This window comes from Pezoporus occidentalis, unplaced genomic scaffold (genome assembly GCF_034315485.1).
Source record: "Pezoporus occidentalis ecotype Australia unplaced genomic scaffold, CSIRO_AGI_Poc_V1 ctg313, whole genome shotgun sequence".
Classification (NCBI taxonomy): Eukaryota; Metazoa; Chordata; class Aves; order Psittaciformes; family Psittacidae; genus Pezoporus; species Pezoporus occidentalis.
The window spans coordinates 727-65,446 of NW_026915084.1; the positions used below are offsets into that span (position 1 = coordinate 727).

The 64,720-nt window shown below is 64.2% G+C and overlaps 7 protein-coding genes across 11 annotated transcripts; 1 reads left to right on the forward strand and 6 right to left on the reverse strand.

Annotated features, from left to right (window-relative positions):
• Positions 1-2,032: 2,032 nt before the first annotated feature.
• On the reverse strand, positions 2,033-4,657 carry TCF15 (transcription factor 15). Its single transcript, XM_062628280.1, has 2 exons — positions 4,005-4,657; positions 2,033-2,441 (listed from the first exon to the last, which is right to left on the reverse strand). The coding sequence occupies exons 1-2, from the start codon at positions 4,479-4,481 to the stop codon at positions 2,367-2,369; spliced, it is 552 nt and encodes a 183-aa protein (XP_062484264.1). The 5' UTR covers positions 4,482-4,657; the 3' UTR covers positions 2,033-2,366.
• Positions 4,658-10,007: 5,350 nt separating this feature from the next.
• On the reverse strand, positions 10,008-11,817 carry SRXN1 (sulfiredoxin 1). Its single transcript, XM_062628279.1, has 3 exons — positions 11,784-11,817; positions 10,474-10,988; positions 10,008-10,376 (listed from the first exon to the last, which is right to left on the reverse strand). Exons 1-3 carry the CDS (start codon positions 11,815-11,817, stop codon positions 10,173-10,175), a joined length of 753 nt encoding a protein of 250 aa, XP_062484263.1. The 3' UTR covers positions 10,008-10,172.
• Positions 11,818-13,937: 2,120 nt separating this feature from the next.
• SCRT2 (scratch family transcriptional repressor 2) lies at positions 13,938-17,135 on the reverse strand. Its single transcript, XM_062628286.1, has 2 exons — positions 16,894-17,135; positions 13,938-14,756 (listed from the first exon to the last, which is right to left on the reverse strand). Exons 1-2 carry the CDS (start codon positions 17,015-17,017, stop codon positions 14,050-14,052), a joined length of 831 nt encoding a protein of 276 aa, XP_062484270.1. The 5' UTR covers positions 17,018-17,135; the 3' UTR covers positions 13,938-14,049.
• Positions 17,136-20,456: 3,321 nt separating this feature from the next.
• SLC52A3 (solute carrier family 52 member 3) lies at positions 20,457-26,705 on the reverse strand. 2 transcript variants are annotated; one of them, XM_062628281.1, is made up of 4 exons: positions 26,485-26,705; positions 21,237-22,297; positions 20,891-21,014; positions 20,457-20,761 (listed from the first exon to the last, which is right to left on the reverse strand). In XM_062628281.1, exons 2-4 carry the CDS (start codon positions 22,259-22,261, stop codon positions 20,549-20,551), a joined length of 1,362 nt encoding a protein of 453 aa, XP_062484265.1. In that variant the 5' UTR covers positions 22,262-22,297; positions 26,485-26,705; the 3' UTR covers positions 20,457-20,548. The 2 variants fall into 2 exon arrangements, with proteins under 2 accessions (XP_062484265.1, XP_062484266.1); XM_062628282.1 differs by lacking the exon at positions 26,485-26,705 and adding an exon at positions 23,037-23,185 and having other exon boundaries at positions 21,237-22,292.
• A 544-nt stretch (positions 26,706-27,249) lies between these two features.
• Positions 27,250-31,021, forward strand: FAM110A (family with sequence similarity 110 member A). Of its 2 annotated transcripts, none has more exons than XM_062628285.1 (2): positions 27,250-27,904; positions 29,776-31,021. In XM_062628285.1, the coding sequence occupies exon 2, from the start codon at positions 29,845-29,847 to the stop codon at positions 30,952-30,954; it is 1,110 nt and encodes a 369-aa protein (XP_062484269.1). In that variant the 5' UTR covers positions 27,250-27,904; positions 29,776-29,844; the 3' UTR covers positions 30,955-31,021. The 2 variants fall into 2 exon arrangements, with proteins under 2 accessions (XP_062484269.1, XP_062484267.1); XM_062628283.1 differs by lacking the exon at positions 27,250-27,904 and adding an exon at positions 28,616-28,702.
• Positions 31,022-34,374: 3,353 nt separating this feature from the next.
• Positions 34,375-42,376, reverse strand: ANGPT4 (angiopoietin 4). Its single transcript, XM_062628287.1, has 9 exons — positions 42,020-42,376; positions 38,331-38,477; positions 38,027-38,148; positions 37,461-37,693; positions 37,133-37,248; positions 35,928-36,029; positions 35,691-35,857; positions 34,927-35,057; positions 34,375-34,835 (listed from the first exon to the last, which is right to left on the reverse strand). The coding sequence occupies exons 1-9, from the start codon at positions 42,344-42,346 to the stop codon at positions 34,675-34,677; spliced, it is 1,506 nt and encodes a 501-aa protein (XP_062484271.1). The 5' UTR covers positions 42,347-42,376; the 3' UTR covers positions 34,375-34,674.
• Positions 42,377-43,900: 1,524 nt separating this feature from the next.
• Positions 43,901-51,432, reverse strand: RSPO4 (R-spondin 4). Of its 3 annotated transcripts, XM_062628289.1 has the most exons (7): positions 51,235-51,432; positions 50,845-50,885; positions 48,048-48,236; positions 47,723-47,866; positions 47,443-47,628; positions 44,681-44,746; positions 43,901-44,218 (listed from the first exon to the last, which is right to left on the reverse strand). In XM_062628289.1, exons 2-7 carry the CDS (start codon positions 50,879-50,881, stop codon positions 44,037-44,039), a joined length of 804 nt encoding a protein of 267 aa, XP_062484273.1. In that variant the 5' UTR covers positions 50,882-50,885; positions 51,235-51,432; the 3' UTR covers positions 43,901-44,036. The 3 variants fall into 3 exon arrangements, with proteins under 3 accessions (XP_062484273.1, XP_062484272.1, XP_062484274.1); XM_062628288.1 differs by lacking the exon at positions 51,235-51,432 and having other exon boundaries at positions 43,903-44,218; positions 50,845-51,170; XM_062628290.1 differs by lacking the exons at positions 43,901-44,218; positions 51,235-51,432 and having other exon boundaries at positions 44,468-44,746; positions 50,845-51,170.
• Between the last annotated feature and the right edge of the window lie 13,288 nt (positions 51,433-64,720).

Here is a 64,720-nt window from a genome sequence, read left to right on the forward strand (position 1 = left end):
GTCAGGCCTGGAGCCTCTCCAGCCCTGGCCCCTCGGAGACGGTCTTTGTGGGTTCAGCACTGAGTGTTTTTCCTTCCTGAGACTCGGGGACACCTTCCTGTCTCAGAGAAAGCGGCCAAGAGCCTTTCCAAGGGTGTCCGAGCGCAGGAAGGGGAGAGGATGGGAGGGGAGCGCGGGGCTGCGGTGCCCGGCACTGGGGCTCGGGTGCTGGTGGCCGCGGCGCTCACCCCACACAGGGCAAAGGGGCACCCGGCTCCCATAGGGCCTGTGGGCTCCAGCGCCTCTGAGTCACCGTTTCCCTCTCGTGGTGCTGGGAGGGGCTGGAATGTGCTGGGACCCATGAGCTTGGCACCGGGATGTGCTGGGACCCGCGGGGTTGGCACTGGGACGTGCTGGAACCCATGGCCACAGTGCTGGGACGTGTTGGGATGCGCAGCCCCAGTGATGGGATATATTGGGACCCATGGCTGTTATGTTGGAGCTTGTTGTGTCCCTAATTGCTGGCAGTGGGATGTGCTGGGGCCTGTGGCTCCAGTACTGGGATGTACTGGAATCCATGGTTTACAATGGGGGCTTGCTGGAGTCCCAGTCCCTGACACTGGGACATACTGGGATCCATGGTCCCAGCATTAGGACGTACTGGGATCCACGGTCCTTACACTGGGGCCTTTTGGAGTCCCAGTCCCTGACACTGGGACGTACAAAGTGCACATCTCCTGCACTGGGACCTACTGGAACCCATGGCCTTTATACTGGAGCTTGCTGGGGCTCTCACTGCTGGCGCTGGGACGTTCTGGGACCCCCATGCTCAGCACTGGGACCCACATCCCAGCGGCTGGGACACACTGGGACTTGCGCATGGCGTGCTGGGCCCTGCTGTGCCCCCAGCACTGAGACCACCAGCCCTTGCTGGCCCCAGGGGGCTCTGGAGCCGCCACTCAGGGGCACATCCCCCTTTCATGTGTGGGTCAGGCTGTTTGCAGAGCAACCCCCCCTTTGCCCCCCAATAAAGCCGGGGGCAGGATCCTGTGTCCCGGGCTGTTTGGAGAATCTCACGGCTGTTTATTGGGGCCTGGGACGCATTATCCACGCTGAGAACAAACCTCTCCCACCCACCCCGCTCCCTGCCTGGGACCAGCTCTCACAGCTGCGCCGCGCTGTCAGCTCCATAAATCAAACCCGGGCCAGGGGGAGCCCGGGACGGGGTGGGGGGGGGGGGCTGAAAGGTGCCGCTGGGCTCCTGCCTTCACCCAGCCCCATGGCTGGGCAGGGGGAGGCTCCTGCAGGACCCCGCGGTGTCCCCCTGCTCCCCGCAGGCTGCAGCACCCCAGGGTGATGGAGCAGGACCTGCCCCCGGCAGCCCCATCTGCAGCTGCGGGCCCCTGGGAGCCGTGGGGCTCGGCACGGTGGCACCTTTCCCAGGCCCAGTGACCCCGACATCAGCTGAACCGGCCCCCCCCCCCCCAGGGGAACCTGGCCTGGGAACCCCTCTTGTCCCAGCCTGACCCCGTGTAGGTGCTGCCGCTGCAGCCCCACCACGCACACAGCCATTGTGGTGGCAATGGTGGTGGTTGTAGCTGCAGGGCTGGGGACCATCACGGTGCTGGTGGCACCAGGAGGGTGTTGGTGGCGGTGGCAGCGGTGGCGACCATTGGTGGCCGTCGTGGTGATGGTGGCAGTGGCGGTGGTGGCAGTCACAGCAGTCCAGGCACGGGGGAAGGCACAAAAGCACCGACACCAACCCCAAGCCACCGCCGAGGCGCTCATGGCTACGGCACAGGGCTGGCAGTGCCGTCCCCATCCCCTGGCATGGCACAACACGGGTGGTATTGGGGCTCCCGTAGCCCTTGTGGAGCCGAAGGTGTCACCAAGGGCTGGGGACGTGGGGCCAGCGTGTGGCCAGGGGTCTCACCGCATGTGGATCTGTGGGGAGAGCTGGGACGGTCGCACTGGCTCCAGTGCCATGGAACCGGGTCCATGCCCCCTCTCCCCACACCCTGCCCCACGCCGGGCTCAGGCAGGCACCGGCCCGTCATAAAAATAACGTTTATTTCCAGGTGCTGCAGGAGCAGAACCAGCGCCGCGGGGCCCCCATCGGCACCGTGTGCCCAGCCCGGAGCGCCTCGACGCCGGCCCCAGCGCGCCCCTTCCAGTGCAGCCCTGGGGCGCGGGGACCCCCATCTCCGGCAGCCTCGGCCCCAGGAGCGTCCTCCTGCCCCGCTGCCGGCGCCGGTGCCGGTGTTGGTGTTGGTGCCGGTGCGGTGCCAGCCCGCGGCCCTGCCGCCATCGCGGGCTCCGGCTCCCTCCCTCCCCGCTGCGGTCTCTGGCGCTGCCGCTGTGTCAGGCGGGTGCTGCCGGGCCCCGGCTCATCTCCGCGACACCCGCAGCGGGGTCACCCCCCGCACCTTCAGGCAGTTGCCCCCGAGGTCCCTCCGGCCGCCCTGCGGAGAGAGGAGCGAGAGCTGCAGGCACCGGGGGTGTCCCGCTGTGGGGTGCCCCATTGCTGCCCAACACCGCCCTGTGATTGCCCTGCATGGAGGAGTCGCTCTGAAATGGCCATGGGGATGTGCTGGGGTGGTCCAGGCTGGGCAGGCAGGGCACTGCATGGTTAGTGCATGGGTAGGTGGATGGGAAGTGGAGGTTACGGGGACCCTGAGGTGGGTGCCCGTGGCCCTGTCACCCTGCAGGGACACAGCCCTCGTGGGTGCTCGGTGCTGCTGTGATCTACAGACCCAGGACAGAGACATGGCCCCACGAAGGATGAGGAGGCCCAACCCCATCTCCCAGTGCACCAGCGCAACTTCAGCCTCGCTGTGCCCAGTATAACCCAGCATAGACCAGCACGGCCCAGGTCTAGCCCTGAACAACCCAGTATAACCCAGCCTGGCTCAGCAGAGCCCATCACACCCCAGCCCATTTCCAGGCTAGCACAGCCCAGCGTGGCCCAGTACAGGCCATTTCCAGCCCAGGCCATTTCCAGCCCAACCCAATCCATTTCCAGCCCAGCCCCAGATCCAGGAGGCAAAGAGCCCTATCCCAGCCCAGCTCCTGCTGTTGTCCCCATCGCTCTGGGTGTCACAGCCCTGGTACCTCTGCAGGGTCCCCTGGGGGTCCAGCACTGTGCCAGCCCCCCAGCTCCAGCCCTGGGGAGCAGCCCATGGACACAGCTCAGCCCTGGCCAGAGGATCTCAGCCCGGGGCAGCAACAGCAAGGAGCAGGGCTGGATGTCCCCTGGGAAGGGCTGTGGAAGCTGCAGAGTCTGGTGCACGAGGAGCAGTTAAAATGGAGCAACTGGAACCAAAAGAGTCCCTAGGGGCTGGAGCGTGCCCCATGGTCACACATGGGACAGGTTGTGGGGCCAGTGGCAGGTCCAGCAGCCCCGGTTCATGTCCCTGCCAAGGGATGCCCATGGGGCCAGGATGCTGCCAGCCCCTCACCCTGCAGAGCCCATTCCAGGGGAACCCAGGGTCCCAGCGTGGGCAGTGGGATGGGCTCACCGTGGGGAAGGTGCCCTCAGAGCCACAGGGTGCTGGGGTGTCAGGCAGGGCAGGGGCTCCATGCCATGACCTAGCTCAGCCCTCTGGCCCATGTGGGAGCCGCGCTGGTGCTGCTGACAGACCCTGCTTGAGGCCAACGCGTTCTGTGCCCTGCCTGTCTCATCGCATCAGGAACTGCACGGGGGACAGGGATGGGGATGGTGACAAGGATGGGGTCAGCTTTCGAGGTCTGAGCTCCCCCCCTCCCGAAGCAGCCAAATGCCCTCCGCACCGGGGTGACTTTAACCCCTCGAGACCTCCCATCCCGGACGGACGTGGGGGAGCAGCCCTGCCCTCTGACGCGAGCGGGAGCTGTGGGCGTGCGGCTACGAGCGGCGCTTGGCCGGGAGCAGCCAAAGCCTCCGGCGGGAGCTGGAGCCAGAGCCTGCGCTTCCCACCAAGCCCCTCAGCGCAGGAACCCCATGGCCCCGCTCCCCCAGGGACCCCCCACCCCAGCGCCCCGCTCACCCCTTTCCGCTGGTTGCTGAGGCAGAAGGTGCAGATGCTGCGGGGCTGCTTGCTGTCCAGGTCGCCCTTGGCCCCATAGATGGCACTGAAGCAGGGCTGCCCGTCCTCGCAGCCCTCGCCCAGCAGCAGCACGTTGGCCAGGTGGGAGATGTAGCTGGAAGCCAGGCGGAGGGTCTCGATCTTGGACAGCTTCCGATCCACGGGCTCGGTGGGGATGAGGGTCCGCAGGGCGGTGAAGGCCGTGTTAACGCTCTGGGTCCGGTCCCGCTCCCTCGCGTTGGCCGCTTGCCTCTGCTTCACCATCACCATGGGCCCCGGTTTGCGCGGCAGCTTGCGGCGAGCCTCGGCGCCCTCGCAGCACCCGAACGACTGGTCCGACGTGTCGCTCTCGCTCCGGTTCTCCTCGTCCTCCGAGAGGATGCTGAGGTCGGGGTAGAGCACGCGGGCGGCCACGGGGCGCAGCATGGTGAAGGCCATGGTGGGGTGCCCGCCCGTGCCCCCCAAGGCCCTGCTGGGGGCACCCCCCGGCGCTGCGGGGACCCTTCCCCTGTCGACACGGCCGCTGCCGGGCGCCTTCCCGCGGCTGCTCCGCTCCGGCGGCCGAGCAGGGCTGGGACGAGCGGCTGCGGGGGGGACTCGAGGTTTATACGGGCGGGGAGGGGCTGGCGCCGGAGCCCACCCCCAGCCGGCCCCCAGCGCCTCCGGCCAGGGCCGTGTCCTCGCCCCGGCCCGCGGGAGCCAGCGCTGGCTGCGGCCGCGGGCCCGGTCCCGCTCCAGAGCCCCGGGCTGGCCGCGCACCTTGCACCGGCGCCGGGCTCCGGGTCGTGCCCATGGTGGTGCCGGTGGTGCCGCTGCCATTGACACCGCATGGGAGGCGCTCCCTGAGCTGCATTCCTCACCGTCCATGGGCTGTGGGGTGATGCCACACGCGGTGCCACCCATGGGTACTGTGTCCCCAGCCTCGGCCAGCCTTGGGTCCTGCACGGGGCAAGCCTGGCGCACGGAAGATGGGATGGGGCTGGTACCCAGGAGTGGGTGGCACCGGTGCAGTCCCCAGGGTGTTTATTGGAGGGGGACACATTGCTCTGACACCCCACTGTGCTCTGCTGAGGTGGGGTCTGTGCCCAGGAGGGTGCCCGAGGTGGGCAGTCCCACAGGGCTGCTCTGCACCCCTTGTCCCTCCATCCCCAGGGCCTGCCACCCTCCTGCCCGCAGCGGGGACATGGCCAGGGGCACGGGCAGTGTCGCAGGCAGCACTGCAGGGCAGCAGGAGCGTTTCCTCCCTCCGCTGTGCACCGGCAGTGGGAGCTCAGAGGCTTTTCCTGCGAGGGGAGAACTGAGCTGGCAGCAGCCGGAGCCACCAGCGTCCCTGCGGGTGGCTCCTGGGCCTTCCTGGGCACCCGATACCACAACTGATGGTCACTCTCCTCACCGAGGGTGTCTGTGTGGGTCCCACTCTGCCTTCACCTCCGAGCCCCAAGCCCAGCACCCCCAGAGCAGGTGGGGGGCAGCCAGCTGGGCCAAGCAAGCAGGAGGGAGGTTTCCTGCCCGCCTTCCTCCCCTGCCCCGGTGGCTTGGCGATGCTCTGGGCACGGCAAAGGCGAGCCGAGGGCAGGACCTGGCTCCCAAGGACGTGGCCCACGGCCAAAGCCCCGTGGCTGCAGGACTGGAGCTCATGTGTGGGGCTCTGGGGCTGGTGTTGTTACTGGGACCATGGCCGGGTGTCTGTGCTGCCTAGCACCGGCACTGCTTCACTGCCCACCGATCCCACCGGCTGTGAGCAAACGGCCCCTGTCCCCCCCGTGGGGCACAGGCAGCCCCTCACCGTGGGACCCCTGCCCTGTTTTCCTTCACCATTTGTCTGCCTTTGCAGAGCCTGTAAATCACACTGTGGGGGGCAGAGGGCTGTGCTGGGGGCTGGAGGTCCTGCTGGGGCTGGGGGCATCCGCATGGCCACGGGGACGTGTGCCTTGCCAGCTGCATCTCCTGCTGCTCCTCACCTCACCTTAACCCTGGCAATAGCCCCTGCCTGGGGCTGTTCCTACCCCTGCAGAGGGGCAGAGCAGGGCACGGACAAGCCCCTGGATGCAGGCAGGGAGCCCGCAGGTGCCGGTGCAGAGAGAGGACCCCCAGCTCCTGCCCTGTTCTCGCCCCAGCTTCCCGCTGGGCCGGGGCTGGGGGGGCCGCAGCAGCCCCCAGCCCTGACAGGCAGCAAGACGGATGGCAGGGGCTGTGTACTCAGCTGCACTGCCCCACACATGGCCACCAGCTGACGGGGACAGGCTGGGGGGAGCCCTGGGGCTTCTTGGGGGGGGGGGTACAGCCATGTGTGGGGCGCTGGTGGCCTGTGCTGCTGCTATGGAGGACGGGACACGTGGGGACACAGCAGCAGTGTGTGTGTGGGGGCACCGCATGCATGTGCACATGTGAGTGCATGCGAGCATGTGTGTGGATGTTCACGTATCCACATGTCCACTCATGTATGGGCATGTGTGCATGGATGCGTATAGCCATGCATGTGCGCGCATGGGTGCATGTGAGTATGGAGGGGTGCATGCGAGGCTGCAGCATCGCAAACCTGAGCGGGTGCCAGGATGCGCCTGTGTTCGGCTTCCCGGCTCTCCCAGTGGATCCAGCCACACAAAACCGGTCACTGGACCAAGGCCTTCAGCTCCAGTGCCACAATTCACAGCCCTGGGCATGGAGCACGCAGCACCATGGGTTGGGCATGGATGGAAGGCAGGGGGTGGATGGGACCCTGCATAGGATGTGTGGCATGGAGGGGGCATGGCCTCAGCACCCAACCCACCAGGCGCCTCCAGGCTGAGGGTGGCCAATGGAGGGGCACCCTTAGGGCTGGGTTCGGGTGCTGGGTACCCGGGGGCCAAGTCCTGGCTCTGCTGGCAGGGAAGTGCCCCCTGCCCCCCGCACTGGGGAGTGTTTATGAGCGAGGTGAGGCTTAAGTGTAAGAAAACAAAGAGGGAGCAGATGGGCCGGGGCCGGGGCTGCCCCCAGCCCCCGGGGGCTGCTCGGGCCCTGCTGGGAAAACACCGCTGCCGGCGAGGCAAATGGATTCCAGACCCGCGGCAGCGCCGGCACATGTGGCCTGCAGGACGCTGGGTCTGACCCTGCTGAGCCCAGGGGAAGCAGGGCTGGGCTGACCTGACCCATCCCATCATATCCCATCCAATCCATCCCATCATATCCCATCCTATCATATCCCATCCAATCCCATCCCATCATATCCCATCCTATCATATCCCATCCAATCCGTCCCATCCCATCATATCCCATCCTATCATATCCCATACAATCGATCCCATCCCATCATATCCCATCCCATCATATCCCATCCCATCATATCCCATCCAATCCATCCCATCCCATCATATCCCATCCTATCATATCCCATACAATCCATCCCATCCCACCTGATCTGATCCCATCCCACCTCATCCAATCCATTCGACCCCATCTAATCCCATCCCATCTCTTCCCAGCCCATCCCACCAAGACCCCTGAAGGTGCTGCCTGTCCCCACTCACCCTCACCCCACAACCATCCCCACCTCACGGGAATGGCCGGGTCTGGCCCTTCTTACTGACACAGGGAGACCAGGACCAGCAAATCTGGGAGCCCCCGGAGCTCCCCTGTATGGGGAGGAGCAGCAAAAGGGGTTCAATGGAACCAGGAGGGGTGAAGCCCTTCGGGGAGCCCTGGATGCGGTCCCTGCCTGACCCCCCTGGGGTGTCCCCGGGGCAGTGTGGGGCGCCCCAGGCCCCCTCCCCGCAGGGGGCTGTACCTGCGGGCCGGGCTGTGGGTCTGGAAGGCATTACATGCCTGTCGCGGGGGGAAGTCTGCCCCAGTTCCGGAGGCAGGACCCCCCCCCCCCAGGCACCGCGGGGCCGGGGGGAGCCCACAAAGCGCCTTTGTTCCTGCGCTGGAACGAATGGATTGGAGGCAGCCGGGATCGGCTGTCAGCGGCGACACCGGAGAGCGCCGGGTCAGGCAGAGGGAAGGGGGACAGGTGGAGGGATGGACAGACGGACGCAGGAAGCCGATGCGGGGTCGCCGGCGCTGGTGAGACCCAGTCCTGTGCCAGGGTTGTGGCACCGGCAGCACCAGATGGGGACCAGCTCGTACTGCCTGCCCTCTGCCAGCCCCGGGATGTGACCGCCAGCCCTGGGGATGCTCACACAGCCCCAGGGACACAGTGGCCGGTCCTGGCTCCAACCGGTGCCACCAAGCCCTGGAGCGGTGTCACAGGGCACCGTGGGGCTGGCACGGATAATCCTGGCACTGGTTAAAGGGGATGGGAAGCTGGAAGAGTGGATCCTGCAGAGGGTATTCCAGCCCTATGGGGTGCAAGGAGGGAGGTGCAGGATCTGGTTCATGCCCTCTCATGGGCTCCCAGCCCTGCTGAGCTGCCTCCCACCCAGCTCCCTTTGTGTGGGGCACAAACCCAGGCAGATGGGGATGAGCAGAGCCCATGGGAGATGCCCAGCACTGGGGGCAAATCCCAGTGGCTGCCACGGGGCACCCAGCCGTGGGCACCCTGGTGCCGAGCCGCGCTGCCGCAGGAGCTGCCGCCTCCTCCCTTTCCCCCATCTCTGTAAGAGGAGGAAACTTTTTAGCACGCCACAATTCTTCGGAGAAATTTACGGCCCATCCGGGAGCCGCGGACGGGGCTGCTCGCTCCATGAGCGCTTCCAGGGCTTCCTCCCTCCGGAGACTGCTTGGATGCCGCACACGGAGCAGAGCCTCCATCCAGCCTCTTCCCTTGGCTCTGCTAGGGAAGGGGCTGGGGGGATGCTCTGGCACAGCAGCCCCCAGCCCACCCTGTGCTGTCAGCAATGGGCAGCAGGGCCAGCTCCTGCCATCCAGAGCTGCTGCCTGCGTGGCTGTGCCCTCCTCCCAGATCCTCTTCCCAGCCCATTCCTGCCGTGTCAGGGCAGGATCCATCCAGGAAGGAGCGTGGCCGAGGGAGCAGAGCGAGGGCAGAATGACCGGCTGTGGTTCCTGTCCCAGTCCTGCTGATTCACAGTGTGGGGGGTGAGTCAGTGGCCTTTCCCCTCCCTGGACCGGGGTTCCTGGCTCAAAGGGATGCTGAGATGCCCAGGGGATGCTCAGGGCGGGTTTTCCAGCCTGCACATGGGGTGAAGACGTGGCCGTTTGCAGAAGTGACAGCATCCCAGCGTGGTGGGACCACATGTGCTCCCACGTGAGAGCTGACCCTGGCCCTGCTGGGCACCCTCACCATGTCTGGCAGAGCATCCATCCCGAATACAGCATCCGTCCCCTTGCAGAGCATCCAGTCCCAAGGAAAGCATCTGTCCCTTTGCAGAGCACATTCCCCCAACACCAGCCCCCAGACTTGTGGGGTTTGATTGCCTTTATTCCAGGTGCAGCAGGGGTGTCCCCACGGGATGTGTCCAGGGAGGGGGACAGGAAGGTTTTGGGGTAGGCACAGCCCAGGCACAGGGTGAGCCCAGAGTCGGTGGAGACTGGCCATTCGGTTCAGCTGTGCCTCTTCCCCGTACGGCTGCGTCCTGCTTTGGCTGTGTCCCGGTTTGCCCTTGTCCCTTCCTGGTTCCGTGGTGCCCTGGATGGGCTGTGACCTGGCTCAGTTCCAGTGTGCCCCGGTTCAACTCGTTCCGATTCAGCCATTCCTGGTTGAGTTGTGCCCTGGTTCACTCCGTCCCGTCCTGGTTGAGCCCATCCCCATTGAGCTATGACCCGGTTTAGCCTGTCCTATCCCATCCTGGTTCAGACCGTCTCGGATCATCCCAACACAACCCATCCCAGTTCATCCCATCCCTGTTCAGCCTGTCCTGTCCCATTTCATCCTAGTTCATCCCATCCCATTCCAGTTCATCCTGTCTCATCCCATCCCCGTTCATCCCACTCAATCTTGGTCCATTCTGTCCCATCCCATCCCTGTTCAACCTGGTCCATCTCGTTCCGTCCTGGTTCATCCCATACCGTCCTGGTCCACCCTTTTTCTCATCCCGGTTCATCCCTATTCATCTTGTCCCTGTCCATCCCATCCCATCCCGGTCTATCCCGGTCCATCGCTTCCCGGTCCCCGAGGCCAATACCGGCTCCGCGCGTCACAACAGCGCCACCTGCTGTCGCCGCCGCGCTCCTCCGCCGCTCCGGTGCCCCGGGCTAGCGCAGGAGCGGCGTGGAAGAGCCCAGGTACGTGCGGAGGTCGCTGAGCGTGGACGGGATGATCTTGGCGGGGATGGTCTCCCGGTTGAGCGCCTGGTGGGCGGCGAAGCGGTGGCAGCCCCCGAAGGAGTAGAAGTAATCCCCGCCCTGGGTGCCCTTGATCCAGAGCACGTCGATGGGGGGCACCCGCTCGGGGTCCTCCTGCCAAGGACAAGACCCCCCGGCGATGACACCGCCACAGCCTGTGCCGGGGATCCCCATCACAATGGAGGGGTCCCGGGGGAGCGGGGCCGCTCACCTGCAAGGTCTCCATCAGGCTCCGCACCTTGTCCGGCTCCAGCTGCGCAGGGATGGGCCGGATGAGGACGCGCATGGGCACGTTGTGCACGGCCGAGATGTGCTGCGTGTGGATGCTCTGGTCCCCGGGCTCGGCCATGGCTGCTGCTGCCCGGAGCTGGCTTCGTCCTTCCTGCTGCGGGCCCGGCCGAGCGCACTTCTCCACCCGGAGCAGGGCAGCGCCCAGCCGGGCCCCTTTACTTCCTCCCGGCCCGGCCATCACCACCGTCATCGCCACCGCGCCCGCCCCGAGGTTTTGCAGAGTCACAGTGAAGGGGCAGGACCGGCTGCGGGCCCGGTGCCAGCGCGGCCTGGCCCGGTGCCCGTTGCTCTCTGCCCCGGCGAGGCTGCGGGTAGGGATGAGCCCCTCTCCGGGGCTGCTCCATGTGCTGAGGGTCTCTGCTGCTCCTTGGGGGCTGCCTGAGGGTCTCTGCTCCTGCCTGGCCAAGTGGGGCACTACGGCTAAGCCTGCAGCACCTCACAGGAGCTAGGATGTGCCCCCACCCACCCCTGCTGCACTGATGCCCATGGGGTCCTCGGTGAGGAAGAGGAGGCACGAGGCAGCCCCAGAGCTGAGCAGTGCAGCGCAGATGCTCTGCAGCCAGGCACACACCGCAGCATTCCGGCTCTGAATCTTTCTAGGTCATTTCTCCAGCCCAGTGTTCCAAATGGTGCAGAGGCTCCTGGGAAGAATTGGATCTCATATCCTCATATCCCACTGGTGGCTGCAACCACGGCAGCCTGGATCCATGATGCTGATGGATGGCTGCTCCCGGTCCCCTCACCCTGGCTCCCAGGGGTCACGGAAGGTCCCCAGCCCCAGCACTGACTCAGAAACACACCGGTGTGACCGGGCACTGCCCGTGTGAGGAGCAGTGATGAGGATGGTCAGGGACCGGTTTATGGAGCTGCAGGATGAGATTTTGTCAGGATGAATCCCGTGGTGACTTCACAGGTGAATCGCTGTGCCTGAGGGGCAGCACCGATGTCACCGGGAGCACAGGGCTCAGCGAGGGCTTTGCTGATGTCCTGGAGGCCCAAAAAAACTCACCTTTTCCCTTTGGCACCCATCCGTAGGGAGGGAAGGCAGCGAGTGGGGGCCAGGAGCTCCTGCCTGCCCTGGAGCTGCTCCCACTGCCCCATCTGTGCCTCTGTGTGGGCAGGAGGGGATGCAAACACCAAATCCTCCCCATCCATCACAGCTGAATCCCATCACTGCCCCCCCCCGAGGCTGCCCGCCGGGCTCTGAGCCCCGCTGCCAGGGTTTCACACGGCGCTTTACTTCCAGGTCACTGCTCTGCCGCATTCCCGGGCAGGGCGATGTTCCCAGCGCCCCGCTCACCGCAGCAGGGGATCTCTGGCTCCTGCTGGAGCTGGCAAAGCAAGGCGGGCAGTCCTGGGTGCTCCGGGTGCCAGAACACATCCAGCCCTCGGCTTGGGGCGGGTGATGCCCTTGGGACACGGCTCCAAGGGATGGGGATCCACCACCCGCTCTCCCCTCCCCGGTATAAATGCCCCGAGACACGCGGTTAGTGGCAGAAATCCCTTTTATATCCCTGAATTGCGTTACAAGTAATACTGCGGGCGGCCGGTTCTCAGTGGATTCCTCCTACTGGGGGCTGGCGAGTACAAAACCTGGCAGAAAAAATCTATCATCATGCACGGAAAATTATTGCTGTAGTGTCTGCTATTTACAGGAGAGACGGGGGCAGAGGAGCGGGGCCGCGCCGGCACCGCGGGGGGAAGCCTTGCGCTGCTGCTGTGCGCTGCGGCTGCCTGCGCGGAGTTTGGGGGGCACGGCAGCGAGGACCGTGACAGGGACATCCCCGGGGAGGCGCGGAGCCTGCGAGCAACGGGAGCACCGAGGCGGCGGGAGGAAGACGTTGCAGGGAGGAAGACGGCACAGGAAGACTGCGTGTGTGGGGACCGCGAGCCCCGCGGGGTGCCGGGCTTGGAACCCGAAGGTACCGGGCACCGGCACGGGGTGATGGGGACCGTGGCTGCTCGCGACCCGAGGTAGGAAGCGGAGGCGCGGGTCGGGCCCCGCTCCGGGATGCCGCACGCACGGCGCTTGCTCCAGGGATGCTCCGCTGGGACGTTGCATAGAATGGGGCTGGTTTGTCCCCGCTGCTGGCGCGGGGCAGGGAGCAGCGAGGCAGCCAAAGGGAGAAGGGCTTTGCCTCTGGAGGAGGCTTGCAGGGCGCGGAGCCCCGGGTTCCCAGCTCATGCCCTCCTGCCTCTGTGCCTGCTGCGTGATCCGCTCTCGGGGTGCCGTCCCCATCCGTGTCACCGTGGCTGTGTCCTGGGGACGGCGGCTCTGCTGCAACTCTGCCGCCTCCAGCGCTGGCACGGCCCTGCCAGTCTTGGCAAATAAATAGTGAAAAGCATAAGTTATAAATAATATAAATAAGAATAATATAAATAGACTCACCCAAACTTGACGGCTACACTGACCCCTCCTCCAGAGCGCAGGCAGGGGGCGATGGGTTAGGGGGGCTGGCAAGGGGTCTGGGCAGAGGCTGTGGGGACATGGGGAGCGGTTGGGGGTTTGGGTGCTGCCCCAGGGCTGGCTGTTCAGCCCAGTTGCCAGCCTGGCTGTTTGCACAGCAAGGGGGCTGCACTGGCCCGGGGGGCTGTTCCTCAGCCCATCACCATGGCAGAGCCCACTTGTGCCTGCCCAAGCTGGGAGCCAGCAAGGGATGTGTCCCCTGGGGCTCTGCTGGGGGCCCCATGCTCTTCCTAGGGCTATGGACCCACAGTGCCAAGGTGAGCACCACAGGGCCATGTCCCATGGGATCGTGCTGGCCAGGGGCATCAGGGTGCCCCAGGGCCCGTGCAGTGGGCTGCAGGGACCCCAGACTCCAGGGGTGACCGACAGCCCAGCCGCACCATCCATCAGCCCCGCTGAGCCATCGGTAGCGCCAGCCCACGGTCCCATCAGTGTCAGGGGTCAAGGTGAGCTTTTGCTCCTGGGGGCAGGAGCAGAAAAGTGTCTTTTCTCCCCCGGGATCCCCCGGGGAGGAGAAGCAGCAGCTCTAAATAAATAATGGTAATAAATTAAATAAATAGAGGTGAAAGCCAGGAGCTGGGGGAGGAAAAATCTCTCCTGGGTCTGGAAGAGGTCCTGAGGTCCCCGCAGAGAGACCTGCCTGGCTGCGGGGGGGCTCAGGGACCTGCGGGCGAGGAGCCGGGTCCTGCCGTGGTCCCGGCTGGATCCAGCCCTTCCCAGGAGCGCTGGGACACCCTCCTCCCGCGTGGGGAGTGAGTCTGTGGGGACGCGTCCTCCAGCCACGGCACAGCCACAACTGGGCTGGCCGCAGCTGCAGGAGTGCTGGCGCGGGGACCAGGATTGGGATGGGGACAGGGATGGCAATAGGGATGGGGATGAGGGCTGGGATGGGGATGTGGATAGGGATGGGGATGGGGATGGGATTGGGGATGGGGATGGGGATGGGAATGGGGATGGGATAGGGATGCAAATGGGGATGGGGACGGGGATAGGGATAGGGATGTGGATGTGCCACAGGGGGCTGTGGGGCTAGTTCCCTATTGCACAGCTGTGTTCGGAGCCCTTGAAGCAGGCGGACTCGTAGTGCTTGTTGAGGTACGACTTGAGAGCGAAGGTCTTCTCGCACTGCTTGCACTTGTAGTGCTTGAAGGCCGAGTGGGTCTGCATGTGGGCGCGCAGGTTGGAGCGGTCGGCGAAGGCTTTCCCGCAGTGGGAGCAGCCGAAGGGCTTCTCCCCGGTGTGCGAGCGCATGTGGCCCTGCAGCAGCCAGGGCCGGCTGAAGGCTTTGCCGCACACGTCGCACTTGTGCTTGAGGTTGTGGGTGAGGACGTGCATGGCCAGGGCGGGCATGGACACGTAAGCCTTGCCGCAGGTCGGGCATTTCCTCGCCATCTTGCTGTCCAGGCTGCGGTGGGTTTGCTTGTGCCGGCTCAGGTTGGAGGACGTGGCGTAGGTCTTGCCGCACTCGGGGCAGGAGTGGCGGTGGCTGCCGCGGCGCTGGCTCTCGCTGCGCCGGCGCGACCGCCCGTCCGTGATGAAGAAGGCATCCATGGAGTAGCTGTCCGTCACCGCCGCCTCCCCGTTGAAGTAGCGGGCGGAGAAGCTGGACTGGGGGCTCTCGGGGTCGCTGTACTCCTCGTGGCCCGGTGCATAGGCCGGGTCCGGTGGTGGCGGTGGCAGCCCTTGCTTCTTGTCGGTGTCATAGCCGGCTGGTGCCAGGCAGTGCTGGAGGTACCCTGCAGGGGCGACACAGCGGGGTCACCGTCACTCCGGGCCAGCCCCACCGGGGATGGTGGAAAAGCCACAGCCAAAAGTGCCCGTTGGGGGATGCGGAACCAGGGCTGTGCCCCCCCCCCGCACCGGTCCCTGTCCCCGCTCAGCCCCAGGGGCTGCCCTTGAGCACCGGAGCTGCCTCATGCACCCAGGGGCTGACTTTGCCCCACATCTGGAGCAGGATGGGTCCCTCCCGCGGGGCTGCCTGGGATGGGAGCGGGATGGGGCTGCGGGAGGTTCGGCTGCTGCTGCCCGGGTGCCGCAGCAGCCCCCGGGGGCCGCCCGCCGCCGCACAGCTGTCGGTGCAGAGCCTCATTGTTCACCGTAATGAGCTCTGCTCCGTCCAGCGCCGGCACCGGGCGAGCGGGAAAAGCCCACCCTGGGTTTCCCTTCTGCAGCAAAGGGCATGGGAAAGGCCCCCAGCCTCCCACTGACCCCCATTGGGGCTGAGCCGAGGCAGCTCCTGGAGGGCAGCAGCACCAGGGCCATGGGCTCGCGCCAAGGAGAGGGACCCGCAGCTCCCCAGGCACAGAACAGGGCTCGGGTGCTGCTCCAGCACTGTCACCCCTGTGTGACATTGGTGCAGGTCTGCTCATGGCCTGACTCCTGACCCTGGCAGAGCTGGGACCGCATGGGCATCCCCATCCCTCCGTGCTGGCACATGAAGGTCACTGCAGGAGGAGCAGTGCAGTCCTCTCCCTGCAGGGCCGTGTTCCTGTGGGACATGCAGCCACCCCTGGTTCCTCAAACTGGTCCCAGTGGTCTCCTGCCTTGTGTGACCGGCCCTTGTCCTGCTTCACAGGACACGTCCTCACCGTTGGTGGCAGTGGGGGCTGTCAGGGGGCTGGTGTCAATGCATGGCCAGGCTCACCAGTGCATGACACCCACCCCAGCTGCAGCCGAGCATCCCTAAACCTAGGTCCTGCCCATGGGATCTCCCACCCATGGGACCCCCAGCCCAGGGTGAGCGGCTGCTGTTGGGTGTTCCACAAGGTCTGGGGGTGCCTGTGGTGGGGAGGGGGCTGCGTGGCAGGGGCAGAGCTTGGCCCCACTGTGCTGACAGCGCGGGCTGTGCAGAAAGCGCTCTGCTCAGCAATTTCTCACACTGCCTCCGAGCATGCAGCAAGGTTATTTCCAGGAGAGCAGCGTCGGCAGCTTCTGCCCAGCTGCAGCACATCCCTCCCCCACCGGCCTCTGCTTCCCAATGCGGGAGGGGGGAAGCTGGGCACCCCCAGCCCCTCACACGCTGCCCACAGCACAGAAAGCCCACCGAGGGCTGGGGAGCAGCCAAAGCTGGGGGGACAACGCAGCACTGGGATGATGCTGGCTTGTGCATGGCTGGATCAGGCCCATTCCTGCATCCAGCTCAGCATCCCGGTACCCGAGCAGCCAGGACCCGACAGCCCCCGCTCTGGGACAGGACCTCCCCCCTCGGTCCCCTCTCTCAGGGCAGGTCCCTGGGCCGCCCCGTCTGGGGTCTCTGCACCCCAGTGACCCCCAAAACTCCCCCCTGTGTTCCCCAGCGGGACGCGGCCCCAGAGAACCCAGACCCCCCCCCCCCCCAACCCAGCCCCTGCACCTCTCCCAGCATTGCGGGGAGGGGGGGCTGCCCCTCGCCTCTCCCCCGCCTGCTCTCGGTACCCCGGGGAGGAGGCGGCCCCCCCGCGCTCCCGGGGGGGCTCGGGGCACCGCGGCGAACAATGAAACCTGCGGGCTCGGAGCCGCTCCGCTGCCCCCCGCGCCCCGGCGGCTTCGGACCCCCCCAAAACTTGTTATAGGAAGGGGCCGGCCTCGCTGCACCCCGGTTTGAGGGGCGCGGGTCCGGCCGGGGCGGGGGGATACCCGCGGGAATGCCGCTGTCAGACCGGGGATGCTTCCCTAAGGACCAACTTCGGCAGAGGCCGCTGGCCCCAGAGCCCCGAGGGGGGAGAGAGGTGCGGAGGGATGACCCCGACCCCCCCCCCCAACACCCCTCTGCACCCCCGCTCGACGGAGACCCCCGCCCCGTCCGGCCCCGCTCCCTCTGCACCCGGTGCCCCGGCGGTCGCTCACACAATAGCGGCTGCGGGGCCCCCCCGGAACCCCCGTCCCCGCACTCACCATCACCGGCGGCGGGGCCGGGCAGCGCGTAGGGGGGCTCCAGGGGGGTGTAGGGGGGCGCGGGGGCCCCGGCGGCCGGGAATGCCTCCGCCTTGAGCTTCTTCACCAGGAAGGAGCGGGGCATGGCGGGGCCGGGCCGGCGCCCTCAGCACTGGACAGCTCCGGTACCGGCACCGCCACCGGTCCCGGCCCCGGCACCGGCCCCCGCCCCGCCCGGCCCGGCCCCGCGCTGCGGACGGCGAGGAGCGGGGAGCGACTGCGAGGGGCGGGGAGGCAGGCAGAGAGCAGGGCGGCAGGAGGAGGAGGAGGAGGGATGAGGAGGAGGAGGGGACGAGGAGGAGGATAAGGGGGAGGAAGGCAGGCGGCGGGGGGGGGAAAGGGGCCGCTCCGCCCGGCCGCGCCTGGACCCCCCCCCCCCGGAGCCCCCTGAGCCGCCGGCAGCGCGGGGAGCCCCGGGCAGCGCTGCGGTGCGGGGTCCCCGGTCCCTCCCCCCGGTTCCCTCCTCCCCCTTCCCCTTCCCCGGACAATGGGGACACGCGGGGACGGGGGCTGGGACACGCTCCGCTGCCTCCCACCGCCTTTGTCTCCTGCCGCCAGCCCCCAGGGCTGTGAAGGACGGGGCTGCGGGGCGGGGGTCCCGGCCTTGGCCCTGCTCCCGTCCCCATCCCCGGCCCTGGCCCTTGTCTCCACCTCTGGCCCCTGTCCTTGTTTCTTGCCCCTTTCCCCTGTCCTTGCTCTCTGTTCCTATCCCTGATCTCTGTCCCCATTCCCGTCTGTCTCGTCCCTTCCCGTGTCCCTTGTTCTCTGGCTCCATCCCCATTCCCTCTTCCCTGCCCTGTCCCCTCTGCCCCGTCCCCATTCCTGCCCATTACACCTTTCCCCTTCCCTATCCCTCTTCCCTGTCCCTTTTCCCGCCTCCTCGCCCTCTCCCGTGTCCCTGTTCCCATCCCTGTCCCCATCCCAAGCCTGTGACCTTCGCAGCCCACAACAATAGCTGGGCTCGGTGCATTGTTCCCTGCCGGAGCCTCCTCCCCCCCCCCCTTCGCTGCTGGAGCAGGATGAGGCCCCGGTCCCGCAGGCACGGGTGGCCTGGGGCTGGTGTCCCTGTGCTGCTGGGGCTGGAGGGTGACACTGAGACCTGGCTGGCCACGGGCCCTGCTCTGCCTGAGCCCGGTGCTGTACCGAGCGGTGCGGTGCTGAGCTAAGGCCAGTCCTCATCCATCACTGCAGGCAGAGCGCTGGCACAGCCGTTACAGTGCAGCCCTGAGCACCCCCGGCTGCGGGAGCCAAGTGGCATCAGGATTGGGGGTCACAGGCAGCCCCCCCTGTGACAGGTACCCTGGCTCTGACTGCTCACAGCCATGACTGGGAGCCAGGACTGGGGCCATCCTTTGAGCTCATCGGGCTCATGGCTGTGTGTGGTACCCCATAATCCAGGGCATCCCACAACATCCCACGGTATCCTACAGCATCCCACATCACCCCACAGCCCAGGGCATCCCATAATCCACAGTATCCAATAGCCCTGAGTACCTTAGAGCTCACAGCACCCCCCCATCCCACAGGGGACCACATCCTTCAGCATCCTCGCGCCTACAGCCCCACATGTCCCACAGCATCCCACCTCACCCCAGACCCCAGTGCATCCCTCAGCATTCCACACCTCCAGGCCATTGCTGGGCTGGGGGGCCCGGGGTGCTCCCCACACATACTGGGCTCTCACCCCCCATCCCATGAGGCCTCGCAGGCAGCGTCACGGGTCCCATCCATCCCTGCAGCATCCCTGACATCAGGGCTCTGCCAAGTTCAAGGTCACCTCTCCCACAGGACCATGGCCCCTGGGCGGGGGGGAAGCTGCCTCCTGCAGGGGCTGCTCCCGGTGATCCCCTCCCCTCACACACCGGGCTCCCGGCCTCCGCTCCGTGGTTCATTATCCAGGCGTGTGCCGGGGCTCTCCTGGCAGGCGCTGGCAGAACGGGCCATTACTTACGCCCCAGTTGGGCCGGGCCTGCCCCGCTGCCCGGGGATTTTGTCTCTCTCCAGGCTGTGGTGTAATAAGGGAGGTAATTAAGTGTAAAAGACAGGGGGAGGGAGGGCTGGGAGAGGGGGAATAGGAACCCGGCTCCTTTCAGAGGCAGGGGACTGAGATAATGTATGTTAATAACCTGCAATCAGCCCTGCCGAGCTGTGCTGATATTGCTGACTGCAGCGCCTGGCCCCCCCTCCAAACCTGCCCCCGCCGGGCTGGGGAGGGAGGGGAGCTCCAGAAGAAAGGCTCAGCCTTTCTCCTCGGCTGCGGCCGGGTTTGTGCCTTCCTGAGCAGCTGTATGGAAATAATTCCCATCGGAGCCGATTGTTTCCTTGGCGAGAGGGAGGGGATCGGGGGGGGGGGGGGTGTGGAGGGTGTGTGTCCGGTGGGTGAGGGTCCCAAGGGCAGGAGCATCCTTGTGGGGTGCAGTGGGAGAGGGTCCCTGTTTCAGCTCCCAGTCTCCCTGCAAAGGCCGTGGGATGCATCCTGCTCGTGGGATGAGATGAATCACCCCACGGTGCCTCCCCGAAGGCCACATCCCTCTTGTCCTGACACTGAGCATCCCCCATGGGGCTGTGGGGTCAGCCAGGAGGTGCCGTGGGGCAGAGCCCGCTGCCCTCGCTCCTGCCTCTCGCTGGCGCAGGGGGCTGCTGGCCATTAGTGATTCCGACCGCGTCGCTCCCGGAGGCGGCCGGGCCGCAGCCGGAGCCCCGGAGTGGCTTTGAGGCAGAGGCTGGGTCTGGCGCTGCCGCCAGCTCCGGAGCAGATTGCCAGACAAAGGGCCGGGGACAAAGGCCCGGCTGCCTCGTGCCCCGGGGAGGGGGCGCAGGCGCGTGTGGGGCACGGGGGCTGTCCCGGTGTGCGGCTGCTGCTGCCCCCGGTCACCAGCGCCTGCCATGCCCCATCCCAGTTGGGTACCGGTGGTCCTGTGCCACCCCCTGACTGTCACTGGGCCCAGGGATGTGCTGTAGCCCCATCTCGGGGTGCAGCAGGGCTCAGGTGGGGTACAGAGGGGCACAGGGCTATGGGGAGGGAACAGAAAGCATGGATGGGGACACTGTGCCCTGTGGAAGGTGGCAAATGTCAGGCAGGTTCCCCCAGTCCCCTGTGCCTCAGTTTCCCCCCGCTGGTGCGGCCCTTGTGAAAGCCCCATGGTCTGTGTCTCCCCCCACTTCCCTTCCCCATGGCCAGGGCAGGGCAGGCTCCGGCAGGGCTCCGGCACAGCCCTGCTCAAGCCAGCTTTGTCCCTGCTCCCTGCAGCTGGCTGTAAACCCACTGACAGCCTCTGCGTGGCACAGGGCTGGGAATGCCGCTGGGGCCATGGGTGCAGCTGGGGACAGGGGGGTTTGGGGCATGATGTCAAACGGTGCCAGACCCCCCAGGGGATGTGGCCCAGGGGGGCAGCGGCGTGGGGGGGGGGGGGCAGAGGCAGCGGGGAGCAGAGGGCTGAGCAAACACCTTCTATTGCTTTGAACACAACAGGGACGCCCGGTGCTCAGAGCCACGGAGCTGCCCCAGCCCATGGGCACGGTGGGGACGCGCCCGCAGCCATCCCGGTGCCAGCGCTGCCTCCCGGCCCTCGCTGGCTTTGGGTGCACAGTGACAAGAGGGGGTGTCCGGGGGTGCTCAGGCCGGGCACTGCAGGCTGCAGTAGTCGGCCGATGTGAACAAGTTGTAGACGTTGACGAGGGGGAACATGAGCAAGGCCCCGAGGAGGGAGCCCAACTGCTCCATCGCCCCGTACCACACCAGCTCGTTGCGGCTGCAGCTGCGCAGGATCACCCCGGCCATCGCCTTCACGTAGGAGAGCGTCCCGGTGAAGAGCACCCAGGAGAGGACCTGAAGGGGAGAGCGGTCAGCAGGGCTCATGTGGGGTGCCCAGGGTGGGGATAGGGGACGTTGTGGTGAGGACAGAGCTTGGGGTGGCCCCAGAGACCTCGCCGGGTGAAGGGGACCCAAGTGACTTACAATGGTGACATCTCCCCACTGGGACTGCTGGAGGAGTGGGCAGGGACTCATCACCGCGATGGCCATGTTGTAGGCACCAAAGCCTGTCCCCAGCATGGTGAGGGTGCCCAGCAGGGCCAGGGACCTGCAAGGGACATGTGGGTGACACTGGGGTGAGGGGCACAGACCCATGGCACAGGCTCCATCCTCCTTCCCTGGGGTGTCTCTGCTGCCAGGGCACAGGAACCCCACAGCCCCTCTCCCATCCAATGCCTCCTTCTTCCCCCATTGCAAAGCAGAGTCTGTTTTGGAGGCAGAAGCCACCGGGGTGCACCCCACCGTGGTCCCCCAGCACCCTGATACTCACCTACCGGGCAGGAACATGGCCACGATGCAGGCCAGAGGGTTGGCCATGGAGCTGAGTGTGGTGGCGAGGTGGTAGGCGGTGTTGCCATAGGGCAGGCAGGAGTAGGACTGCACGGACGGCAGGACCCCGTTGGTCAGAGCGCTCACCCAAGCGACGAGGAGGTAGATGAAGGTGAGCTTGGCCAGGGAGTAGACCTGCTCCGGCATGATGCTCGTCAGCCCCTTGGCATCCTTTGGGCGTGGGCAGCCCCCGCTCAGCCGGGGGCCTCCTTCCTCACTGGGGGTCTGGTCGATTGAGCTCAGCATGATATTGCTGGGAAAGAGCTGCTGCTGGGAGAGCTCCCACTCCTTGGGCTGCCTGTTGAGGAAGAAGAAGGCCAGCAAGCAGGCCAGCATCATCACCGTCATGAGGAGAAAGAAGACGAGGGTGGAGAAGTTGGCTGGGAGGTAGTGGGTCTCTACGTGGAAGATGATGCTTTCCACGGTCTCGTTGCCGACGGTGACGTTGACCAAGCGGGTGGTGTTGTCACAGGTGGAGATGCCAGAGCCCTGGGCCAGGGCAATGAGGGCAGGGATCAGCCCGCTGAGCCCTTCACCTATGAAGAAGGTGTTGAGGAACTGGGGCTGCAGCTGCATCATGAAGGGCAGGAAGGTGACGGAGGAAGTGCAGTCCACCAGGGCCAGGAAGAAGGTGAGGAGCAGGAAGGCGGTGCTGTGGGGTGCCCCGGCGATGGAGGATGTGTATCTCCAGAGGAAGGCTAACAGTAAACAGGCCAGGACACCCACAGACACCACCACGTAGATTACAGCCTCCTCCTTCAGCAAGCCGGGCCGAAAGCGGTGCATGAGGGTGATGAAGAGCGGCCCCACGTTGGCCATCTGGATGATGATGGTGATGTATGATGGCAGATCCCACTGCTCCGGCAGCACCGTCACCAGCAGCGGCAGCTCGACCCACAGCCCGTTGATGGCCACCCAGGAGCCCATGCCGAAGGTGCAGGCGAGGAAATGGGTGAGCAGCGCCATGCTCAGGGATGGGTGCTCGGGGACGACGCTGCTGTGCTGTGGGGAGAGGTTTGCATCAGTGGTGGGGTGAGACCTGACCCCCCCCCCGGCCCCCAACCCATGGCCCTGCCTGCCTCCCCCCTCTGCGGGCAGCAGGCAGAGCGGCTGCTCCCCATCACCCCACGGCGGCGCGGGACTCACGGAGCACCACGGTCACCCCATGGCCCATTCCCCACCCATGGGATCCGCCTGCTCCGCACAGCGACGGCGCTGGGTCCCATCCCGGGCAGGCACAGAGCAGGGACCCTGCGGCCGTTGGGCCCGTCCCGGCTCAGAGCACGGCGTGGCACGGGGTGGCGGCGGCTCTCACCTGGGCGCCGGGAGGCCTGGGCAGCGGCAGCGCCGGGAGCAGGGGCCTCGAACGCGGCGCACCCAGGGCACCCGCAACGCCCGTCTCCTCCCCGCCGCGTCCCACGGGATCCGGGCGGGCTCCTGCGCCTGCGGCCAGAAGAGCTCTCCCGGCAGCCCCACCTGCGAACCGGGCCCGGCTCCTGCCTGCGCGCTGAGTCAGCAGCGAGCCGCCCGCATCCCCTGCCCCGGGCTCGCAGCCCGCTCCTGCCAGCACTGACCCCCACGGCCCCACGGCCCCGCGGGTGAAGCTCGTGTCTGCCCGGACCCAGCCGCCCATGGCCCCGGCCCTGCGGCGGGGCAGCGGGCACGGCGGGACGGAGCGGGAGCCAGCGCGGAAGCGGGCTCCTGGTCTGACCGGTCCTGCAGCAATGTCATGGCACGGAACTCACTGTGCCTGGGGGGAACCGGCAGCAGCCGCGGGCGGGAGCGGGTCCCGGCGCCCGTGACGCGAGGCCAACGTCACCGCCTCCGGATGCTGACCGGGGGACCGGCGGGCCCCGCGCTGCCGCCGCCTCGGCTCCGGGGCTGGTCCTCGCCCGGTGGAGACCCCGCGCTGGGGGTGCCCGTGTCCTCCTCGGGCACGGTTCAGGGCTCCTGCCCTTGACGGGGGGGGGTCCCGGCAGGTCGCAGGGAAGCACGTGAGCCGCGGGCTTGGTCGGCTGCCAGCACAGGGTGTGATGGGATAAAAGCCATCAGAAAGCATAAGGAAACGCGCTGTAGTTCCTGGAGGGATGGGAACGGGGCGGGGGGCCGGGCCCTGCTCCCCAGGGGATCCTCATGGGCACAGGGACCAGCTCCCGTCCCAGCCAAACCCCCCCTTGCCATAGGACAGGGGGTGGCTGGTGTCAGCCTGGGCATGGGGCATGGCCAGAGGGGACAGGGGATCAGGACCCCCCTGCTCCTGCCTCTCTTCCCAGTGGGTTCCTGGTTTCCAGCAGCTCTTCCCGCATAGCCCAACCCCAGGCGCTGGAGCCTTGAGCTCCGAACTCTGTCCCGGTGGCCAAAGTCCAGCTGCGGCACCTCCAGCTCCTGCCAGCCCGGGGACACCCCATCCCCTGCCCGGCACCACCGCTGCCCTCCCTCCACACGTGCCTCCGGTGCCCGGGGCAGCGCCATGGCCACGGGCTCTCACCGCAGCGTGGCCGCTGGCCCGGTGCCCCCGGCTTGGCCCGGTGCCGGTGGCTATTCTTGGCAGTGTCCTGGGCTTTGCGCATGTCCCCGGCTGAACCGCATCCCACCTATTTCAGGCTGCTGCTCGCAGCTGCCAATGTCACTTGGTGCCTTGTGTCCCCCCTCCCGGGGGTCTCTGCAGGGGCAGGGGCTGCCATAGGGCCCTCGGGGACCCCACAGCATGGCTATGCTCCCACCTCGGGTGCACCCTAGCACGTGGCAGCGGGGCGGCACCAGGCGGGCAGTAAAGCCGTGAGCCTCGGATAAGCCGCTTGCAGCAGCTGAGAGGTGACGGGTGAGGCCAGGTCAGCCCCAGCAGCACAATTCCCCCCCCATCGCAGCACCCCGGGGTGCCTCACGGCGGCTCTTCCCCCAGCACCCACCGGGTGTCGCTGAGACAGCGGCTGCAGAGCCTGGGGCTCCCTTCCCCGGTGCCTTGCCTGCCCCTGTCCCTGTGCCTCCCTGTGCAGCCGGCCCTGCTCTGCTCCTGGCTCCAGCCCTGTCCCAGCCGTGTGGTGCAGCAGGGACATGTAGGGTCAGGGCAAGGGGAATGGCTTTAACCTGCCAGAGGGGAGACTGAGATGAGCTCTTAGGCAGAAGCTCTTCCCTGGGAGGGTGCTGAGGTGCTGGCACAGGGTGCCCAGAGAAGCTGTGGCTGCCCCATCCCTGGCAGTGTTCAAGGCCAGGTTGGACACAGGGGCTTGGAGCAAGCTGCTCCAGTGGAAGGGGTCCCTGCCCGTGGCAGGGGTTGGGGCTGGAGGAGCTTTAAGATCCCTTCCTACTTGAACAATTCCTTCACTGCTGCCCACACAGGCCCGTGTCCTGCCAGCGCCAGGACAGCAGATCCATGTGTAACAGTGACTCCAAATGTCTCCCGCTTCCTTCTTTTTCTCCAGCTTTTACTGCTGAACAGGAGAGCCCTTAGCCTGGGGTACCCCTTGCTCACTGAGGTCTCCTGTCCCATCCCCACCTCCCCCCTCAGTTTCCTCTGCACCCCCAGTCTCCTCACTGGTTGGGCACTGTGAGAAGCAGACAAGACCCTGATGCTGTGCAAGAGCTGCTCAATGATAACCAAAACACCCCAAGTTATCTGCTCTGTTTGCAGCAATAATCCATACCAGCCACATACCAGCTCCTATGGAGAAAAACAAGTCTATCCCAGCACAATCCAGTGCTGGGGGCACTTGGAAGAGGGGGAGCAGGTCCAAGATGCTAGAAGGAACCAGGCGCAGGGGCTTGGGCTGGTCTGGGTTGGGGACAGGAGGGGACGGTGTTTTATTGGTGTTTAATGTGGCAGCACAAAGGAGACCCTTGCGAGGGCAGCCCGAGGGGCTCTGGGTGCGGGACCCCCACGCTGCTGCTTCACGCTCCTCACCCCGATCCACCCAACACATGCTGCCCCTTCCCATGCTGCAGCTGAGCCCCCGGCCCTCTGCACCCCAGCAGATGTGAGCCAAGGCCATGGAGGCAGATGGCAGCATTTGGGAGCCGAACAATCCCCGGCCACTGGACTCTGCTGGGCTCTGGTGACCGGATCACTGGGAAGCCCCCTCCCCATCACCGGTGAGGATGGGCATAGGAAATGTTGGGATCAGCGGGGTCCATCAGGCTCAGCCCCAGCAAGAACCGTCCCCGAGTAGCTGCTTGACTGAGAGCAGTGGGGATGCTCTTTCAGGGCAGGGGAATGCGGCTGCTCCATTGCAGGGGGACAAGGGGTCCTCCCTCGCCCAAGGGACCACCGGCTACCCCAGGCACATGTGTGTGACCCCCAGAGCCGGGTGCAGGGAGCCGCTGCCAGGTCGCAGGCGCTGGCAGCCCCCCTCCCGGTGCCATTTGCATCCCATTTCCATGTGAAAGGAGCAGGTCAAGTTGAAAGTTGAATGGGGGGGGGGAGTGCGGGGAAGGGGCCGCTGCTGGAGGTGAGACCCCGACAAAAGGGCCGGCTCCCCAGGGCCCGGCGCTCGCCCGGCCGCGGGCTGCGGTCCCGGCCCCGCCGGCAGCCGCCATCTGCATGTCCGTGCCGCAGCCACCGCGCAGACAAAGGCCCCGTGCCCGGCCTGTCCCCATCTGTCACCTCCCGGCTCCGGGCGCCGAGCTGCTGCCTGCGGAGACGCGTGGGGAGAGCGGGGTGCGGGCGGCATCCTGCCCTCGGCCCCTGGCGAGCGGAGCAAGGCGGTGCTGGACCCAGCCAGAGCATCCCCATTGAGTACCCACATCACAGATCCCAGCCTGGGTCGGGTTGGAAGGGACCTTAAAGCTCCTCCAGCCCCAACCCCTGCCACGGGCAGGGACCCCTTCCACTGGAGCAGCTTGCTCCAAGCCCCTGTGTCCAACCTGGCCTTGAGCACTGCCAGGGATGGGGCAGCCGCAGCTTCTCTGGGCACCCTGTGCCAGCGCCTCAGCACCCTCACAGGGAAGAGCTTCTGCCTTATCTCCAACCTAGATCTCCCTTGTTCCAATTTAAACCCATCACCCCTTATCCTGTTGCTACAGTCCCTGATGAAGGTGCTCCTGCCTCACAACTGGGGAAACTGAGGCAGGAGCAGGCGGTGCCTTGCCCTCCATCACGGCACATGGCATAGGGGACATTTCCCTGCTACAAAGCCAGGCACAGCCCCGGTGTGCCAAGGGGATGTAAGGAACCATCGGGAATTAGCACTCACCAAGAAGAGGTGTTGGGGGGCTTCCTGGCTCTGCAGTGTCTGTGCCTGGGGCTGCCGCGAGCCCTGGCACCCGCAGCTGCCTCCGCCCAGCACTTCCAGCAAGGATTTGGCCTCTGAGTGTGTTTTCTGCTCCTTGAAGGCTGTGTTTAGCTCCTGGAAATCCTGGAAGTGACACGTGGGAAGCTCAGCCCCGAGCGCCCGTGGGAGGTGAGAGCGAAGCCAGCGGCAGCACCCGCCTGTCCCTCTGCCCCCAGACACAGCAGCACAGAACCCCAGCCTGGGTCGGGTTGAAGGGACCTTAAAGCTCCTCCAGCTCCAAGCCCTGCCATGGGCAGGGACCTCTTCCACTGGAGCAGCTTGCTCCAGGCCCTGTCCAACCGGGCCAGGTGGTGTCAGAGGTGCTGGGGAGCGCTCCCACCGCTGGCTGCCTTCCCAAAACCCGTCCTGGGATGCTCCCAGTGAGGGTGAGGCTCCAACGCCCCGCTCCAGGAGCACCCGACGTGCCCGGGCAGCTTCCTGCACCCGCTGCTGCACCCTGGGCAGGCTCGGTGCCCACAGCGGGGCTCAGCCCATCCGGGCAGGCTCTGCGCAGTGTTTTTCCAGCCAGGATCATGGTGTGGATCCACCTTTGCTGCTGGCCAGGCACAGGGCAGCCCTGTGGCACCCAGACACTGTTTTCCATGTGTTGCCCTCAGCTCTTTGCTCTCCGCCTGTTCCTTGTCTTGCTTCCAAGCGCAGTTGGAAAAGCGCACGGCTCCATCCGCTCCTCGCCGCGGGAGATGCCTGTACCATGGCACCCGGGGCTGCCCCAGGGCTGGGTTCAGGCCAGCAGGGCTTGGTGACCGCAGGCTTGGTGACCCCGCTCCGGTCCAGCAGCTCCATTCCCACTCTCCGGGTTGTTTTCCTGCGGTTGGGAGTTCATTACAGAGGGCTTGATGCGGGAACAAGGCAAGTTTTCCATGTCAGAGCAGGCCCTGCTGGCTGGCCGTGCCGGCGGGGAGCCAGGCTGGGAACCTTCCCATCTCCCTGGGTCCCTGCCAGGGCACCGGGACCCTGTGCCCACAGCAGGCAGGGGGCATCCAGAGGTGATTTGGCTTTGGCAGTGGGAGCACCTCAGGCCGTGCATCCCCATCCAGCACCGCGGCTGCACCAGCACCACGCCGGGACGGCGCCGTGTCCCATCACGCTGCGTGACGCAGCCTGGCATGGAGGATGCCCCACGGTTTTAATCCCATGTGAGCTCGTCCTCGCCCAGCACTGACTCAGCCGGAGCAGCCGCGGTGCGGAGCAGCTCCCGGGGGAGAAGGGGAGGACGTGGCTGGGGACCAGGACGCACCGAACAGCCCGGACGAGCGCAGGGAGCAGCACTGTGGCGGCTGAGCCGTGCCGAGCCGGCTCCCACATCGCAGGGCCCATCCAGGTGGGTGCTGGAGGTGGTGCCGGTCCTGTGCCAGCGGGATCGCCCGGTGAGGGGGGGCACAAGCACACATCTCCCGGCACGGCTCCCTGGAAGCACTGCCTGGGTTATTCCGTGTGCCGAGTGAGCCTGGTTGTGCTGCCCGCACCAGGAGGGATTGGAGCTGGGGCCATGGCTGGGCATCACCCAGTGGAAGTGGGGTTCTGAGCCGTGGCGCTTGGATCCCCATGCTCTGGCAGGGCTGGGGGGCATGGGACGATGTGGCTGTGTTTTGGGGTGTCTGGGGGGTGCCTTGGCTCAGCGCGGCTCGGTTCAGCCCGGCCGTGCCAGGGCAGGAGGCTCAGCACCGCAGGAATGCGGAGCAGCAGGTTGGGCCCGGCCCTGCTGGCCAAACAGGGAGGGGACACCCCGCTGCCCGCATGGCTGTGCTGGGGACCCTGTGCCCTCATCCCAGTGCCACAAGAGCCATCCCATGGCTCACCCTGGGGCTGAGCCTCCGGCATCAACCCGAGCCCCACCGCAGCGTGGAGCCGTGTCCCCGCTTTGCCTGCCGGGGTGGGGTGGGGGAGACGGACGTTTGCACCTTCTGCAAGCTGAGGACCTGTGCACGGTCCCCATCGGGGCGCAGATGCCGATGCACTGGTGCGTGTGGCTCGGCGCGGCCGTGCCGCGGTGCTGTGGGTGCCGGTGATGCTGGGATGGGCGCTGGGTGGCACCCAGGAAGTTGTTGTGACGGTGACGGTGACGGCAGCCACTGGGGCCACCGCAGGAGGGACTGCGGCCACGGCACCGCTGCACCCGGTGAGTGCTGGGGCTGTCATAGCATGGGGTCACCTGTGCCCGGAGCTGGGGGGCTCAAAGCAGCTCGGGAATGGGGGGGGGCAATATCCAACCCCACGTGCCCCCCCTCCCGCCGCTGCCTGAGCCCCTCCGTGTGTTGGGACCCCTCCAGCTCTGCCCACCCTTGGGCAGGGGCACTGGGAGCAGCTGGGAAGGGGCTGCGGTGGGGTTCAGGGCTGGTTTGGACCCTCCCCACGCCGCTATGGGCAGGCCGGGGCTTGGTGCGACCGCTGGGGCGGGCGGTTGTGATCGTTGGGGTTGGCAGGGGCCCAGGGACGTGGGGTGTGCGGGGCCCCAGCGCCGCTCCCAGCACACCTCGGCTGGGAGGTGGAAAACCCCGGTGGTGCTTTCCAATGGGATCCAAGGTGGGAGCAGGGGAATGGAGAGCAGGGGGAGCAGGGCCCCAGAGCCCCCCAGCCTGGCAGGGTGGTGGGTGAGAGGGGTGGGTGATGCACCCCCGGACATGGGGGACGCTCCCCTGGCAGTAGGCGATGCTCCCCTGGGCATGAGCATCGCACCCCTTGATGTGAGTGTTGCACCCCTTGATGCAGGTGGTGCACCCTTGGGCATTAGCAATGCACCCCTGGGAGCAGCTGGTGCACCCCTGGGTGCAAGCAATGCAGCCTTTGATGCGGGTGATGCACCCCCAGGCATGGGAGATGCATCCCTTGGTGCAGGTGATGCACCCTTGGGCACAGGCGATGCAGGCAGAGCATCACTGAGGGGTGCAGGACCAAACCACCCCTCTCCACCCCAGCCTCGCTCCCCGGGGTGCCCCTTGCCGTGGCTGGGGCTCCCTCCCCGCCATCCCCATTGGTCCGGGTGCGGTTTGAAGCAGGCCGGCTGCGCCGATTGGCCATGCACGGTGCCGGGGAGGCCGCGGTGGCGATGGAGGCGTGGTTCCTGCCTTCAAATAGCAGCCCGGCGCTGCCGGCGCAGACAGTGCGGCACCGCACACAGCCCGGGCAGCCTTTGTCTGCGGTGGGGCCGGGCAGGGACAGCGGCACCGTGCTCACTCCAGGCCCTCTTTGCAGCTGCCGGCACGTGAGCCCATCGCTGCGGTTGCCGGGCACCCACCCGGTGCCGCGGTGCCAGCGCCGAGGATGCCCGTCGAGGCGCTGCAGGCCGGCGACGCCATGAAGGGGATGCCGGTGCAGGTGACGGCTCCCTTCACCTCGACCATGCCCATCCGCATCCTCCGCAAGGGTCCGGCTTATTTCCGCCGTGGCACCGAGCCGGGCGCCGGGAAGCCGAGCGCGGTGGAGAGGCTGGAGGCCGACAAGGCCAAGTACGTGAAGAGCCAGCGCGTCGCCAGCACCAGGCAGGAGCCGGTGAAGCCACCGCTGCTCAAGCAGCCCCTCTTCACAGCGGGGGTGCGCCGGGCGGTGCTCACCCCCAGCCGCAGGGCACCGCCGGGACCGCGTCGCGCCGAACCCGCGGGCACCAAGACCTGCCTCGACCTGGAGATCCTCAACAACCTCATCAACCTCTGCGACAGCCCCTTCCCCAAGGCGGAGAACCCGCTGGGCAGGGACTGCAAGTGGAGGGCGGAGGTGCCGGCGCCGCGGTGCAGTGGGGCAGACGGTGCTGGTGCTGCCAAACCACCGGAGAGTCCCATTGCCGCCAAGCCCCCAGGCAGCGTGGCCGTGCGGAGGGTGGACGTGCGTCCCTGCGGGGCTCCACGGGGGCCAGTGACACCGGTGACACCGGTGACACCGATGACACCAGTAACTCCGGTGACACCGATGACACCAATGACACCAGTGACACCGGTGACACCGGTACCCGCATCCCCCATCCCCGGCGCGCTGCCGGCAGCCCCGGCACGGAGCTCGCCCGCCCGCCCCGAGAGCGCGCGCCGGCAGCCGGTGCTGCACCGCTCCAAGTCGGACCTGAGCGACCGGCTGTCGCGTGCCACCGCCGACCTGGAGCGCTTCTTCAACTACTGCGGCCTGGACCCCGAGGAGCTGCAGGACACGGGCGCCGAGCGCTTCGCCCGCGCCAGCTCCGACATCGTCTCCCTCAAGTTCCACAGCGTGAGCACGGCCAGCTCGGAGGGCGGCCGCTCGCCGCCCAGCGCCGCCACGCCGGAGGGACGCCCGCCCGAGCGCGTCCCTTACGGCATCTCCGTCATCGAGCGCAACGCCCGCGTCATCAAGTGGCTGTACGGGCTGCGCCAGGCCAGGGAGCACCAGCAGGTCTCCAACGTGTAGCGGTGCCGCGGCCATAGAGGGCACCGGGGTGGGCTGCTCATAGAAGGCAATGATGGACATGGAGGAGCGGGGACCTCTCGGCGGGGATGGGACCCTTCAGACCCGTCGTTGCTTTCCTGGTGCGGTGGCCACGCGTCCATCCCACTGGCTCCATCAGATCCCCGTGCCAGCACCGGAGAGCCAGGTCACTGTGACCCCATGGCAGGGCAAAGGACACCCGTGTCCATGGGTGCGAGGCGGGTCCCCAACACCTTCCCGTTGCCTATTTGCATGGGAGCCCATGTGTGGTCACCCTGCCTGCCCTGCTCCTCGCCAGCACCCATGGCTGGGGGGTAAGCGGCTGTTCCTGCCCTGCACAGAGCTCCCTGAGGGGGCCGTGCTGACTGGGGTGGGGGACCCCCATTTTAAAGATCTGGGTGATGCCGGATGCTTTGTGGGGTGGGGGCAAATGTGAACCCCCCACTTTAACCTCCCAGGGCTCTGTGTGTGTGTGTGTGAGTGTCCATGAGTGCTCGTGTCCCCTCCCAGGACACATCTTCTATTTATGGCGATGTTGTTCGGTCTCTTCCTCATTTCCACTGGTTTTCCTCATGTTTGACCTGTAAAGAGCAACGACAACAGCAATGCAGATGGTTTTATTAAATCTCTGTGCTTTGGATGCTCTGTGCGGTGCTGTCTCTCGAGGAGGTGAGGTCAGGATGGGGCAGGGACCCTCAGGGCGCCCACCCTGGTGCCGGGTGCCTATGGGAGCACTGGTGCCGTGCCGTAGCGTGCCAGCGCGGGGCCCGGCGGGCACGGCACGGCGGCGGTTGGTTCCGACAGGCCCCGGCAGAGCCCTTCCCGCGGGATTCCCCTCTGTGCCACAGCCAGCACCGTGCCGACCGTGCAGCCTCCCGTGGGGCTTGGCCGGGCCCCGGCTGCCCGGGGATGCTGAGATGGGGCGGCGATAGCCGGGGCCTCCGAGGTGGGCTGAGGATGAAAGTGAGCGCAGGGAGAGCTTTGAAGATGAAAAGCACCCGGGTGTTACCCCCGGGGTGCCCCCCGCAGCCTCCCAGCACTGGGGGTGCTGCCTGCGCCTGGGAGGTCCCCCCCATGCAAGTGGGAGGCTGCAGGGGAAGGGGCACCAAGGAACCTGCAGCCCCGAGGACCCTGCCTGGAGCCCGGCCCTGCCACTGCCTCCCTGCAGCTCTGGCAGCAGTGTTTGGGGCCATGGCTCCAAGGGCTGGGAGCCAGCGTGTGGGGCACGGGTCCTGCTCGGTGGCAGCAGTGGTGAGAGGCCAGGGGCAAGGTCCAACCTCAGGGCTGCAGGTTTCGTGTCTGAAGGGGTCAGATCCATGCACGCACACCCATGCATGCATGGATGCACTTAAATGTGTCCAACATCCATGAACACACCTGCATGCCCCATGACAGGGACACTTGGGGTCCCCAAAAGAGCCCTCGTGGGGATGAAGTGCTTCCCCCTCCATCCTGGCTCCTGCACTGGGAGCATTTGCCCAAAGCCACTGACGAGGGTGCAGGATCCATCCAGCTCCTGCTGGGATGCAGGCAGGTCCGGCTGCCTGGGATATGGCGGTGATGGGCAGGATGCGGCGTGCAGATTGTGGTGGGCAGCACGTGGTGGGCAGGATGTGGTGCTGGCACCCGGCCCATGAGTCAGGCTGACAAATCGGGCTGGGGAGGAGGCACACACTTAAGGGATCCTTAATGATGGCACATGGGGCACGGGAGCTGGAACCCTCAGGGTGATGGGGACCGCAGGCACATGCTCAGGGCCAGGGTTCCCCCTCAGGAAAGCTCATTGGGAAGCAGCTCCTGGCTGCGGTGCTGGATTCCTCGGCTCGGTGTGGCCCAGAGCTTGGTCTAAATTTGATGCTGCTGCCAAGGACGTGGGGCAGGGGGTGGTGGTGGTGGTGTCCCTCCAGCCCCTCGGCTTGGCTGCAGCATCCCAGCCCCTGAGTGTCCATGCAGAGCCTGTGTGCTGCTGCGTGTGTGTGATCCAGTGCACGCATGGCCGTGGGCATGCACGTTTGTGTGCCCCCGTGCCTGTGTTCACGCACAGCACGAGCCGTGTTCCCAAGGCTTCTGACCCCGCACCCATGGGACTGCAGTGCGTGTCTCCCTGGGGATGCCCCCCTTGCCCCGTGCTGGGACAGCAGGATGGCCCCAGCGCTCCCTATCACTTTCCATGGCAGCTGCCTCTCAGTGGCTCCGGTTTCCGTGGGGGCCACAGCTGATCCCGTCTGTTATTCCTATGGAGCAGGGATGGCCGGGCCGGGGTCTCCATCGCGCTCATCCCTCCATGCCGGGCTCTCCCATGTGCAGCACCCCAGGGCAGGGACCGCCCCATCCTCCTGGCACCCAGCCCCAGCCATGCGGGAGGCCCTGGCCTCCTGCAGCGCCGCTCGCTCCCGGCATCCCCCCTCCCTCCGTTTCCCATCCTGTCATTATCCCGCCCTGATGAGCACCTTCGGGAAGCGCCAGCCACGCCACGTGCTTTAATCACAGTTAATTAGCGAGTGCCGAGGGCAGCGTGAACGGAGCCTCCCCCCCACACACACACACACTGCCGGGTGGCACCGGTGCCAGCACCCTGCCAGCAGGACACTGCGTCCCCATGGCCCTCACCCCGCTGGGGGGTACCGGCCCTGCTCCCCGGGGTGGGGGAAATGGGGTTTGGTGGCAGCAAACTCAGCTCTGTGAGGTCTCAGCTGTCACCCGGCCAGCAAGGGGTGAAAGGGACCTGGTTTGGGGGTTGTCACCACTGCCACCAGTTCCCCAGGGCTTGGGTACCAGTGGGAAAGGTGACCTGGGGATGCAGTGGGGCACCCAAGGGTGACGATGCTGCAGGGAGCCACAATTGGCTTGGGGGGAAGGGGATCTAGTGGCAATGGGGCTGAAGGGAATGAGGACAACGGGGGGACAGGGACTGGGTGTCACCGAGAGCTGTCCTACTGCGTGCTCACCCATGCACTGAGCTGCACAGGCCTTAGGGGTCCCCTGAGGTTGCTGGGGTCCCTCTGTCCTGCCCTGCTGCTGAACAGGAGGAACGGTTCCCTGCAGAGCTCTCCCCCAGAGCCCCCTCCAGACACTTGGAAAATAAATATCTCTTAGTACAAAAATAAAAGTGGCTCCAGCCCGACCTCCACCAGCTCCCGGGGCCGCTCCTGGGGCCCTGGTGCTGCCGTATGGAGCCTGGGATGCTCCGTACCCCACTGCTCCGCCTGCTCCCCAAGGTGCCCTCAGCCCGGTTTTGCCATCTCAAGGCATCTGCGGTGAGGGGGTCTCGCTGCCTGCATCCCCATCTCCTGCCATCCCTGCCCCAGCTCAGACCCCCTGCAAGACCTCCCCAGGACCCTTCCCATCCGCTACCCACTGCGCAGCCCCATCCCAAACCGCAACCCCTCAACCCCATCCCAGGGCTCTGCCAGCCCCTGCCAACACAAGCCTCCATCATGAGGATCCTCATCCCCTCCAGCTCCCCTGATCCCGTGGGGATAAAGGAACAGTGGGAGCTTTGCAATGCCCAAAGACAGAAAAGGCAAAGCCCTGGCGTGCCTTGGAGCCTGGCTGCATGTGCAGGGGGTCCTGGTGGGCCTTGGACCCCCATCCTGGGGCAAAAACAGGAGTCCCAAGAGCACGAGAAGAGAAGGGAGGTGGGATCTGATGGTTCCTCATGAACCACCCCTTGTCCCGGTGCCCCTGCTCCAGGCTGAGGCGCTAGAAGCCGGCAGGTCGGATGAGCATGCGGGTGCCCTTCAGGGAGTAGCTGGGCCCCTGGAAGTGGTGCCAGCGGATGCCGTTGAGCTTGCGGATGTTGTGCCGTGCTGGGTAGTAGATGCCGTTCAGGTTGGAGAGCCCACAAGCATCGAACCACCAGCCTGCGAGGAGGGAGCAGGTGTGGGGGGGGTGGCATCCCATGGGGAGCACCCATAGGTGCTGCACGGGGGTGTTCCCCCCACCTCCGCTCACCTCCCGACAGCATCTGGGCGCACTTGCAGAGGCAGTTGTCGTTGTCGGCGTCGCGGGTGCTGAAGCGGGTGCCCTGCAGTGCCAACCCGCTCTGCTGCCCTGCGGTGCCGCTGTAGTCCTGCAGTGACAGCCTGCGGCACGGGTGGGCATGGGCCATCAGTGCTGGACATCGTGGGGGCCACAGAGAGCCCCTCAGCCCTGATCCGGGGGGTTGAGGGACGTGGGATGCCACCAGCAGAGGCACAGAGGGATGCAGGCAGAGATCCTGCTTGGCCTGGAGCTGATGGTTTGGGGTCCCCGAGGGTGGGGATCATGCTATGCTTGGGATTAGGACCATAGACACAGACTGGTTTGGGTTGGAAGGGACCTTAAAGCTCCTCCAGCTCCATCCAGGGACCCCTCCCACTGGAGCAGCTTGCTCCAAGCCCCTGTGTCCAACCTGGCCTTGAGCACTGCCAGGGATGGGGCAGCCACAGCTTCTCTGGGCACCCTGTGCCAGCGCCTCAGCACCCTCACAGGGAAGAGCTTCTGCCTGAGAGCTCAGCTCAACCTAAGAGGAGCCTGGGGAGAGCAGTAGGGGCAGCAGAGCAGAACCCCCAGCCCCGGGGGACGAGTTCTGCTGAGCCATAACCCCCCCCCCGTTCCCCCAGGACACCCCAGTGAAGCCCTGTGGGATCCCGCACCCCCGGGGCACCGCAGCCACCTCTCCCATGGCCGCCGCGGGGCAGCAGGGGACGGGGGGGCTGGAGCTGCCTCTCTCCTACCTGTAGAGCTGCCGCTCGCTCCCCAGCTGGAATTTCCCGTAGTGGGCATAGACCTGGCCGCCCTCCCAGTCCCGCAGCTCCACGCGCAGGGCATAGGGGCCCTGGCTCGTCAGGAGATGCACGGCCTCGTTACCCAGCCAGTACTCGCCTGCAGCATCCCCAAACCCCTGCGGGAGCAGTGGGGAGGTGAGTGCGGGGTGTCCCCGGGTCTCCCCCGCTCCCAGGGCAGGCACAGACCTGTTTGTACTCCCTCCAGCCCCGCTGGAAGCTGAGGCTGCCGTTGGCACGGAGCTGGATGACGGTCCAGCCGCCGCGGTCTGTCTCCATGTCGCAGTATGCCTGCAGCGGGGAGAGCCGGGATGGGCTGCGGAGCGGGCAGCACCAGGCATGGGTGCTGCATGGTGCTGTATGGTGCTGTATGGGTGCTGCATGGTGCTGTATGGGTGCTGCATGGTGCTGTATGGGTGCTGCATGGGTGCTGCAGGGGTGCTGCCTGGTGCTGTATGGGTGCTGCATGGTGCTGTATGGGTGCTGTATGGTGCTGTATGGGTGCTGCATGGTGCTGTATGGGTGCTGCCTGGTGCTGTATGGGTGCTGCATGAGTGCTGTATGGGTGCTGCATGGTGCTGTATGGGTGCTGTATGGTGCTGTATGGGTGCTGCATGGGTGCTGTAGGGGTGCTGCATGGTGCTGTAGGGGTGCTGCATGGTGCTGTAGGGGTGCTGCATGAGTGCTGTAGGGGTGCTGCATGGTGCTGTATGGGTGCTGTATGGTGCTGTATAGGTGCTGTAGGGGTGCTGCCTGGTGCTGTATGGGTGCTGCATGGGTGCTGTAGGGGTGCTGCATGGTGCTGTATGGTGCTGTATAGGTGCTGTATGGGTGCTGCATGGGTGCTGTAGGGGTGCTGCATGGTGCTGTATGGGTGCTGTATGGGTGCTGCATGGTGCTGTATGGTGCTGTATAGGTGCTGTATGGGTGCTGCCTGGTGCTGTATGGGTGCTGCATGGGTGCTGTACGGGTGCTGCATGGTGCTGTAGGGGTGCTGCATGGTGCTGTAGGGGTGCTGTATGGTGCTGTATGACTGCTGTATGAGTGCTGCAGATTTCTGAGGGGTCTGTGCAAGCCCTGGCTTCACCCAGCAGCTCCTCCCTTCACCCCCTCTGCAGCCTCAGCCCTTCCAGCCAGATGGGACTGGGATCATAGAAGCGTGGAATGGTTTGGGTTGAAGGGACCTTAAAGCTCCTCCAGCCCCAACCCCTGCCACGGGCAGGGACCCCTCCCACTGGAGCAGCTTGCTCCAAGCCCCTGTGTCCAAGCTGGCCTTGAGCACTGCCAGGGATGGGGCAGCCACAGCCAGGCAATCAGGATACCAGCACTGGTCTGGGGTTAGTGTGCACTGGGGTTGGCAGCACCCTGGGGATCCCTTGCCGGGCCGCACTCACCTTTTTGGGCTCGCTGAGGTTGCCGATGTGGAGGGTGTAGACGCCGCTGGCGCTGATGCCAGCCCGGTGCACCTCGGCACAGTCCTGGAATTGCTGCTCCTGCCCCGGCAGCGTGGCTGCGGCGGAGGCCCGGTGAGACAGCGGGAGCCCGGCTGCTCCCACAGCCCTGCCTGGCCCTGCTGCTCTGCCCTCGCCCTTTGGTGCTGTTTGTGACCGTGGGTTACTTCTCCTTCTTCTGCCCCATCTCCCCAGGGCCGTGCCGGGAGGATGAGGAGCTCTCCCGCTGCCTGCACCCTGCCCGCACCCTGCCCGCACGGCCCCACCTCACCTCTGCCCTGGGACACGAGGCGCACCAGGCTCTGCACGGACTCGAGGAGCTGGAGCTGCTGGCGCTGGAGCAGGCTGGTGTTGGCACTGGCGGCCAGCAGCGACTTCTCCAGCTCCTCGATGGTGCCGCTCTGCCGGCTCACCAACCGCCGCAGCTTCTCCTTCTCCGAGCGGGCCCCCACCAGCTCCTCCTGGTGCTTGGTCTCCATCTCCAGCACCCGCACCTCCAGGATGCTGGAAGGGGGAGGCAGCGGCGATGGGGAGGCTGTGAACACAGTGGCTGTGCAGCCCCAGCCCCAGCTGTGGTACCCAGGCCCGTCAGTGGGGACCCAGAGCTAGCCCATCCCCTGCAGCACCCACAAAATCATACCCCACTGTGCACCTCTAGGATACGCTTAGCAAAGGGAAACCAGTGCCCAAAGGTCTGTGCTGGGGCTGTGGGACCCCCCTCCACCATGGACCCCAGCCAGTCCCTGAGCAAGTTTAACCCTCCCCAAAGTGCATCCCTGCTCCTGGGATGGGAGACACCCGTTGGGGTCTGGGGGGGGCCCCCCCTCCAGGCCCTACTTGTTCCTGTTCTGCAGCTTGTGAATCTCGTTGGTCTGCAGCAGGAGCTGCTTCTCCAGCTTGGTGGTGGACAGCGAGTTCTCCTGCAGCTGCATCTCGATGCGCGACGTCTGGTTCAGCACCTACCCCCGGAGCATCCCTGTGAGCACCCACGGCCACACCATGCCCCTGGTGCCACCGGTGCATTGAGCCATGCCCCACCTCGGGGTGCTTTAGCAGCAGAGCCCCCGTGCTCCTTGCCACGGGCCCGGGGGGGGCTGTGGGGCCCGGGGTGGGGGGGGACACGGACAGACAGGGGTTGTACCTGGGCCTCCACGTCGGTGAGCTTGCGGCTCTGCGCGGCGCTCTGGTTGAGGAGGCTGCTGCCGATCTCCAGCATGGTGGCCGTTTGGTTCTGCACCGCTGCCTGTGCCACCTCCGGCTTCATGCCCGTCTGGATGTAGCTCTCCAGCTGCAGGGGGGGGAGCAGGAATGGGGCGGCTCATTTGGGAAGCTCCCTGGCACAGCCGCGGGCACATCCCATCCCCAGGCTCTTTGGGGCTTGTCAGAGTGAGCTGCCCATGGGCTGTGCTGCTGCGGGGGAGCCCCTTTGGGCACCACATTCCTTGGAGCTGGCACAGGGCTGTGTGTGCTGGCAAGCTGGGGAGGCTTGGAAGAGCGTGTCCAGCATCAGCATCAGCTGCCAGCCCCCCGACGCCACATTCCCATGGCCGGGAATGTGGAGGTTGAGGCCAGCAGGGGCCGGGGAAGGTGGGTGTCCATCACCCGGTGCTGCCCCGCCACAGGGAAGAGCTCAGGGCTGGGAAGAAGCCGCTGTGGACACAGCTGAGCTCCCGCTTCCTCTTTCCCAGCCCGCGGGGAGCCGCTTTTCCCAAAGGCCTTTTCTATTCCTGGCAGCCCCTCCATGAGGTTCCCATTCGGCCGCGGGGGACATGGGGCTTCGGCAGAGGCCGTGGGGAGCGGAAGGGGCTGCGCTGCCCACGCTGGGAACGCAACCCCACAGCAGGGAGATCCCGCATCCCAGCCCCGCATCCCGGCGCAGCGCAGCTCATGGGAGCCCGGGCCCGGCGGCGCTGGCAGGGTGGGATGGTGCTGCCGGGATGCTTGGCACGGGAGCGGGGCCGGCAGCGGGCCAGGGCGCAGGGCTCTGCTCTTGCACTTGTTTGCACATGATGAAATCGCAGTGAGGCCCCGGCCCCTGCTTCCCAGCCCCAGCGAGCAGCAGAGCCATCACCCCACTGCGAGCACCCATAGCGGGCAGCAGGGTCCCAGCGCTGGGCATCCCATCCAGCGCCGCCTGCCCCCCGATCCTGGGGGATCTTCCCTTGGAGGAGCCCGCTCGTGAGGAGGAAACGGGGAAAGGTCGGAGAGCCACGTCTGGAAAACATTTCCCGAGCTGAGTGATTGCTGGAGAGTTTCCCTTTAACCACGTCGTTAATCTTGTTGCTTCACAGGCTCGGGGAGGCCTTTCCTCCCCCCCATTCGCTTGGCTGCTTTTTTTTCCCCCTATTAAATAAACAGATCTCGAAGCTCCGGGGCAGAACATACCCATGGAAAAGGTCAGGCTGGCACGGGGAGGGCTGAGAAGGACACGGAGCCCCCGCTCCCGGCCCCAGCATCGGCCTGGGAGCAGCAGGGGCTGGAGAGGGGTGCAGTGACCCCGACCGTGGGTGGCACTGGGGACCCAAGTGGGGTCTGTGCAGAGCACAGGGATCTGGGATTGTCTCCCCTTCAGCCCATGGGTACCGAGGTGAGCAGGGTCCCACCAACCTCATCCCTCCCCGGGGAGGGGAGAGGTGCTGTTGGCCACCCCAAAAGCTGCTCTGAAGCAGGAGGGACCCCAGCACCCTGCTGTCCCAGTGCTGGGGACCTGTTGCCCAGGGCTGGATGGTTCTGTGCTGCCTTCTTGCAGCCCCAACCCTCCCCTGTCCCCATCTGCACTGGTATTTCCAAGCATCTCACAAGCACTGGTTGGGGGGTCCAGAGGTGGGAGAAACCCCTCAGCTGCTGCCTGTACCTCACCAGGGGGACCCCATCCTGCCCAGACGTGGTGGCCCCATCAAATGTTTGTGTCTGAACTCAAATGAATTCCTCCTGTGTCAGGAGCAGCTGATGGGACAGGGAGAAGCCGCACGTCCTCGTGTGCTGGGTGCTGGCCATGTCCCTGTCCCTCCCCAGCACTGAGGGCTGCACGTGGGGAGGATGGAGCAACATCCCAGCGCTGTGTATGGGGCTCCTGGGGGAGACAAAGGGGCCTCGGGAGCCCAGCAGCCCCCAGCACCCGGCCAGGCTCCCTGGGCCAGGGCAGAGCAGACGGGGATGCGATGTTCACAATCCATCCCCAAACCCGATACCTCCTTCGAGGCCTGGCTTGTTTGTTCAGGCCTGGAGCCCGACCAAAACAAGCTTCCCTGGGCAGCTCAAGTGGATTGGGAATGCCGAGGAGCAACAGCAAAACATCGCTGTGGGCTGCCTCCGAAAGCAGAGGGGCGTGCTGTGGGGTGCGGTGGGATAATGGGGTGGGATGAGCTGGGATAACGGGATGGGGTAACCACTGCCCAGTGCCCCGCTGCCTCGTGCTCCTTGGGGCTGCAGTGTGGGGCATCGCTGCCCACCGCTGCCCAGATGTGCAGCCCCACATCTGTTTCAGTTATGTGCACTTGTGGTGGGACCCACAGCCCCTGCCTTGTTGGGCATGCCTAGAGGTTGTGCTCACCCCAAGAGAAGCTCAGAGCTTGGGCACCCAGGGCAGGGAGGCCAAGGAGCAGGTTCCCCAAGGCAGGAACCCCGGGCACACGTACCCCAGGCTGTGCATGCACAGGAGACCCAGCAGGTCCCGCAGTGATGGAGACTCACTGCCCCCGGCTGGGTGGTGACAGGCTCTGCTGGTCCCTCTGGGGCATCCCGGCATGGCTTTCATGGATCAGCATTTTCCAGCCTTTGAGGAATTTGTCATCTAGTGTGGATGAGGGAACAGCCCTGCATGTCCCTGCTGCCCCATAGCCAGGAGAGGCTCCTGGGCCACCCTGGGACCCCACTCGGTGCATTCAGCCCAGCCCCAGTGCTGCTGCCTGGCATCATCCGGGAAATCAGGGTGCAAAGCCACCCACGTCCCACTGCATCCACTGCCAGGACAGGGATGTGGCCGTGCCGGCGATGCCATTGGCCTGGAGGGTCAGTGGTGGCTGGGACAAGCCGCGTGCCCTCATCAGGACAAGCACCCAGAGTGCTGCTGCTGTGTCCCGCGGGATGAGCCGCCGGGAGCTATTCCTGGGTCTGACGCAGGCTCCCGCAGATGGGGCTCCATCAGCGCTTGAGCTCTCCGGAAGGAAATGCCGCTTCCTGCTTCCAGTCATGGGGATGGGGAGAGCCGGGGTGGGGGCACCCCCATGGGCACCCCACTGCCCTCCACCCTGCAGCCCCCAACATGTCACAGGGCCACAGGGAGCCATGGGCCCCACTCAAAGTCTTACCAAGCGCCAGGAGCTTTTGCAAAGCCCATGAGTGGGAACATGATGGAGCTGGAGCGGTTTTGGTGGCTCCTGCCCTTAGGTCCCTCTCTCTGCTGCCTGCCAACAGCCTTCCCGAGAGCTTTCCAGCATCCTGATCCAGAACAAGGAGCGCTGATCTCCACTGTCCCTGCTCCATTGTGGTGGGACCACGAAGAGCCATGGCAGGGGTGATAGCAGGATACAGGCAAACGCCGGTGAGCTATAGCACCCAGGAGCTGCAGTACTCACACTGCAGCACCCACAACACCCACAGCACCAACATCACCCACAGCATCTGCAGCACCCACAACACCCGCAGCACCAACATCACCCACAGCACCCATCCTCCTCCAGGGAGTCCCCACCTGGTGCAAACAGGTTGCAGGGGAGATGCTGACCCGGCACAAGACCCCCACGCATCTCTGCTGGCCCAGGCAGGCGGTACGAGGATGCTGCACCCATGGGCGCTGCCGGCAGAGCCCCCCCCCGTGCCCTCACCCACCTTCAGCAGCCACTGGGTGCTGTTCTCCAGGACGCTCTCGAGGTGCCGCAGGCGCTGGGCCGCGCGGTGGCCGCCGTGCGCGGTGCCGGCCGGCGAGTCCCGCTGCAGGAGCGCGTTGGCCGGGCCGTGGGCAGCGGCTGCGGCGGCGGCCGCGCAGGGCGCGGGGTCGGTCTCGGGCAGCACGAAGGTGTAACTGCAGTGCCCGTGCTGCACCCGGTGGTAGCGCCGGCGGCTGCCCCCGTCCAGCGCCCGGCGCTGCGCTCCGGCCCCGCACAGCGCGGCCACGGCACAGGTGAGCGCCAGGAGGCCGAGGCTCAGCGCCCGCATGGTGCCGCTCGGTACCGGCTGGGAGCCGGGATGCTGCGGCCGGGGATGCCGGCGGCTGGGTCAGCGGGCTCTCGCCGCCGAGCCGGAGCAGCGCGGCAGTTTTGGCATTTCCTCCCTCGGAGCCGGCTCCGGGCTTTTATCGGCGGGGGGAGAGGGGGAAAAAAACCAACCCCGGAATGAAAACAAGAGGAAAAAAAAACGGTTTGAAAACAATTCTGTGCCTTTTTGCTCCCCCCCCGAGCCCACTGCGCGCAGATCAAGTTTCACACGTGATCGCTGCATGCCTCGCACACACACACACACACACACACACACACACACAAGCACCCATCACACACACACCCCACACACCCCCCCCGGCCGCTCTCTGCACAGCTCATTGCACCTCCCAGCCCCGGTACCCACCATCCAGCCCCGACACCGGGTGAGCCCCCCCCCAGTAGTACCCAGTGGGTCCCAGCACCCCCGGGGCACCCCGATCCCGGCAGCAAGAGCTCCCTCCCTGCATCCCGGCTATTTATAACATGGGATGGAGCCAGGCCTGGATTTGGTCACGGGATGAGCCCGTGGGGACCAGGATGGGGGCTGAGTCTCAGGCGGAGCTTGGCAGGACCCGGCCAGACCCTGCAGAGGGCTTGGGGTGCCCAGAACTCAGACTGGGGGTCCACTGGGGATCCCCTCCCAGTGCAGCTTGCAGCCTATGTGCTGGTATAGATCAATGCTGGGTCCCCCAGGAGGGGACAATGACAGAGTGGGGATGCCCGAGCACCACAGGAGGAGGTGGTTTTCTCCCAGCATTGGGGACAGACGGGTGTCCCAACACACCAGGCTGGTCACACAGCCATGGAGCTGGAGAACAGACCCTGGTCACTGCAGGATGCTGTGAGCCCAATGAGTGGGGTGCTCCAGGCTCCTCCATAGGAAATGTGAGAGCTGCCAAGGGGCCAGCGGCAGCAGTTGTGCCTTCACAGTAAGCGGATTACACTGCTGAACCCAGCCATAGCTGCGAGAGCTGATACTGTCATTTCATTAGCAACCGGCTGGATGAGCCCCTCAGTGCTTCCCGGTGGCAGAGCCGAGCCCAGGATAGCTGCAGGGAGCATTCCCGGTGAGGATCTTCCCTCTGCCTTCAGCACCGAGTGATGCTGGGGATGCTTTAACGGCTTTAAAGTCTCTCCTCAGACTCCCCCCCGTGCCTGGTGGCCAGGGCAGGGTCCTGGCGGCTCATCCCCATCCTCGTGGGGATGGCTCCTGCTGGGAATGAGGACTGCAGGCAGGCAGGGCCGTGCCGGAGGTTTTGTGCGTTTATTGGACATGAAGCGAACAGCTCCGGGGCTGGCTCGATGCTGACACCCAGTGCTCTCATCCTGAAGGGTCTGTGCGGCCCCCGCAGCCCCCATGTGCCAGTGCCAGACCTCGGGATGGGGGCTCGGACCCCGGCACACCCCCAAATGCAGCAGTGCCTGTGGGAGCAACATGAGCGAGCACTCATTGAACCTGCTGATGGACTCCCTTATGGACATTCAGCTGTGAGTTCTGCAGGTGACGTGAGCGTGGCTCAGCACCCCTGCTGATGGCTGGCATGAGGCTGCTCCCAGGGCATCCACCGGGCAATGCTGGAGGCAGCACCATTCCCTGCTCCAGTCGCTGCGGTGGCATCATATATGCCCTTGTCCTGGACCGAGCGTGGCTATGGGATCCCAAATTCCTCTGCCCACATCCAGCTGGGGAGAGAAGTTCTTCCAGCCCTTCTGTAAGCCTGACGATGGCAGGATATGGTCCATGGTTGTGCTGTGGGGGGGGATGCTGAGCACTGGGCTGGTCTCCAGAGGGGTCCCATCCTTGGCGTCCCACTGTCCTCTGTGCCACTAGCTGAGGATGGGAGGACTTGTATGGCACCAGAGCATCCCTGTGCAATCGGGACCCCGTGGGAGCAGAGCATCTCCCAGCCCTGAGGGGTGATCCGCAGGCAGACACCATCTTCACCAGCAGGGTCCAACCCCATCCCAGCCGTCTGGAGCACGGGAAGGGACGGCGCAGGCCGGGGGAGAGGGAAAACCAGCGAAGTGAAGGAGCCACCCCCCTCCCCAAGCCCCAGGGCATTGCTTTGGACGCTGCAAATTAGATTTTCTGAAAAGGAAATGTTTTACAGGCCATAAATTGTGTCAAAAGAAAAGGGGGGGGGAGAGAAAACGTTGTGCAATTGTGTTGTGGATGGAAAACTGGGGTGATGCGGCTGGGGCAGCGCGGTGGGAGCCCTGGCCAGGGGCTCCGAGAGCTCCCACCCTGCTCCCACCGCGCCGCCCCAGCTCCAGTGCTGGAGCCGCTAAGTACCCGCCTCTGGTTCTGTCTTCGGCTTCTTCTGCCTCTTCTTGCCTTTAGTTTTGGGTTCGGTTTTCTCTGGAACGGGAAAGAGGAGAAAAGGAGGGATCGCTCGTCAGGACCGAGCCCCATCCATGGGGTGCACACCCCGCATCCTCCCTCCGGTGTGAGGCAGGACCCTCTTCCCAATCTGGGGGACCCCAAAGCCCTCTCCAGGTCACCAAACAGCAGCATGGGGAGGTCTGAGTGCTGGCAGCATGGGCAGAGGGACACCAGTGCATTGCCCCCCAGTTTCCACGGCCAGATCCTAAATTCTGGTACCCCAAAATCTCCAGGAATGGGTTGGGAGATGCTCGGCCAACCTAGGGGCACGCCTGAGGTACCCCAACTTCCCTCTGAGCAAGGACTGGGGATGCTGGAGCACAACTATGGCTGCATCAGCGCTCCAAAGCTGTGCCACAGCTCTCCCATCCCTGTGTGGATGCTCCTTGACCAGGCACCAGTGGAGCTTGGCTGCATCCTGCTGTCAGCCTGCAGGGACTCAGCACTGGTGGTCCCCAGATCTTGCACACGCCAAGGGACTCCCCAAAGCACTGGTTGAGGTGTTGGTGCTGAGACACCAAAGCAAACAGGGATGCAGGAGAAGATCTGCTGTGCCATGTGTTCCAATGGGAAGGGGAACCTCTACTTGGGAGCAGAATGGCTGCCCCAAAACGGGGAAGCTTCACTTCTTCTGCCACCCATGCGCTCTCCTGACTTAAAGGTGGGCAATAAGAGGGGTCTGGTGCCCCTCTCCCCACACATCCCCTGTGTGAGGGGCACGGGGCCGGTGAGCGGCCGGTCCTTTCCGATGGCTCCGTCTCCTTTCCCTGCCCATCTCTGTTTTCCAGCTCCGCTCTCCCAGGCAGCTGCCACCCACCGAGGCGAGGGCACAGCACGAACGCCGAGCGCAGCAGACACACAGGACAGATTTACAGCAGCGCGAGGGGTTTGTGCCTCGGCCAAGCGCGGATGCTTCCCCCTTCCAGCTGCCTGCGGACGGCTTAGAAGTGGTGGCACAAATCTCTCCTCACACGCTCGGGCCCCGCTGCTGCCTTCCCCTGCTCGCCCAGGCTGGGGGTGTCTCGGCTGCATCCAGTGAACTCATTGTCCTCCTCCAGCATCTGGATCCCATAACCCAGCACTTGGCTGGGCGGGCAGGAGCCTGGGAGCCAGGGCAGGGGACACTGAGCAGCCGGCCTGGTGATGATGGGCACTGAGGGCTGCCCTCTCCTGCCTCCTGGCTGGGGTAGTGGGGCTGCTTGTGAGGCACTGATGGGTTCCCCTCTGCCTTCCCGGGGGTAGATCTAATCCCAGGTAGCACCCTTGAGGAGCCCTGATGCTCCCCGAGCTCATCAGCTCAGGGACAAGAGCCCAAGCGCTTTTCCAGGGTGCTGTTGCCTTCTCAGTCACCTCCCAATCCAAGGCACCTCTGGAGCACTGGAATGGCATTCCCTGCTTCCAGGACAAGGCTTGGGGCTGCAGACACCCGGCACCCCGCTGCGGGACACTGTGCTCCGGAACAGCCAGTCCTGGCACACCATAACGGCTGCATCAAACTGTCACCAGCTCGCTGGGTCCAGAGACGGAGCAGCCCAGCGGGGATGGGAACGTCCCCCAAATCGATGCCACCTGGCACCCCAAGGCCGCGAGCCAGGGCCCGGCTGGGGAAGGAAATCGGCTCCTCTGTGCTGTCAGCAGTAAAACCTGATTTACGATTGATAGCGCTGGGACAAAGCTGCTCTTCTGGCTCCACGGCCCCAGCCTCAGCACGCACGTCCCATCACTGCCCCCATTGCTCCATCCTCGGGCTGGTCCCTTCCTTGGGGTACCGCGGCGCTGCCACGCTGGCGGTGCTGGCCGGCACGTCCGCCGGCACAGCGCGAGCCCGCGCCTCGGGCCCGCCAAGCGCCGCGGCTCAGATCTGCTGCCAGGCCCGGCACATCCGTATCCCATTGCAATCCCCCCCCTTCTGCCAGTTGTGAAGGGGAGATTTATTAGAACGGCTTCGGTCCAGCCGGTTGCATCCAAAAATGACATCAGCCGCCTCCTTGTTCCCAGCGCCAGCCACGTGCCCGCACGGCCCCGGCAACCAGGGACGGGACATGGGAGACGTGGTGGGAAGCCCTGAGCCAGGGAGCTCAGTGCCGAGGAGCCCCCAGCCCATGGGACGTGGTGCTGCCACAGTGCGAGAAGGCACAAGAGCAGGGGCCAACATCTGGCTGGGTTATCCATGGAGAAGAGCTCTGTTCTGGGATATCACCCAAGGCTTCGGCCATCAGAAGCGCCCTGGGTGATGCCTTCGAGCTCTGTGAGTGTTTCTGGGGCTCAGTGGGTATCGAAGGAACCTTTCCTGCTGTTCTCAACCCTCCTTATTCACAACTGTGCTGCAGAAAGCTCTGGCCGTGCTTTCCTCTCCCTTGCCAGCCTCATTCCATCACAGAGGCTCCCACCAGCGGCCAGCCCAGCCCAGCAGCGGATGCAGACACCGGCCGGTGCCAGGAGCTGCCGCAGGGGTACCCCAGCCCCTCGGCCAGGACCAGCACCAGCACCGGGGCTGCACAGCACATGTGCCTGTAACTCCAGTTACAGCCACCGGCCGCAGGATGCCGGGGGTGACAGCCGGGCTGTGGGACAGATGCTATGGGCCGGGCTGTGGGGCAGGCTGTAGGGCTGGCTATGGGGCGGGCTGTAGGGCAGGCTATGGGGCGGGCTGCCCGCGATGCGATGCTCACCTCCTGGGCAGTGCTTCCTCATGCGGCACTTCCGCGTCTCCAGCAGCGCGGGGCAGGCGGCTCCTTCCTCCCGGGCGGCCCCCGACACCTCCCGGACCCGCGTCTCCACGCCCCACTTGCAGCCGCAGGTCCGGCTCTCGTGGGTGCAGGGGCTCCACTCGCTCCAGGGGCCCGGCTCGCACGTTTCTGCGGGGGACAGGGGCTCAGAGCGGGGCCGGTGACCGCGCAGCACCGGGCATCACCCCAGGGACCACGGGGATGGGGTGCGGGTGCTCCTTACCTTGGCACTCGCGGGTGCCGGGCTGCACCGCGGTGCTGGGGGGGCACTGCCGAAAGCACTGGCCCTTGTGCAGGTAGAACTTGTCTTTGCACTTCATGCAGAAGTCTCTGCTGAAGCAGCTCTCGCAGCTCGGAGACCTGCACTCTGTGAGGAGGAGGGATGCTCAGCCGGGAGAGCCCGGAGCCCCGGTGCCCACCAGGAACCCAGAGCCCTTTGGCAACCTGTGGGGTCTGGGATGGGGAAAGGGGAGGGAGCCCCATGGCCACCGGCTCTGTGCCACCATCCATCACCCCTCCCGGGGCACTGGGAGGACCCCGGGACCTACTCGTGCATCTGTTGACCTCCAGTCCCCGCACGCCGAAGTAGCCGGGGGGGCAGGTGTGGACGCACATCCCGAACTGGCGGATGCCGTCCCTCCAGATGAGCAGGAAGAGCCGGTGGTGGCAGGTGATGCAGCCGTTGTCCTCGGAGCACAGCACGCAGCCCGTGCAGTTCTCCAGCAGGCCGGCGCTCGCTGCGGGGACACACACACACATGGCATGGCCAAGGTGCCAGGGAGGGTCCCAGCCCCATGCCATCCCCATGGGGGTGACAGCACTGTCCTGAGCCCCTGCAAACACCTCCCCAAATCCCTGCTGTTTGCCTGTCTGCCAGCATGGGAATGCGCAAATCCATTGCTCCCCACTACTTGGGCATCACCCCCTCCGACACCCCAATATCCAGGGCTGAGTGTTCACCCACTCCCAGGCTAAGCCCTGCAGCACCAGCCATCCCCAGCCCGTGAGAAGCATCCTAATGGGAGCTAAACAACAGCTCTGGCAGTAGAAACATGCTCTGACCTGGATTAATTGGTTGATGCCTGTTAAGTGTCAGGGGACAAAGGGATTTTGGAAACACTCAAGAGGAGCCGAGATAAGGATCTGTCTGGTTGCTAAAGAGCCTCTGCCGCCTCCTTGGCTGCCTCTGCCGTGCTCCTGACCTGCGTGAGGGCAGCAGGCCCCACGGTGGGCTCTGCTCCCAGCGAGGACGGGTGCCAGGCCCCCCCCTCAAGCCCGCAGCCCCAGCAGAGCCCATGGAGCTCCGGCCAACAGCTCCTCCTGGATCCCAGTACCGGGGAAATGCGGCCCGGGGAGATGCTCCCGGCATGGATCCAGGTTGCAACTGGGGGCTACTAGCACCCGGGCTCTCTTTGCACCCCCAGGCTGGCTGGGCATCTCTGTGAGAGGCCTGCAAGCTCCTGCACGGGCGGCTGACATCTCTGCTGTGTTGGGAAGGGTTTGCTTGGCTCCAGCACCTTGAGGTCCTCTGGATGCTCCCGAGCAAAGGCTCCTGTTGCACAGCAGTAACAGAGCCAGTGCCAGACTCCATCTGCCAGCACATCTTGGAGCATCAAAATGTTTTTTTGCGCTTGGTAAAGGTCTAAGGAGGTGTCTGCCCTGGGCAGAGCAGAGCCCAGAGCCTGCAGCTGGGACAGACAAGGGCTGATGCGGATCCCTGGATCCAAGCTCTAGAAGGGACCTGCCCTGGATAACTCTGAGCCAAAGGAGCCAGACATGAACTTCACCCCCGGGAGCGCTGCCCAGCACTGCTCCTCTCTGACCCCAGGAGCTGACAGCAGCAGGAGCCCCATGGCTGCGGTGCCAGGGCAGAGGTGGGTGCTGGGGAAGCCAGGAAAGATGCTGGGAGCTGCCTCAATGTCCCTGGCGCAAGCCCCTGGTGCAGTGGTGCCGTGTACCGGGCCCCAGTGAGGCTCATCCCTGTTCCCTCCCCGCGGCACAGGGGCCTGGACAGTGGCAGCGGCCACGAGGCTTCGTTAGTGCCGTGGCTGCTGGGAGCGCGCTAACGAAGCACCTTGGATCCATTAAGTTGTTATGGTCTCCGTTTCATATTTACCAAACGCTGACAACATTTGTGTTCCTGGCTGCAGCCGGAGCCGCTTCCCTGGAGACTTCCCAGGGATTTACGAGCTTCTTTCCCTTCCCTTGCTCTTTCTGAGGACTTTTTCTTTGCCGCTCTCTTTCCAGCCCCCATGTGGGGCAGGGGATGTGGGAGCCCTCCCAGGCTTTAGAAATAGCCCCGGGGTGCAGAGCTTGGGAAGGGCTGGCCAGACAGATCCTGCTCCTTGGCACCATGAGCATCACAGCTACCGGCATGGCACGTGCCACTGTGCCGGGAGCGACACCAGGGAGCTGCTGGATGGCTCTACCGTATAATGGGATGTGCCACGCACCAAAAACAGGACTAGGGAAATTAGGGTTACCGCTGCCCATCAGTGCCTGCAGAGCCAGTGTGCCAGACATGAGGGACATCACCCATCAGTGCCCAGCTCTGCTGCCATGGGCTCTGTTGGCACTGCTTGGACCACCCCTCCAGGGCAGCAGAGCTCATGGAGGCAGCTCCTGATTGCAGTGGGGTAGTTGTGGAGTGCAGCAGCACCCCTCAGACCTTCCAGACCCTACAGACTGTGCCAGCCCTTCTGCATTGCTTATAGCAGGAGATAGAATGTGTGTTTGAGGTGCAGAGCCATGGGCAGACCCCTGGGTGCTGCCAGGACCTGAGTCTCCCGTGCATCCCATAGCATGAGGCTGCTCAGCATCCTGAGCTCCTCTCAGTGCCAGTCAAGCCTCAGCCACTGCCAAGGAGACACGAGCCAGTGCCCAAAGGAGGGTGCGTGTGCCTTGGCACAGCCCTAGCACCAAGCAGCAGTTCGGCTGGTGCAGGGGACAGGCAGTGCCTGCAGCGGCTCTCAGCATCCCCCTAAGAGATTTTACTCCCAATGCTTTAAGCAGAGAAATACCAGAAAATCACCCAGTTCTGCTCTATCCCACCTGGGGCTTGCACAAGCAGCCCCTGTGCCAGTTTCCCCTCTCCCTTGCCCCGAGGGCAGGGCTGGCAATGCCATGGGACAGCACTTCGCCTTCTCCACATGTCTCTGCACCAGCCCCGTGCCATGCACCGGGAGGGGAAGCAGCCGGTGTCCAACGGGCCCCGAGGGGTTGGGTTGGGGAATGCAGATTCCCGGCTCCTTCCAGCTTCACACCTCCAGCACCGGCAGAGGAGGTCACTGCCCCCATTGGCCCCATGTACCTGAGCGGGACGATCCGGCCGCGCACGCACCGTACCTTGCTTCTTCCATCGGTTCTGCGTGAGCATTTCCATGGAGCTGATGAATAACAGCAACATGAATATTATCCACTGCATCTGGGCAGGAGGCGGTTCGGGCAGGGAAGGAATCAAAGCATCCAAGCGGCTGCGGGCTCGTCGCCTCCCTCCGGAGCCAGCCGAGGGGCGCTGGGAAGGAGGGAGCAGAGCGGCTCCGGGCTCACTCCATCCCACCGCGGGGCTGCCGCGCTTTAAGGGAGCGGGAGCCGGGTGGGCAGGGGCTCATGGCGGTGGGACAGCGCCGGCCGCTCCGGGGAGCTCTGCCTTTATACCCGCTGCCAGCCCCCCCTTCTCTATAATAACACCAAGACCCCCCCCTCCAGCAGCGACAGAGCCGCCTGCGGGCGAACCGGCTGCAGAGCCCGCGGCCGGGACCCGTCCCGCTGCCCCACCGCGCTCCGACTGTGCCGCTGCCATCCCAGAGCCAGACCCACGCCGGACCCCTGTGATTTGGGGGGGGCGGAGCCAGGCTGTGACGCTGTCTGAGACAGCCCCCCCTCTTCCCCGGGCTGCTGAGCCTGGCCGGGAGCCGTGGTGGGGTCCGGCTCCTCCGGCTCTGGATCTGCTCTTTGCTGTCCCAGGGCTGCAGCTGACTCTGATTTATCCGAGTCAAGAACTCACTTCCCTCTCAGCTGCTGGAGATGAGCTGAGCCCAGCTGGGCTGAGTGGAGCTGAGCCCGGCTGAGCCACGCTAAGCCGAGCTGCACTGAGCCAAACTGAGCCGTTCTCAGCCCCCCCTCGTCCTTGCCCCATTCAGTGCTCCCCAAAACGCACCCCAGGGAGCTCTCAGTTTGCCCACGGGCTGCAGGACAGGAGGGGAAGGGGGCTCGTCTGCAGCGCCTTGGTCACCAGGTGAGCCCTGGGTGCCCGTCCTGGCAGCTCCATGTGCTCATCCCACCGTGCCGGCATGTGCCAGCCCCAGCGGCCGTGTGGGACAGGGAAATGAAAGGAGCAAGGATTGGATCCCAGCTTTTGGGGTAACCCCAGTGTTGCTTGAGCTGGGCTCAGGTGGCTCTGCCATTACACTGCACCCCATGGAGATGAGTTGGGTTTGGACCTTGGTCCTGATGGTTTCCAGGCAATCAACAGAGTTTCTGCTTCACTCGTGCAGGTTGCACTGGTTGAACTGGGATTTGCTCTCTACCCCCGTGAATTTCTCCCTCCATCTGCCCCAGCCTCCCTGAACATCTCCCTGCACTGCTCCCATCCAGCACCACCACGTTTCATTCCCAAGGAGTTAATGATTCAGACAACAAAGAAGCCGTTTCACCCCCTTTGGCCTGGCCATAGGAAACCAGCAGCAATAATGGTTGGGATCACTTTAGGTCTGTTTTTTCTAATGCCAATGAATTGAAATACTCCAAATAAATGCCAAAGAAATTGAAAAAATACCCATAAAATGCAGGTTTCCAGCAGCTGGCTCAGCCTTACTTTCCATAAACAACCGAGCCCTCAACGCAGCATTCCCATCATGGATCTGCATGGGCTTGGGGGATCTGTGGGCACGGACATGGCGCTGCCATCCAGCACAGGAGCTGGATACGGCAACGGCATTGGAGCTACTTGAGTATGGGCTGCAACGGTGCTTGTGGGTGACTGGCTCCCCAGGAGCTGCTTGGGAATTGTCCTTGTCAGACACGGAAGGGAAACGCAGTGCAAGGGAAGTGCCTTGGCCCCGGCTGCTGGAGCAGGCTTGTGGATGCTGGAGCAGGCTCTAATGAGGTGTCTCTCATTAGCGATGGCTCCCCGGGAACAGCCCGTGAGCACGTGGCAGTGTGCTCACACTCATCACCGGGTTTGCCAGGATCCTGGATCCCTGCTGCTGGGTGCCGGGTGTCCCGGAGGGAGCAGGGAAACCCTCTCCTTCGGCTCTCTATGACTGCTGCTCTGAAGACTGCAGTGGGAAGGAAGGGAGGATGTGCTGTCCGCTGAGTAATCCAGCGTGGATCCCCTCTCTTGTGCCAGGAAGTGCTCTGGGGAGCCCGGATTAATGCTGCCGGGGTGGCAACCACAGTGACTCAGGGTGATGCCGGGGAGCAGCCACAGCCAGCGCACAGGGAATGAAATGTTCCTCCTCTGCCTTCCAAAGCACCAGGAAGCAAGGGTCCAGGAAGATCGTTTGGAAAGTTAGTTTGACACTTGAGCACGCTTTCATCTCTGGAGAAATCTTGGTGATTCTCCAAGGCAGCACTGCCTGCTTCCCGGAGCACCACCCCAGGGGCTGCTTTTGGGATAACAGGGGCTCTGGGTGGGACAGCGTGGTCCTGGCAGGGCCACAGGTTAGTCAGGAATACTGGCACGGGGATGCTGGCAGAGGGATGCAGGCACAGGGATGATGGCACAAGATGCTGGTGCAGGGATAGAGGCACCAGGGTTGCTGGCACAGGGATGCTGGCAGTAGGGATGCTGGCACGGGGATGCAGGCACCAAGGGATGCTGGCACGGGGATACAGGCATCAGGATGCTCCTGCCCAAGGTAACAAAGTGAAAATGAAACAGTTGGAGGTGGCTGGAAGCAGGGGGAAGGAGGCAATGAGGGGCTGCGAGATGGATGGAGCCCCTGGATGAAGGCAGGGTTATCTCCCCACCTGCAATGAGCTTCCCATAGGCTGGATCAGCCACTGGGAGGGAGATCTCCGGAGCAGGGGCCCTCGTGCATCCAAGGGGATGAATGTGGGTTTGATCAGGGAGGGTTTGAGCGGATGGTAGTGGATAAGGAAGAAAAATATTTGGCATTCCTCTCCCATCATAACAGGGCCAGATGCTTGGACGGTGGCAGGCACTTCCCACAGGAATGGAGTCACAGCCGCTCCCTGCTCCGCAGAGGCCCTTTCCCTTGTGCTTATGAAATGCCAGCTCCACCTAACCCAGCACCGTGGTGCTTGCCAGCATCCCTGGTCACGGTGGCACTGATCGGACCCCCACCCGGGGCAGGCAGAGCCCGGAGCCCAGCGGATGCGCATGGAAACCTGCTGGGAGAGGCCGAGCTGCAGATTTACTGCCCATGTGGGAGCCAGGTGTGGTCGGGCGCTCCAGGAACAACTGGCCTGGCACAGCGTGGTAAGGGAGGAGAGCTCCAGTGATGCTGGTGCCACAGGAGATGCAGTGGGAAGCAGCTCCTGCCTGGCCAGAGCTGGTGGGAGCAGATGGGCTCTGTGTGGCCAGAGGCAGCTCCATCCTTGGTGACAGGATGCTGGTGGCTCTCCCAGGCAGGAAGGATGGTGTAAGGGTGGCTAAAAGAGGGGAAATGGAGATGAGCTCTTAGGCAGAAGCTCTTCCCTATGAGGGTGCTGAGGTGATGGCACAGGGTGCCCAGAGAAGCTGTGGCTGCCCCATCCCTGGCAGTGTTCAAGGCCAGGTTGGAGCAAGCTGCTCCAGTGGAAGGGGTCCCTGCCTGTGGCAGGGATTGGAGCTGGAGGAGCTTTCAGGTCCCTTCCACCCCAAACCAGCCTGCGGTTCTATGACACCAGACATCACACACTCATAGCACACTTGCTCTCCTCCTGCCTTCAGGCAGTCCTGGGCCTGCTGATCCTGATGCTCTCAGGCGGATGTGGCACCCCAGGAGCTTTAAGTCCTGCCTTACGGTTTAGGATGCGCCTCAAACCCACGCTCCATCCCTCAGGAGCACCGTTGCTCCCCTCCCGCGGCTCCTCTGGCTCGGCTCCGGCTTGGCCGCCGGTGCAGCCGCGCAGCCTCCGAGCGCTCCGGCTGCCAGAACAGAAGCAAAGCCCAAAGACAGATTTGGTGTCGAGCGGCGCCGGAGGCCGAGGGGCAGCGGGAGGAGGAGCCGGAGCCTGGAGCAGGAAGGGGCAGGCGAACGGTGAGGTTCGGTGCCGAACCCGAGCTGGCGGCGCGTGCCAGGGGCGCGCAGTTCCAGTGTTTATTTGATCTCTTTCCTTGAGCCCCTTTTGAGGCAGAATATATTAAAATGGTTGGACTTTATATAATGGGAATAATTGAAACAATATTCCTGCTTCCCGGCTGCGGTTTGGTTCCAGCCGAGGGTGTCCGGGCCTCCTCGAGGTGCTGGGGCCGCCGCCTGTTCGCTGGTTATTGTTGACACATGTCAGAGCCGTTTCCGTACGGCTGCCGGAGCGGGAAGAGCAGGATCCATGCCCAGCAGCATCGCCCGGTGCCTCCGCTGGGATGGGGCCGGGTTCTGGCTGAGCCGGGGGTTCTTGGGCAGCGCTGGAAGGAAGATGGGAGATGAGGGTGGTGGGATGGGGTGAGGCCGGGGAGGAGAGAGGATGCACTCCTTGGCTGTGTGATCCATCGCGCCTTGGTATTCACTGGACAAGGTGGGAGAAGGAGATGGCCATGAAGGTTGAGGGTTGCTGGAGTTCTGTTCAATCCCTCCCCAGCGATGGGAAAAGTCGTGGCAGAAAGACCCCCAAGCCCAGCATCCTCGCCCCAAACACTTCTCCTTGCAGCCAGCTCCACCTGCATCCCACACGTGCCGCTGGAAGTGCCACCTCTGCGTGGACAAATGAGAGCACACACAATGGTGACACGTCCCCAGCGCTGAGCCGGGCCATAAACCAGCTTCCTGCCCTGCAGCACCACAGCGTTTGTGGGGGAGCTGGTGGAGGTGAAGCTAAAAGCGAAAGAAAGGATGGGGAGGTTTTCGGGGAGCTGGGACACGAGTGAAATCCCTGTGGAAATCTTCCTGTAATTCCCAACAGCTACGTGAGGGCTCCGGGAGAATTCCTTCGGGAAAAGGCAGGGATGTGGGCTGCACCGTGCAGGGTCAGGAGCCTGGGGCTTGGGGCAGTGGGACCAGGCTTCCAGGTGGCTGGAAACATGGAATTGCAGAGGGTTTCACTGCCAGGGAGCCGGGATTCCCCACTGGAGCTCCGAGACCCAGGCTGTGCCACTCTCCCGGCAAAGCCGGAGCATCGGCAACCTTGGAGCCCCCTCTTCTCTGCCAGGCAGAGCCATCCACTGCCTCCGGCTTTCCTAGCACTGGGAATCATGTGTCTGCTGCTGGAAGGGAGCAAGGCAGTGGTATTTTAGCAGCGGGCCCTCTCCTATTTTCCTAAGAATCATCCATGCCAAATTCCAATTGAATTTCTTTTAATATTTGCGCTATTTGAGGAAAGCGTTGGGAAAGACAGATGGAAGCGTGGCTCAGATGGACGATCCTGGCTCCACGTGAGGCAGTACTCAGAAATCCCGTCCTGTTTCAAATAACTTGAATGTGACTGCATGGTTCCCTCTCACATCATTCCCCAGGAGGGCAGAACCCTCTGACTCCAGTGCATGACTCTCACCGGCTGGAATTCAGCAGAACAAAGGCTTTGGGTAGGATCCTGGTCCTGGATGGGGACGTTCCCCCCCCCCGGCAGCCGCAGAGCCTCCATGGCTCCGGTACCCATGGCCCCGCATGTGTCTGGCTGCAGCCGTGGCTCCCGGTGCATGTGCCACTGGTGAGGGTGCCTTGAGCACTGCCAGGGATGGGGCAGCCACAGCTTCTCTGGGCACCCTGTGCCAGCGCCTCAGCACCCTCACAGGGAAGAGCTTCAGCCTTAGATCTTGCTGGTCTCCACCACGGTTCCTACTGAAATCAGACCCCTAACAGCAAATGTAACCCCCTGGACATGCTGCAGCAGGATGTGATTTGTACCATGACCGAAGCTGATGGTTCCTCTGTCCCTGCTCACCCTGGCCAAAGCTGCAGGGCTGTGCTCATGCTTTGGACAGCAAGGCAGAGGGAAACAGTGTGTCCTAAGGGCTGCCTATGAGCTAGTCCTTTGGTGGACCCTTCTGCATGGGCACAGGGATGGGAAAGAACCCAGTGAATGTCCCCAGGCACAGAAGTGCATCCTGCCCCATCCACAGGAACCAGGCCTTTGGGTCTCCTATGGGCACATGGGTCCCTCCTCACCTTCCCAACCTCATGCTCCATCCTCACCCTACTGCCACCTTCTGGTCCCCATAGCCACCAGAACCAGGGCTTCGGGTCTCCTATAGGCACATGGGTCCCTCCTCACCCTCCCAACCTCATGCTCCATCCTCACCCTACTGCCAGCTTCTGGTCCCCATAGCCACCAGAACCAGGGCTTCGGGTCTCCTATGGGCACATGGGTCCCTCCTCACCCTCCCAACCTCATGATCCATCCTTACCCCATTGCCAGCTCCTGGTCCCCATATCCACCAGGCACAGCCCCACATCCCTTCCCTCTGCCCAGCCCGGAGACATGGTGCTGCCAGGGCCCATGTGGACCATGGTGACCAGCCCGGCAGTGGCTGCCATCGCCCCAGGGCTGGTGCCTGCGTGTGTCCCAGTGACTTTCAAGGCCTCTCAAGAATTAATACCAGGAGGGACACAACCATCAATATTGCTGAAGTGAAAATAAAGTGATAATTGCGTGGAGCTGGCATTGAGGGAACTCATTACCACCGCTTGCTGCTGACGTCCGGGAGCACCAGAAACCACCCTCCATCTGGAGTACACCATGGAGAAGAACAAGAAGGGAAGAGCAGGAATTGGCAAGGGTAAACCTCTGTACTAACCGAACCCCAGGGGTCAGGAGCTGTCCTGTGGGGCTGCACAGGGCCAGCCCCAGGCTGTGTTTGCCATTAGAAGAGTTCAACCAACGCAGAGGGGATGTGGTGCCCACAGGTTGCTTCCTCCATCGCAGGCAAAGCCGTGGAGAAAAATGTTCCCCTCTCCTTTTGCTGTTTTTTTTTCAGTGTTTTATATCCTGTTTATGCCACTGACAAATTGAATTTTCAGGAGCTGGAACAAGGACAGTCTGAGCTGTTTAAAATGCTGTCGGGTTGCGGGCAGCTCCCCTCTTGAAGTACACAGAGAGGTTCAGCTTTGCCATCACCACCAAACCACAGCAGCGGGAGGAAGAAGAGGTCAGGGCGGGCAAGTGGAGCAGGAGCACTGCCAGGGATGGTGCCAGTGGGACCAAAGCTACCCCGAGCCTCACACCAGCCCCAGAGCATCCCTGCTGCTACAGCCGAAGGAGGGATGCAGGGCTCAGTCCCCGGCCGGCCGCCCGTGCCCACAGCCGGGGATGGAGCCGCTGCGGCAACCTCTGGCTCATGGAAAGAATTCTTCCATGAATTTGAGCAAAAAAAAACCCAAAACCAATAGATTAAATGAAGGAAATTGATCAAAACAGAGATGGAAAAATGTATGCTGCGCCGTGGAAGCAGCAAAAGTGCATTTCCAAATGTCCCCGGCCTGCACGCACCCCGGTGCTCTCGGCTCCCCACAGCATCTGGGGTATCCACAGCTCCTCACCCAAGGGGACAGCTCGGTCCCAGCAGGGAGGGGACGCTGACACGGTGCCTTCAGCTCAACTGCTCCAACCATCCCTGCTCTCCCGGGGCCACCCTCCTGGTGGTGAAGGTCCAGCACCATCCTGCAGGCAGAGGGTCCCTCCTGCCGTGCCCCAGCCTTGGCCATGCCAACAACCTTGAGTTCCAACCCAACCGACTGGACACGGCTGCGACCGCAGACAAACAGGATTTGATTTGCCTTTTGCTTTTACATCTTTCCTTCCAAACAAACAAAGAGAACTCACGTTTCCCCTCCATGTGAATGGCATTTGCAGGGACAGCGATGCTGGGGGGTCCTGTGGCCTGGAGAAGCCAAAGAGGTGACAAGGACCTGGAAGGGTCTGGCACAGGTGACCTGGCCAAGGAGACTGAGCCCTTGTAAAGGCGGCGGCTCCCTAAGCCGGGATGCTGGGAAGGAGCAGGATGGCACGGCAGGAGCAGGGCTCAATCCAGGGTCTGGCTGCATCAGCAAAGAGGTCGCGGCTTTTGGCCAAGGCTTCAGGAAGGAATTTCAGAAAGCTCTTGCTCTGGCCTCTCCTTTCCTGAGCTGATCAAGAGCTGGGCTCTGCTCCGCAATCCGCTCCCTTCCTGGGGCCAAGTCCTCCAGTGGGGTCACAGGAGCTGAAGTGAGCTGGACTGAGCTCCACTGGGGCTGTGGAGGGGGTCTGCAGGGGCAGAGGGATGTGGTGGGCAGAGAGATCACCAGGTCAGGACTTGCATCCCTTTATCCACATATACCCAAAGCCCTGCATCTCTGTGTTCCTGCTCCCTGCATCTCTGTGTTCCTGCTCCCTGCATTTCTGTGTTCCTGCTCCCTGCATCTCTGTGTTCCTGCTCCCTGCATCTCTGTGTTCCTGCTCCCTGCATCACTGTATTCCCACCTCCCTGCATCTCTGTGTTCCTGCTCCCTGCATCTCTGTGTTCCTGCGCCCTGCATCTCTGTGTTCCTGCTCCCTGCATCTCTGCATTCCCACCTCACTGCATCTCTGTGTTCCTGCTCCCTGCATCACTGCCTTCCCACCTCCCTGCATCTCTGTGTTCCTGCTCCCTGCGTCTCTGCATTCCCACCTCACTTCATCTCTGTTCCTGCTCCCTGCATCACTGCATACCCACCTCCCTGCATCTCTGTGTTCCTGCTCCCTGCATCTCTGCATTCCCACCTCCCTGCTCCCAACACCCTAGCATCCTCATATCCCTGCTTTCCTGCATCCCTACGTCTCTGCCTCCCTGCAGCCCTGGAAGGCTGTGCTGTTCCTGACTTATCCAAACACCCTCTGCTCTTCTTCCCAGCTGGATGATGCTGCTGGTTCCCCGGTCGCATCCCACCGCACTGGACACCTTCCCTGTGTGCAGCCCAGGCATCTCCTTGCTCTCGCAGTTACGCATTCACTGAATCCTTCCTTTTCCTTGTTATTAATGGACAAATCCTGTCGCACAATTCCCTTCCACATCAGCCGCCTGTCGGCTCCCATCGAGCTGGAGGAGCCCAGCAGCTCCCACCCTCTGCTGCGCTGTGCCAAGGGGCACCAACCAGCCTCAGCTGCCGATCCCTGCGCCGGGACAGAGTGGCTGCACCACGGCCCCTTCCCCAGGGCCCTGTGCATAAGGAAGGGGAGTCCTTGTCCCTGGTCCCTCGAGCCCTGGGATGCTGCTGCCCTGCTTTGAGCTTCCCACAGCCTCCAGCTCCATCCCTGCTGCCGCCGAGCACCCAGAGCCCCTTGGGTCCTCCAATTGCACTGCAACCTTCATCCAGCTCTCACCCAGACCTTCACCAGGCGCTGGCACAGCCCCAGCACCCTGCAGAGGGGAAGCCACATCAGAGGGAGCCGGGAGGCAGCGTGCGAGGGGTCCCGTGATGGCGGTGCCATGGGCATAGGCACGGCAACCCCCGAGGAGCGGTGGCAGGAAGCCATCGGGTGCCATCCCGGTCCTCATCCCCATCCCTAACGCGGGGCCCTCCGGCAGGGGCAGCCGCCGGGTGGAGCGGAGCAGGAGTGTCCGTACACGGCCAGTTCCCAATCCGCAGCAGCCTGAGACAATGCCGATGACAGTGGTGGGAATAAAGAGATGAGAAATGTGTCTGCGATTTTAATGGGCTGGAAACAGCCAGCGCAGGGCACGGAGGGAGCCTCCCGGCCCCGCATTGCAGTGACGCCCGGCATCCCGGCAGGGAAAGGGGTCCCTAATGCTTCCAAGATGTGGAGCCGTTCGGGGGCCAGCCTGGCTTTCTGCGGCAGCCTCACCTCAGGGATAACTGGGAAGATCATCCCGTTAGAAACGGCTCGCAGGGGACGGATGCTCCTGGGAGCACGTCCTTGGCTTTCGCATCTGCACCAAGCAATTGCTCCGGGTTGCAAACACAGGCAGGGGGTTGGTGGAGCTCCACAGCGTCCTGCAAGGGATCTCTGCCCCGATCCATCACTGGGAGCAATGGAAAGGGAAAGGCTGGGCCGTGCGTCTGGTGGGGCAGTCCTGGGCTGGTGACAGGTCCTGCTTTGGCACCGGCTTTGGCACCAGCTCCTGCTTTGGCACTGGCTTTGGCACCAGCTCCTGCTTTGGCACTGGCTTTGGCACCAGCTCCTGGTGTGCAGCAGGACCAGGATGGAGCTGGAGGGGATGATCTGCGCCAGACCATCACTGGCGCCTGCGATAACAGAGGCGGCAGCGCCCGGTCCCCTTCCCAGGCCCTTTCTCCTTCATTCCCTGGGATTTTGTCCTACATAATTTTTTTTTCCTTAATTTAAAATTTTTCATAGCCTTTTAAACACTGCAAACATTTAATACAAAGGAAATTAAAAAACCCAGAGGAACGATTTGCAAAATCATTTCACAATCCGTACATATCCCTCAGCAAATTTAATTTGCAGGGAATAAAGAACAAAATATGACAATAAAGGGCTTCTAAATAGCCCCTAATGCTTTACATGTGTAAGTGCAACTGCGGCGCCTGTGTGCAGGCTCCCGGCAGAGGTGGGTGGTGTGGGGCTGGGAACCAGGTTCTGCCACCATCAGCTGGTACCACAGGAATCCCTCCTTTGCTGGGATGGCTTTTGCTGCCCTAAGAACACACCATGGACCCCAGGTGAGCACCGCTGCCTCGTGTGCCAGCAGTTCCAGCGCCGGTGGCAATGCTGAGAGCGTGTCATAGGATCAGGGAATGGTTTGGGTCAGAAGGGACCTTAAAGCTCCTCCAGCTCCAACCCCTGCCACAGGCAGGGACCCCTTCCACTGGAGCAGCTTGCTCCAAACCCCTGTGTCCAACCTGGCCTTGAGCACTGCCAGGGATGGGGCAGCCACAGCTTCTCTGGGCACCCTGTGCCAGCGCCTCAGCACCCTCACAGGGAAGAGCTTCTGCCTCAGAGCTCAGCTCAGTCTCCCCTCTGGCAGGTTAAAGCCATTCTCCTTGGCCTGTCCCTACAGGCCCTGGTCTAAAGCCCCTCTAAAGGCTTCACAGGAGCCACCAGCACCTTGAGGTCTCAGTGGCACAGAGATAAGGGGGTTCACTGCAGCCCCCCCACCTTCCTGCTCCCCAACACCATCCAACCCCACAAGGGCATCTCCATCCCCACATGTTCCTTGTCCAGCTTGTGGCCCTGCCTCTCCCCCTTGGCTTTTTTCCCTTTCATTTAATAAACCTGGCACCTGGAGGAGACTTTTCCCATTAAACACCCGGCCCCACAGCAGTGACTTTCATCTTGGGTCTTAATTAACCCACTGGAAAAAATGTCAACTATTACCTACATGGGCATGTGCTACTGCAGGCGGTGGTGGCAGGAGGTGCTTGCCCAGCACCACGAGCACAGTCCTTGTGCCCTCTGGAAGGGTAAATGCCTGGAAGCACAGACTGCAACAGGAGAAAAACCCACCCTGTGATAGGAATTTCTTGTCTCCATCCCCTCCCCAGCAGAGTGTGGGGTCTCTGGGCTGCAGATCACTGCTATCTGTGCACCCCAATGGCTCTTTCCTGGCTGCATCCATGATGCTGAGGCATCGGTGGCCTCACAGCGAGCACTGGAGTGGAGCTGGAGCAGGGCACAGGCCTGTTTTGGGGTGTAGGATGGGGCTGTGCAGGGTGTGTCACAGGGCAGAGCCCCCCCAACCCTCTGCTAGTGGGCAAATAGAGGATATCTGGGTGGGTTGCACCCAAATGCACCACAGCACTGCTCCAGAAGGATCTGGGCTCTCTCCTTCACCCAGACCCCCCATCCCAAATGGGTAACCACAGCCCGGCCCACCATGTCCAGACCCCCAACTCCCCCCTCGCCATCCCCCTGCAGCACATCAGGTTGGTTGCAAGGGGACTATTTGCCCCCAGCTCCTCCGAAGGAAGGCGAGCGCCGGGCAGCCGATCCTCCCCGAGAACACTGCCTCATCCGATCCCTGCGTGCCTGCCACGGGCAGAAACACTGGGGAGCTGCAAGAGACCTCCAGAAACGAATGTACCGCCTGCAGCAGCGCCGGGGCAGCAGCCTGGGGGAAGCGCCTGCCATGTGTCATGGGAGGAACTGCAGAGGAAAGAGCTGTGTGAGCGCAGCGGGAGCTGCACCGCGGGAGCAGGCTGTGCCATCCCTGCGGCTCCACCGCCTTCGTGCAGCAGCTCAAGTGCTCCAGGACAGGCTCGGGTTGGGACTGGCTCTGCATCCATGTGCGACGCCTCCTCCTCTCCCTCGTCCCGCGGAGGGGATGGTGCTCCCAGCCCAAGGATGCTGTGATGGGATCCCAGATGCGCTCTGCAGCCGAAGTGGCCCCGGGCATCTTGCGCTGTACCTGGAGCAGGGAGCAGCGCTTCATCCCGGCGGGCAGGGAGGGCAGGCAGCAGCTCACGGGCAGGGCGCTGCCGTCTGGGTGCTGGGGCGGCCCCGGCAGCCAGCTGGTCCCTGCTTTGATGTGGAGTCCCTCCGGCTCCGCACAATGCAACCGGCTCGGGCTGCAGACTGCGGCGGGGGTGAAGCAAGCGTGATTGATGGGCTTGTTTTGTTCCTCCACGCCTGCCCCGGACCGTTCACATCTGAGGTCCTCCAAGAGCAAAGGGGGGGATGGCAGCATCCACACAGGCTGCAGGGGTGGTGGTGGTCAGGGGCAATGGGTCAGGGGACCAGGTTTGAGCCCTCTGTGCCTCAGTCTCCCCTCACTCCTGCCCCTTCGGAAGGTGTTGATGCCTGGGTGAAACTTCATGAAACCCATGAAACTACCCCCTGTTGTTCCCAGTCACAGAATGGTTTGGGTTGGAAAGGACCCGAAGATCATCCAGTTCCGACCCCCTGCCATGAGCAGGGGCATCACACTGGACATCCCCTGACCTAAGGCAGCAAACGGGAGAGCAGGAGCCCCGCCAAGGATGAAACTCGTTGGGACTCGAGGTTTTGACCTCCCAAATATTGCGTCCAGCTCCATGCAGCTGATGAGTCACGGCTGTGTTTGCGCACCGCGCTCCCTGCGAGCAAGGTTTCCACCGCAGAGCTAACAGGCTTTTCTGGGAAGCACTGGGGTTCTGCGCTTCCTAATCATTTCAAACCCTATTGGCAGCCTCCCTCCAACAGGGATTATTCCTGCTCGGAGCAGCACTCGAGCGTGTTCGGATCCTGAAAGCGCTAATTGACTTTCCGTTTGGCCTCGCTGCTGGGAGCTTGCTCTTTTCGCAGCCCCGGTCCCTCCTCCTGCTACTGCAGTGAACCCGCCCGCATGTGGTTTGAATTTCTTTCCCAGAGAAAAACCCTCTTTCTCCTGCCTCGGTGTCATCTTTCCCTGGAATTAAATTTGGGAGAAATGAAGAGGAGGCCAAATGCTCATGGAGCGACTGCCTCCCCTCTCAAGGCAGCGGCAGCACCCCAACGCTTGCGAGGGGTGAAGCCCATTCCAGGAGCCACCGATGCTCTGTCCCACCCAACGCACGGTGATTTCGGTCTGCCTCAGGTGGCTCCTCACGTGCCAGGAGCCCCAGGCTGCTCAGCAGAGCATGGAGGAAGCTGTCCCAGCTCCAGCTCTCCCTCTCCACAGTGGGGGATCCCTTCTTTCCGTGCGTCTGCGTGTTGGGAATGCGCTGCCTGCACAGAGCAGTGTGGGCAGCCCGGTAGGAAACACCAGGAGGAAACACCTCCAGCATCCAGTGCTGCTCACCCCGGGTGAGGCGGTGCTCGTGGAGTTTCACATCCATGGGGAAGGAGCAGCAGCGAGCTGAGGGGTGATGCTTTCCAACAGCAGCAGCCTGCAGCACCAGGGATTATCCATGGCCCCTCTCTGCCTTCCCTGCCTGCCCCAGGCCATCCAGCAGGGCTCGGCATGGCGCTGAGCCGGTTGCCCTGTCCATGCTGGCTGCCATTCCCAGTATGGAGGGTTAGCGGGCTGCCAGCGGGGCGGGCGATTGGGAAATCTGTTTCCTCTTGTGCTCATTACAACACCGCAGTGGGCGCATCCACCGGGAGCAGTGAGGCAGCGGGAAAGTATGAAGGTCAGGGGAGGCTGTGGTTTGCGTGACGGAGGTGACCCCAGCTGAGGCATCCCTCTACCTGCTCCAAGCACCATCGCCCTCCCCTGGGACCT

Coding starts and splice junctions, on each gene's coding strand:
- TCF15 (XM_062628280.1), bottom strand. CDS start 4,481: ATGGCCTTCACCATGCTGCGCCCCGTGGCCGCCCGCGTGCTCTACCCC. Junction 2,442..4,004: donor TCAGCAACCAGCGGAAAGGG/GTGAGCGGGGCG, acceptor CTCTCTCCGCAG/GGCGGCCGGAGGGACCTCGG.
- SRXN1 (XM_062628279.1), bottom strand. CDS start 11,817: ATGCGGCAGAGCAGTGACCTGGAAGTAAAGCGCC. Junction 10,989..11,783: donor TGACCTGGAAGTAAAGCGCC/GTGTGAAACCCT, acceptor AGCTCCTGTGAG/GTGCTGCAGGCTTAGCCGTA. Junction 10,377..10,473: donor GCCTGATGGAGACCTTGCAG/GTGAGCGGCCCC, acceptor TGTCCTTGGCAG/GAGGACCCCGAGCGGGTGCC.
- SCRT2 (XM_062628286.1), bottom strand. CDS start 17,017: ATGCCCCGCTCCTTCCTGGTGAAGAAGCTCAAGGCGGAGGCATTCCCG. Junction 14,757..16,893: donor CGGCCCCGCCGCCGGTGATG/GTGAGTGCGGGG, acceptor TCGCCCCTGCAG/GGTACCTCCAGCACTGCCTG.
- SLC52A3 (XM_062628281.1), bottom strand. CDS start 22,261: ATGGCGCTGCTCACCCATTTCCTCGCCTGCACCTTCGGCATGGGCTCC. Junction 21,015..21,236: donor GCCATGTTCCTGCCCGGTAG/GTGAGTATCAGG, acceptor TGTCCCTTGCAG/GTCCCTGGCCCTGCTGGGCA. Junction 20,762..20,890: donor AGTGGGGAGATGTCACCATT/GTAAGTCACTTG, acceptor TCTCCCCTTCAG/GTCCTCTCCTGGGTGCTCTT.
- FAM110A (XM_062628285.1), top strand. CDS start 29,845: ATGCCCGTCGAGGCGCTGCAGGCCGGCGACGCCATGAAGGGGATGCCG.
- ANGPT4 (XM_062628287.1), bottom strand. CDS start 42,346: ATGCGGGCGCTGAGCCTCGGCCTCCTGGCGCTCACCTGTGCCGTGGCC. Junction 38,149..38,330: donor TCACCGACGTGGAGGCCCAG/GTACAACCCCTG, acceptor CTCCGGGGGTAG/GTGCTGAACCAGACGTCGCG. Junction 36,030..37,132: donor ACCTCAGCGAGCCCAAAAAG/GTGAGTGCGGCC, acceptor TCCCCGCTGCAG/GCATACTGCGACATGGAGAC.
- RSPO4 (XM_062628288.1), bottom strand. CDS start 50,923: ATGCAGTGGATAATATTCATGTTGCTGTTATTCATCAGCTCCATGGAA. Junction 48,237..50,844: donor GAACCGATGGAAGAAGCAAG/GTACGGTGCGTG, acceptor GTGTCCCCGCAG/CGAGCGCCGGCCTGCTGGAG. Junction 44,219..44,680: donor GAAGACAGAACCAGAGGCGG/GTACTTAGCGGC, acceptor TCCCATCCTCAG/CTAGTGGCACAGAGGACAGT.